At 38.6% G+C, this 71043-nt stretch overlaps 2 protein-coding genes across 2 annotated transcripts in view; both read left to right on the forward strand.

Moving 5' to 3' along the window:
• Positions 1-26794: 26794 nt before the first annotated feature.
• Positions 26795-45488, forward strand: SERPINA6 (serpin family A member 6). The gene is made up of 5 exons (XM_044662130.1): positions 26795-26889; positions 32289-32935; positions 38247-38517; positions 39977-40124; positions 45053-45488. Exons 2-5 carry the CDS (start codon positions 32308-32310, stop codon positions 45236-45238), a joined length of 1233 nt encoding a protein of 410 aa, XP_044518065.1. The 5' UTR covers positions 26795-26889; positions 32289-32307; the 3' UTR covers positions 45239-45488.
• A 19155-nt stretch (positions 45489-64643) lies between these two features.
• Positions 64644-71043, forward strand: part of SERPINA10 (serpin family A member 10) — a 12513-nt gene continuing 6113 nt past the window's right edge. Inside the window, exons 1-2 of the mRNA XM_044659996.1 lie at positions 64644-64749; positions 67819-67947. Of these exons, the coding sequence (XP_044515931.1) occupies positions 64644-64749; positions 67819-67947 (235 nt within the window). The remainder of the gene's footprint in view (positions 64750-67818; positions 67948-71043) is intronic.

Raw genomic sequence — 71043 nt, forward strand, 5'->3', positions numbered from 1 at the left:
CTTCCTTCCTTCCTTCCTTCCTTCCTTCCTTCCTTCCTTCCTTCCTTCCTTCCTTCCTTCCTTCCTTTCTTTCTCGAAAGCTTAGAAGGGACACAATAGCTATTTTCAACTCACAGGCTTTCCAATTGGAAGAGAGAATAGATTTTGTTCTTCTTGACCTTAGAGGCAAGTACTAGAGGTAATGCAGGGAGGAGTTGAATGGCAGGTTTTGGCTCAATATAAGAAAGAACTTTCTAAAAATTCTAGCAATTCAGGCATCAGTTTGACTTCCTCAGGAAATAATATATTCCCTGTTAAATGACACCTTTTAAAGATGATACTTGTAGAAAGAATTCTTGCTTCTGGTAGGGGCTAGAATAGATTATTTCTAACTACTTTTTTTATGATTCTAAGAAAACTGGCATTCTAAGTGAACAGTAAGCATTTATTAAGTGCCTACTGTGTGCTACTGTGTATTGATACAAATACAAAAGCAAGGCAGCCTTTGTCCTCAAGGAACTTACATTCTACTGCAAGAATATATGTTCATAAAGAGATAAATACATTATATGTATATGTGTGTATACATTTATATACATATATAAAGCAATAATTCACACCTTTTAAAACTTCTTAATATCCTTAATGTTGAAATTCGGCTGATTTTCCAGCATCAAGTATAAAATATTGTTTTGTATTCAAAGTCCTTCATACCTGACCCCTTCTACCTTTCCTGTCTTCTTATACCTTATTCTTCCCCATTTTGCAATAACAGTGATAACGGCATCTTTGAACAGGATACTCTAACTCTCAACCTCCATTTTCACTGGCTGTTCTCCAGTGCTTTGAATTTTCTCCCTCCTCATCCCTCTCTCCTTATTCCCCTGGCTTCATGCAAGTCTCAACTAAAATTTCACCTCCTACAAGAAGCCTTTCCTTATTCCCCTTAATTCTAGTGATTTCTCTGTATTGATTATCTCCCAATTATTCTGTATATATCATTTGTATCAACTTGTTTGGACTCTGTCCTGTCCCTACCCCCCACCTGAGACTCTGGGTCTCTTCATTTTTTTAGCCTTTATTTGTAACTCTAGATCTTAGCACAGAGCCTGACACATTGATTAATAAGAAATGGTTAATGGACTTCTGTACTAGCAGCAATGCAATGATCCAGGACAGTTCTGAGGGATTTATGGAAAAGAATGCTACCCACATTCAGAGGAAGAACTACAGGAGTGGAAACAGAAGAAAAACAACTGCTTGAACACATGGGTTGAGGAGGACATGATTGGGGATGTAGACTTGAAACAACTACACCAATGCAACTATCAACAATATGGAAATAAGTCTTGATAGATGACACATGTTAAAATCAGTGGAAATGTGGATCAGCTATGGGGGGTGAGGGGGAAAGTAAGAATATGAATCATGTAACTACGGAAAATTTTTCTAAAAAAAAAAGAAATGATTAACTAATAAATAGTTGTTGACTAATTGATTGACTTGTACTACTTACTCCCTATGTGAGATAGAATAGTATGGCTTGTTAACCTCATTTTACAGATGAGGAAACTAAGATTTTTAAAGGTAAAGAGACTTACTAAAAATCATAAAGCTAAAAAGTGTAGGAGCAAAGATTCAAGCTTAAGTCTCCTGACTCACAAGTCACACATGGTTTCCACTGTACCAATAACTGTGCCACAACATACACAGAATAGGGAGATGCTTGACAGAGCTAAAAATCTCCTACTTGAGAAAGAAGCATAACTAATTAGTTGATTTTTTAAAAAAAGAAATAATGCACATTTTAATTTTAGGGAAACATGGAAAGACCTCTGTGAAATTATGAAGTGTAAAACAAGCAAAATTGGGAGAATGTTGCATATGATAATAGAAATACTATTTTAATTTCTTGTGAACACGGAAAATGAAAACCATCCCATCATCATCAGAAGTTATCCACTTCTCCCTTGATGCCTATCCCCACATACTTCTTTCTACCTGATTTAAGTGAGTGATCAGATGATCATTTACACTAAGTGCTCTCCTAACCCCGTGAGTTAGAGGGGCTACTAAGATGCTTTTGCTGAGGACACAACAAGTCTGTGTCTTGGTCTGAGTGAGGGACATAGAAGCTTGAACTCATGGGAAGGTCAAAATGGGATTCATTAGAAAAGCAGCTCTGGTAACTGTTATTCATTTGGTGCCAAGGGTGAGTTAATGTTAACAAAGCTTACGTGATGCTGGCTTGTGCAATTCCTGTAAAGGCTTTCGACCTCAGTTGCCCTCCTCTGAGGCACCCAAGTGTGAGTGCTTATAGAAGCTCCATGATATGCACTGAGTCAAGACTAAAGATCCAACTTTAAAAATAGAAAAGCTATTGAACTTCTTCCTCATGATCAATATGGTAGCGAGGAATGGGCATTGGACTTGGAATGAGAAGACCTGGCTTCATATTCTGGCTCACCACATCACTTCTTTGAGCCTCAGTTTACTCATCTATAAAATGGGCAAAATCATATTTGTAATTTCTACACCATAACGTTATTGTGAGGGAAACAACCCTATAGTAATATGGATTACTATCTTCTCCTAGGTAGGGTAATAGAGGGCTGGACCTAGAGTTAGGAAGACTTGAGTTTGAATCTAGCCTATATGATAGATCTTGGGCAAGTCACTTAACCCTTGTTTGCTTTAGTTTCCTCATCTGGGAAATGGAGATAATAATAGCACTTGCTTCTCAGAGTTATTGTGAGGATTAAATGAACTTATTAATTAATTATAAAGTACTCAGCATAATGCTTGGCAAATAGTGTTATATAAATGTTATTGTTGTCAAGATGTTTCAGTCGTGATCAATTCTTCATGCCCCAATTTGGTTTTTTTTTTTTGGCAAAGATATTGTAATGGTTTACCATTTCCTTCTCCAACTCATTTTATAGTTGAGGAACTGAGGCAAATAGGGTTAAATGACTTGTCCAAAGTCACAAAACCTGTAAGTGTCTGGGGCCAGATTTGAACTCACAAAGATAAGTCTTTCTGATTCCAAGCCCAGTTCTTTATCCTCTGTGCCACTTAGCACATAAAATATAATAATATATATGTATAATAAATATATATGGATATAGCATGTATGAATGCCATTATTATTGTTGTGGCATCCTCTGGCATTTATTGAGCACCTTTAGTGCCTAGGAGATACAAAGAAATATAAAGACACCAGTTTCACCTTCAGGTTTATGTGTCTAAATGCAGAGATGGCACTTCTAGCTAGGTAACCAGCTAACATTATAAGGCAGCAGGTGCTATGAGGCACTAGTAGAGCAACAGATAGAACTTTTTCTTTACATACAATTTTCTTTTTTATTATGAACATAAAATCACTAACATTTCCATCTACAAAGAATGTGAAACGCGATTGTGTAAGTATGTAAACTTCTATAATATAGGTTTAAAAAAGAAACAGATATAAAGTTAAATTAATAATATAGTAACAAATTGCTCTATTTGTTTTACCTTCTATATGCTTTTTATTTTCTTGCGTTCAATTAAAATTGCTTTATTAATGTTCATTTCCCTATTTTTATCAATATCTATTAAAGAAAGACAGTATGAAATATGTAGTACAGGGAGAGATTCTTAACTTGGGGTCCATGAAATTTTTTATTTTTTATTTTTCAATAGGAGGCAGCTAGGTGCTACAGTGGATAGATGAACCTAGAATCAAGAAAACCTGAGTTCACAACCAGACTCAAGACACTGACTAGCTATGTGACCTTGGGCAAGTCATTTGATGAATACCTGCCTCAGTTTCCCCATCTATAAAATAAGGGAGATAATAGCACCTACCACCCATGGTTGTTGCAAGAATAAAATGAGTTAATATTTTTAAAAGCTAAACTGATACAAGGTCAAAAATGATGATTGTTGGAGGGGATGTGAAAAAAATAAGGACGCTGATGAGCAGTTGGTGGATCTGCAAATGATCCAACCATTTTGGAGAGCTATCTGGAATTACGTCCAACTCATGAATACCCTTTGATCCTGCAATGCCACTACTAAATCTGTTTCCTAAGGTGGTCAGAGAAAAAGAAAAAGAACCTCTATGTTCTAGGATATTTATAGCAGCTCTCTTTGTGGTAGCAGCAAATTCATGGGGGGATGTCCATTAATTGGGAAATAACTGGTTAGTTTGTGGCATGTGATTGTGATGAGAGAGTGCTGCTGTGTCATAAGAAAGGATGAACACATTATTTTAGAGAAACATGGAAAGACCTACATGAATTTATGAAAAGTGAAAGAACAGAACCAGGAGAACTTTGAATATGCCACAGAAATATTGTTTGAAGAATAGCTTGTATATGTCCACTTCCAGACAAAGAACTCATAAATAAAAACAAGAAAGAAATTGTTTTATATGTACATGAATTTTGGGGGGTCAAATGATGCTTTCTCTGGTGCAGGGAGTAGAGGGTTGATGGGAGATACCTAGGAATTTTAACATGAGAAACAAATTAATTAATTAAAAAAGAGAAATGATGAGCAGGTTAATTTTAGGGGAATGTGGAAAGACCTCTATGAAATTATAAAGAGAGAAACAAGCAAAACTGGGAGAACATTGTATATGGCAACAAAAATATTGTTTGAAGAACGATCTGTGTATGCCTACCTCCAGGGAAAGAATTGATAAATAACAAGCAAGACCTAGTTTATATATATATATATCCATCAGATAGTGCCTTCTCTAGTACAGGGATGGGACTGAGAAAGCTATTTAGAAACTTTAATGTAACAAAAATTTAAAAAACCTTTAGGCTCTATAGAAATGCTCCCTATTATTACTAATATTACATTTTGATATAATGGAAAACTTTTTATTATAATTAGTCTCCTTTGTTATCCTCAATATTTTATTTTGGTGCCTTTGAAAAACATTATTCTGAGGGCAACTAAGTGGCAGGGTGAATAGAGTGCCAGGCCTGGATTGTGTTCTTCAACCTGAGATAAACTGCGTTGCCTTTGAGCTGAAATATACCCATAACACCAACACTACCCTTTATTACTCTTCCTGGACTCCTCTGACCCCTATACATTCAGGGGAGATTCTGATTTTTGAATTATGGTGCTTGACTAGGAAATGCTCATTTTGATTAGAGGTCTCTTCCCTATCCTTTCAAATTATGGATTTCTATTCATTTAGTAATTTCTAGTAAACTAGGTCCTGGGTTCAAATTTAACCTCAGGCACTTCCTAGCTGTGTGACCCTGGACAAGTCACTTAACTCCAATTGCCTAACCCTTGCCACTCTTCTGTCTTAGAATTGATACTTAATCAGAAGGTAAAGGTTTTTTGTTGTTTTGTTTTGTTTTGCTTTGTTTTGTTTTTAAAAAGAGTTTTGATGAGAAAGGAAATTATAGGTACTCAAATGAAATTAAATGGAATTGAGTGAATATCAGTAGTAATATTTTACCCATGCATAGCACTTTATAATTGCAAAGAATTTTAAGTGCATTATAATATTGGATCCTGGACACTAATCTGTGATATGGCAAGATGAAAACAAACAGAAAGGATTTCCCTTCTCTCTTGATTTGGCCAAGACCAGCTAGCAAATAAATGGTAGAGACTGGACTAGAATCCAGGTTTCTAGACTCCTACCTAAGCTTGATGCTGTTTCCACTACACCACAAATAACATGTCTAATTTCTACCTATTTCAAATTTTACTCAAAAATTACCAGCCCCCTGTTCCTGAGACTGTTTCCTTAGAGCCCTGCACACTGCTCTGGCATTATTTCATTTAACAAACACTGAGACATTATTTATTATGTATAACATAAAGGTGAAGGGTTAGGAAGGAGGATGGGGAGATACAAAGTAAAATCAGACTCATTCTAGGTCATTATGGAATTTAGAGCTTAGAAGAGGATTCACACATCCACAGATATTGATCTAGTTAGCATTTAATAAACTAAAATTATTTAATGTAAATAGTCCATAAATGCAAGCATTTATATAGCACCTACTATGTGCAAGGCATTGTGCTAAGTATTTACAAACCCATTTTAAAGTTGAAGAAACTGAGGTTAAGTGACTTGCCTAAGGTCACACAGATTTTTTTAAAAGGGCAGTAAGGGATGGATTAGTGCGGGGGCAAAACTAGCTAAGCAAGAGGTTGCCTTTTTTAAAAATTTATATTTTTTTCCAGATTACATGTAGATACAATTTTAGTAATCATTTTCTGGCATTTAGCAATCCGTGTTCTCCTCCTCCCTCCTATAGCTCCCCTGATCTGACAGCAAGTATCATGATATAAGTTGTACATGTGCTATCCTACAATAACATATCCATGTTTATCAAATTGTAAAAGAAGACATGTATTACTAACACTGGAGAAAAATTCATGAAGGAACTAAAGAGAAGAATGGTACTCTTCGATCTGCCTTTAGACTCCATCAGTTCTTTCTATGGGATGAATGACCTTTTACTTCATGAGTGGAGTTGTCTTAAATCCTTCCATTTCTTTTTTTTTTTTAAACCTTTTTTACCTTCTGTCTGAGAATCTGTGTATTGTTTCTAAGGCAAAAGAGCAGTAAGGGCTAGGCAATGGGGGTTAAGTGACTTGCCCAGGGTCACACAGCTAGGAAGTATCTGAAGCCAGATTTTAACTCAGGACCTCCCATCTCTAGGCCTGGCTCTTAATCCAATGAGCCACCAAGCTCCCCTCAATTCTTATATTTCTGATGATAGTTAAGTCATTCACAATTGATCATCATATATTTTTGCTTTTACTGTATACATCATTTTCCTGGTTCTGCTCACTTCACTTTGCATCATTCCATATAGATCTTTTGAGATTTTTTTTGTGTGTGTGATTGTCCTGTCTGCCATTTCTTATTGCATAACAACATTCCATTACAATTATATACTACATCTTGTTAAGTCATTTCCTAATTGATGGACATCTTTTCAGTTTATAATTTTTTGCCACCACAAAAAGAGCTGTTATAAATGTTTTTGTACAAGTAGGTCTTTTCCCACTATCTTTACTCTCTTTAGGATAGAGATCTAGTGCTAGTATTGCTGAGTCAAAGGGTATGCATAGTTTTATGGCCCTTTGGGGCATTGGTCCAAAATGGATATATTAGTTCACAGTTCTACCAACAGTGCATTAGTATACCAACCACATCTCTGCCAACATTTTATTAGGTTTTTTTTTTTTCGATAGATATGAGGTGGTACTTCAGAGTGTATTTGCATTTCTCTTGTAGTGATTTTTTCATATGACTAAAGATTGTTTTAATTTCATCTGAGAACTGCCTGTTCATATCCTTTGACCATTTGTCAATTAGCAAATGCCTTGCATACTTATAAACTAAACTCAGTACTCTACATATCTGAGAAATGAGACCTTTGTTAGAGACATCCGCTACAAAATTTCTCTCCCAGTTTGTTGTTTCCCTTCTAATCTTGGTTGCATTGATTTTGTTTGTGCAAAACCTTTTTAATTTAATGTATTCAAAGTTATCTATTTCATATCTCTTAGTGTTTTCCAAAAAGTTTTTAGTCTTTTTCTTCTGCAACCCTTTATTAAGTATAATTTTTACAGCATTATGGCCTGAAAAGGATGCATTTAATATTTCAGATTTCTTGCATTTGGTTGTCAGGCTTTATTCCTATGTCATGGTCAATTTTTGTAAAGTGGCTTGTACTGTTGAGAAAAAGGTATATTTCATTCTATTCCCATTCACTTTTCTCCAGAGGTCTATCAAATCTAACTTTTCTAAAATTCTGTTCACCTCTTTAATTTCTTTCTTGACAGTTTTATTGTCTATTTCCTCTTCTAATGCATATAACTTCTCCTTTAGGAATTTGCTCTGCCACTATGCCATTTGGCACGTATAAGGATAAAAAATGATAAAGGCTAAGATAAATATATAAATTAGTATTTTAATTAAAGCCATGCTGATAAAGTCATTAGACCACGCGCTTGTAAGAATTCAAAACTGCCGCCCAGCCATTATTGTTACCTCCCGTCTCCTCCTGTGTCTGCTGGCCAAGAGGCCACTCCCCCTAACCCAGGAGATTTAAACTGTTCTCTTCGTGGAGAGGTAGGCGTCCCCACGCCCAAAGAACAGGAAACGGAAACCCGTTGGACCACGGGAAATGCAGTTTGATAATTTCCACGTGTCCATAGAAAATACATATATATACATTCATATATAAATTTCACTCTTACACACGTTTGTTCAATATTGCTATTGCTTCATTGTCTATGGTACTTTTTATCAAGTTGTAATTTCCTTCTCTTTTTTTTTTTTAACATTTTTTTTAAACCCTTAACTTCTGTGTATTGGCTCCTAGGTGGAAGAGTGGTAAGGGTGGGCAATGGGGGTCAAGTGACTTGCCCAGGGTCACACAGCTGGGAAGTGTTTGAGGCCAGATTTGAACCTAGGACTTCCCATCTCTAGGCCTGGCTCTCAATCCACTGAGCTACCCAGCTGCTCCCTTCCTTCTCTTTTAATTAGAACAAATTTCACATTTGTTTTGCCTGAGGTCATGATTGCTACCCCTACTTACTTTAAAAAAAAAAAATCAAACCCTTATCTTCTGTCTTAGAACTGATAGTAAGTAGTGGTTCCAAGGCAGAAGAGCAGTAAGGGCTAGGCAATTGGCGTTAAATGACTTGCCCAGAGTCACATTTCTCTTATTTGTTTTGTCATTCTCTCTCTTTTTTTTTAGAACCCTTAACTTCTGTGTATTTGACTTATAGGTGGAAGAGTGGTAAGGGTAGGCAATGGGGGGGTCAAGTGACTTGCCCAGGGTCACACAGCTGGGAAGTGTCTGAGGCCGGATTTGAACATAGGACCTCCCGTCTCCAGGCCTGGCTCTCAATCCACTGAGCTACCCAGCTGCCCCCTGTCATTCTCTTTTGAAGCACTTTCAGGAGTTCATTTTGGGCCTAACATCTGTTCATCTTTTCCTTTGAGGCTTCATGTTTTTCCACTTTTGTATTATGATCTTCTGAGCTTGCCTTTTGATCTTCCCTGTTGCTGAAATAATTTTTTCCAGGGTCAGGCTTTTTCTTTGTCTTTTGCTTATTTTGGGGTGTTTTTTAAGCAACCTTGCCTGCCTGATGAAGCTCAGATCTCCTCCTGAGGTGGAGGGAGTGCTGGCCCAATCTTGTACTGTGGTCTATTTTAGTGCCTGGGTCAGTTTGACTGCCCCTTGGATCTAGAGTGAGCATTTCTGTGAGGCCAGGCCAGCCTGCTGTGGAGGAGGCATGCAGTTCAGTCCAGTTGCCAGTCGTGCTAGATCTCATTTGGTTTTGCTCTTTCCTGATGCAACTGGACCTTGTTCAGCTGTGCTCCTTCCCTTGCTGTTTGCACTAGATCATGCCCAAGTTCTATCATGGTACACTGGATCACATTCTTCCCTCCTACCCAAGTGAGATGGGCTCTCCTTGCTGCCCCTCCATGCTGACCTGGACTGGGTCAATGCTTTACCCTCTCTTCTGTTGTTTCTGGTGCTCCAGGATTCATTTTGAGGCATTTTTTGTTGTTGTTGTGGCTTTCTTTTAGGCAAGCTCAGAACATTTTTTACTCTGCCATCTTGGCTCCTGGAAGTGAAAGTCCAAGAAGCTCTCTCAATAGTTCAAGTGGCAAGTGATGAGAGTCTGAACTAAGACAGAGTGTGTGAGTGGAGAGGAGACATATGAGAGATGCTATAGAGGTAGAATCGACAAGATCAAAAAGTATGATTGGATATGGTGGATGAGGGAGAATAAAAAATCGAGGATAACTCCCAAATCACAAATCTGGGTAACTGGAAGGATGGTGGTATTCTCCACAGAAACAGACAAGTTTAGAGGTGATATGAGAATGTATACCCAATGGACTTGGAGCCAGAGAGACCTGGTTCAAATGTGGCCTTAGATTCTTTTTCGTTATGTGACCCTGGGCAAATCATTTAATCTCAGTTGGCCTCAGTTTTCATCATCTATAAAATGAGAATAACAAAAGCACCTACCTTCCAGGGTTGCTATTAGGGTCAACTAAAAATAACCGTAAAGTATTTAATAAATGCTTGTTGAAGGAAAATCCTTAGAAGCTGATGAAGTCACTGAGAGATGATATATTCTCTCTTTCTCTCTCTCTCTCTCTCTCTCTCTCTCTCTCTCTCTCTCTCTCTCTCTCTCTCTCTNCTCTCTCTCTCTCTCTCTCTCTCTCTCTCTCTCTCTCTCTCTCTCTCACACACACACACACACACACACACACACACACACACACACTGGAATCAGACTATAAACAATGGCCCAACAAATGGAGACCATCAAAAAGTGGTCAGACAGGTAGAACCATATAGGAATAATGACCTGAAAACCCAAGACAGAAAGAGTATTTAGAAGGAGGGAGTGATCAACAGTGTAAAGTACCCTAATTCATAATATTATACACTGCATTTAGAAAGGAGAAAGTACTAATTGATGCCCAATGGTATATGGTGCTTCTAATGGAGGAAGAGGAAAGAGGAGGAAAAATCAAGTAGGTTTCATGGAGAGGGCTTCATAAATGATTAAGAATTGCATGGGCAAAGATCAGGATGGAGAGCATTAAGGAATTGAGAAGAACCTAGAGAAGGCACAGAGTATAGGGACTTATGGTATATTCAAAGGTCAGAAAGTTGACCTCTTTGAATAGAATGTAATGCTTGCCATGTAAGGGAGTGAGATAAGGCTATAAGTCAGGGTACACAGGCTTGTAAAGAACTTTAAATGCCAGGATAAAGAGTTTGAAGTTTATTCAGTAGGTAAAAGGGGTCACTGAGGGTTATTTTTGGTTCTAAAAACTATCTAACTTAAAAAAAAAATAAACCCCTCACTCTCACCATATAAAAGGTGATTTGGAGTGGGGAGAGAGCTACTTAAGGAAGGACCGCAGGCTGGTAGTGATTAGGTTCTGTACTAGAGTTGAAGGAGTAGATATGCAGAGAAAGTGATGGATACAAGAGATGCTGTTAAGATTAAATTAACTGGTCTTGGTGATTGATGGGCTGAATAGTGAAGGAACAGAAAGAGTCAACCATAACTGCCTGGAAGAACAAATGAATGGTGATGCCAGAGAGAGAAGTAGTGGTCAGCAGGTGAAATGAGTTGAGGAAAGATAATAAGTCCTTGTTTGGGGATATGCTGAGTTCAAGGTATTGATAAGACATGTAGGTTATTCCTTAGGCAGATGAAAATGTGGTATAGACCTCAGAATGGAAAGGAGATGGAGAGTTAGTCTATGGTTGGAAATGGAGATATAGATTTTATAATCAAATATGATAGAGACCAGGCTTAGAGTCAGGAAAACCTGAATTCAAATCCTGCCTCAAACACTAGCTATGTGATCCTGAACAAATTACTTAACTGGTTTATTTCAGTTTCCTCATCTGTAAAATGGAGATAATAATAGCACCTGCCTCCTGCAGTTATTGTGAAGATCAAGTGAGATATTATTTGTAAGGTACTTAGCACAGTGCCTAATATGTAGTAGGTGCTATTTAAATGTTTGCTATTAGTAATAGTAGAAATAGTAGTAAAAGCCAAAGGAGTGAATGAGATTGCCAGAGGGAGAATAGAGAAAGAAGAAAATAAAACCCTCATTAAATGACCAAGATACAGAGAAAAATAGTTAGAGGTAGGCGGAGAACCAAAAGAGTATGATTTCTCTGAATTGAAGAGAAGAGAGAGAGCATCCATTAGGAAAAAGTGTCAAATTGCACCAAAGAATGAGGACTCTTCCAGACATCTTTTTGGGAGTCTCTCAAATATTTCACAAATAAGGATGGGATTGGGAGAGGTAATAAAAGGTAGGGAGGTTCTCCAGGCTGTCTGCCAGAGGGCAGGGTCCTTTGTGTCTTTGGCCTTCTGACTTTGCCCTTATGGTTAGCTCTGTCTAAGCCTCTGACTTCAGAGTTTACAGGGAAATTTTGCTTCATGCAGTTGATACTTGGAAATGTCAAGGTTGGATTAAATCTTTGCCAATCATATCTTATTTTCTCATTGAATTCCAGGATTATTTCAGAGCCTTTCTACTTTCCATTCTGATGATTATATTTACATAGTGCTAACCTTGGAAGGGACCACATCGCCACTCATAGTTGCACACATGATGGGATTGCTAAATGCTCATTGGATTAGATTAACTTGTTACAATGAGTTATTCTTCTTCTTGATATATTATATATGTTTATATGTGTTATTCTATATTTTAAATATTGTTGTAATTATAGTAATGTTATATTACTCTTCATTATATATTATTTATATATTATATATCATTATATAACATCAATATTGTTATAAAGAAATAAAAGGGTACTATTGGGGGATATATGGATATTGGTGAGGGAAGCTATGTCTTTGTATTCCCCTAGGTTGCTGGTGACTGGGGAACACCAACTCAGTCACCTTTGCTTGATGGTATAATTCCCTTTTCTAAATAACAGTGCCCAGGTAGGACCCTAATTGGTCAGGTGGATGGGTAACCCTTCAGGTCCTACCTGGGGTTGGATCAATTATTAGTATTGGGCTCTGATTAGCCTTGGATCACATTGTTCATCTGACTGCATTTGCTCCTTCCCCAAGGGTCGTGATACAATGACCACTCTGGAAGGTACTTATTAAATATTTATCTTTGATCTTAATTAGGGAAAGGATTATCAGGATATGGATTGGGGATTGGAGACCCTGTCAAACTATTATCTATAGGCTATAATCCCTCAAGACTGGAGGCTTATTAATTTATAAAGCTGGAGTTCTTGTTCTTCACAACCCCTCTGATTCAGTTTGGCCACTGCCAAACCAGAGGGACTGCTCCACTGGATGTAGATGTATTGATGATTTCTCTCTCAGCTTCCTATTGTCAGTTTGTGATGTGTTAGCCTTCACAACCTTCAGGAAGTAACCACCCTTAAGAAACCATCCTTCTTCGTCTTATACCTTCCTCCTCCTGATCACCATCCTGGGCCCAGAGATCTAAATAGCTATGATGATTCAGATGCCTTAAGATCTAGGGAGATTCAGAGAAAACCAATGACCAATGGTCAGAGACCCACAGATCAATGCTCCAAGACCAAGACCCCAAAGATCAATGGTCAACAGATGGCTGTTGGGGTATTTATACTCTCAGGCCAACCGACTTTTGCCCCTGTCTCACGGCATCTAGGAACATTCCGATGTCTCCAACTGTCTCCCCTGACAATCAAGGTGAGACCCACATTCCCAGGGTTTGAACATAACAATATACATATTGATATCTTGATGTTACATATACATATTAATATTATATAATCATCTTTAATGTAAAATATTTTATATATATTATTAAATTCTTATACAATGATTTAGAGTCATGAAATATAGAATATTGGAATTTTAGAAGATAACCTAAAACCTAGGCTGTTAGAACGTAGAACACAAAATATCAGAACTGAATGGAACCTCAAGTAGAAGGTAAAGTTGGTATCCATACTTTTTACATCTTTAACCCTTAGATTCAGGTATATTGTGGAGGATTCATACTTCTCTGGCTTTTTCTCCCCCACCCAGATAAGCCTCCAAAGAATCAGACTGATTTTCTCTATCTCGGTTTCCAGTATTCTAGCTATTGGCAGCCACTCAACATTATGAACATTGTTATAGTCAGGGGGTTCTTTTTTTTTTTTAAATCCTTGCCTTCCGTCTTAGTATCAATACTGTGTATTGGTTTCAAGACAGAAGAGTGGTAAGGGCTAGGCAATGGGGGTTAAGTGACTTGCCCAGGATCACACAGCTAGGAAGTGTCTGAGACCAGATTTGAACCCTGGACCTCCCATCACCAGGCCTGATTCTCAATCCACTGAGTCACCCAGCTGCCCCCATTTACATTTTTTGTTGATGCATACTTGTGAATCTTTTGTGATAAGTATTTCTTTTGCACAGAAGAAATAAATAGCTGTCCCATACCTAATTTACATTATACATTGATTAATTTTATACTCCCTTTTGTGAAGGCTAGGCATTAGTCAAACTTAAGCTCTAAGTAACATCTCAGGACTTCAGGTCAGGGACATAAAGATCCAAAAAAGTTTGAGAAAAAGCTTTATCCCTCTCTTCAAGAGACTAGGCTTCCACAGTACTGAATTCAGTTTACATTTATGCCTGTAGAGCTGAGAGGCATCCCTTAGTGGACTGGAAGAGGAAGGTCTGTGCTCCAGCTTCCCTGAACCTAGAAATAGTTATTGTTACAGAAATATATGTAAATTAAAAAATAAAAAAAATTTAAATGGGTTTTGAGTGATAATATATGTATAATCCAGTGGAATTGCTTTTCAACTCCAGGGTGGGGAGGAAAGAGAGGAGGGAGACAACATGAATCTTGTAACTTTAGGAAAAAAATAATAAAATAATTTAAAAAAAAGAAATACATGTAGAATGAGTACATACAAAATAAATTCAAAGTAATTTTGGAGGGAGACAATAGCAGCAGGGGAGAGTCAGAAAAGACCTCACGCAGGAGGTAGCATTTGTGTCGGATTTGCTTTATCTCCTCACCATCCATTCCCCAACAGCATGACAGAGACTGCTAGGTGGCACAGTGGGAAGATCACCAGGCTGGAGTCAGGAGGACCTGGATTATCTATAACCTTTCTGAAGGCAGGGACTTTCATCTTTTTTTTTTTTTTTTTCTCATCTTTGAGTTCCCTAGGTCTTGTAAAGAAGGGGTGCTTAGTAGATGATTACTTAGTGGAAATAGATTATTGAATCATATGAACATTCTTTCCAAGGGTGACACCAACATAACTGAGAACTATAGGAAACATTGAAATATGAAAAACAATCAGGAAATGAGGGAGGCACAGGGTCCAAGAAGAAAAAGAGGAAAGGGTTTTGCAGTATTATTGATGATGGGTTTTCAGACCTCTTGTCAAGGAATCCCCCATCCCTCCCACACATAACATCTTGATTAGCATAAGATACATAGATAACCTTTCTATGCTCAGAACCAAACTGGATTTTGGTGATATGTAAGGCAAGTACTAACCATTGAGGAGAAAAAGGAGTTGAGGTCCTTGAGATTATTACCATCTGGGCCTCTCTGAGATCTAGAAATCTCAATTTCACTAGATCCTTCTTTCTGGGCATTTTGGATGCCTTGGCTAGGAGATGTTTTCCTGGGTAAAATTGTTGGCTTTAACACAAAATAAATATCAAGTGCTTTTCTTGTGAATAATCAATTAATCAATCAATGAGTATTTTTTTATGTTTGTTTTTTTATTTTTAAATATTTTTCCATGGTTACATGATCCATTTTCTCTCCCTACTCTCTTCTCTCCCCACTCTTGGAGTTGACAAGCAACTCCACTGGGTTATACATGTATTATCACTCAATACTTATTTCCATATTATTCATTTTTGTAATAGAGTAATCTTTTAAAACTAGAATCCCAAATCCTATACCCATATAAATAAGTGATAGAACACATGTTTTCCTTCTGTGTTTTTACTCCCACAGTTCTTTCTTTGGATGTGGATAGCGTTCTTTCTCATAAGTCCCTCAGGGATGTCCTGGATCATCGTATTGCTATTAGTAGCAAAGTCTATTGCATTTGATCGTTCCACAATGTTTCAGTTTCTGTGTACGATGCTCTCCTGGTTCTGCTCTCAGGGAGCATTTTTAAATACAATGTGTCAGGCACTATGACAATCACTAGGGATATTCCTTTCACATTTGTATAGAGCAGTGGTTCCCAAATTTTTTTGGCCTATCGCCTCTTTCCAGAAAAAATATTACTTAATCCCCTGGAAATTAATTTTAAAAATTTTAATAGCAATTAATAGGAAAGATAAATGCATTTGTGGTCATCACCGCTTCCCTGGATTGCTGTAGGGTGGAAGTGCCCACTTTGGGAATCACTGGTATAGACTGATCCCACAAGATTGTTGAGAGGAAGGTGCTTTTTGCATTTTATTTTATTTTATTTTTATTTCTTTATTTTAGGCAGTAAATATGAGAATTGGGATTGGAATCGGATCTTTCTATAACAGAAATAGCATTCTCTCCCTGGATGTCACCAATTTGGGCATTCCCTATCTCATTGTAGATTGCAACCCATGTATGCCTCTTCGACTTGGACAAGTTTGATCATGTTCTTCAATGTTTTCCACTGAAGACAGATCTAGCATGCTGAAGGCCTACCTCTAGATCAGTGATTCCCAAAGGGGGCTCCACCACCCCCTGGTGGGTGCTGCAGTGATCCAGGAGGGCAGTGATGACCACAGGTGCATTTATTTTTCCTATTAGTTGCTATTAAAAATTTTAAAAATTAATTTCCAGGGGGCTAAGTAATATTTTTTCTGGAAAAGGGGTGGTAGGCCAAAAATGTTTGGGAACCACTGCTCTAGATCCTGGTCTTTTTACTCTTACTTTATACCACTCAACACTTAGATGGTCCATCTGTTTTTCCATCCTTTTGTGATCTGAACAGCCCACTTCCATTTCTAATCACATGCTTCTTGAATAATGTCCTTTATGTTGCTTTTTTTGTATATAGGCTATCATCAACTTGCATCCACCACGTATCTCTCCATTGACCTTTAGGTTGCCTGCAATTTTGAATTGGCAAAGACTGTGGTGTTTCAAGATTCATAGCCATACAGCATAGCTAGAATCCAAACAGAACTTCTTAACCTTTAATAAAGCAGAACCAAAATGAATTGGCAAATAATAAGGAAGCAAAAATTGCTTTTTTTTTTTTTACTATATTCATTTCAGGACTGACCAAAATTATACTACCCCCTTAAAAAAAAACAAAACCCCTTATCTTCCATCTTAGATTGATTCCAAGGCAGAAGAATGGAGAGGGCTAGGCAAAGAGGGTTAGGTGACTTACCCAGGGTCACACAGCTAGGAAGTGTCTGAGACCAGATTTGAACCCAGCACCTCCCAACTCTAGGCCCAGTCCTCAATCCACTGAGCCACCTTGCTGCTTCCTATTCTACCACTTTTACCCTGTTTTCTTCTCATCATCTCTACTCTCTGCTGCCATCTCCTCTCTTTGCTTTTGGTATAGTTGTAGGAAATGTGAAACCATTATGTTGACTGAACCCTATAACATTTCATATATTTCTATCCAAATTTGTTTATATTACTCCATATTTATAATTTAATTATAATATAATAGTCTGTGACATGAATATGTCATAATTTATTTAACAATTCTCCAACTATATTCTTCGTATTTGTTATTTCTAGGTGGAACTTTTTTGGGGACAATTACAGCTATCAATTTTTTGGGATTGAGTCCTAGAAATAGAATTTCTGGGTAAAAAAGTAGGATCAGTTTCATGACTCATTGTGATACAATGGATTTAGTCTCAGAGGACACAGATTCAAATCTCAGGTCTTCTCTTTTCTACTTGTGTGATCTTGGTTAAGTCATTTAACCAGAGCCTATTGCAAAAAATAGAGAGTTGACTTAGATGACCTCTAAAATCTGCTCTACCTCCCCTCCTTCACCAGCTCTTAAATTGATCATCTTTTTGCTCTCCAAAATGTTTGTACCAATCCCTGACCTTCCTTTTCCTTATGTTCATCATGAGCCAGACAAGATGACAAAGTGCCTTATACAATGGTGTTGCTTTTTACCTTGGCACATACAACAAAACCAAATACAACATATTCCTTGGTTTGTCTTTCCAAGTAGAAAGAATTTCTGGGCCATTCTTCCATCCATTTATTTATTTATTTGTTTGTTTATTTATTTATTTTTAAGCCCTTAACTTCTGTGTATTGGCTTCAAGGTGGAAGAGTGGTAAGGGTGGGCAATGGGGGTCAAGTGACTTGCCCAGGGTCACACAGCTAGGAAGTGTCTGAGGCCGGATTTGAACCTAGGACCTCCTGTCTCTAGGCCTGGCTCTCAATCCACTGAGCTACCCAGTTGACCCCTCATTCTTCCATTTAGTTCTATGTACCAAGAGAATGTCAGTATTGATGAGGTTAGGTTTTCCCATAGAACATCCACTCATTTTTCATTATACCAAGAGCTTTAGAATACCAATCTCCAAAGTTAACGTTTAGAGATGATCCAAAATCTCCATGTTTTTTAACTTACTCTGACCATTTCCCCAACATTCCCCAACAGATTGCACAAGACTAAAGGTCATTGTGAACCTTTTTTTTTCCTATAGGTTGCCATGACCAAAGAATCCATTGCTTAATAGCTGCTCTGATGGTGATGAGCCTCTATAATTAGCTGGACTTGTCCTTTGACTGCAGAAACCATTTGCCACTGGAACTATATTCAACATCTTTACAATAAAGGAGAACCCACCAGAGTTTATGATCTATGGGCATAATTTTGGAGAATCCAGAGTCACCTTCAAATTATGATTAGATATCAGAATAGAACTTTATGGAGTTAAGTACAAGGCAGCAGAGCATACAAATATTATCCTTAGTTTATATATGTGGAAACTGAGGCTACTCAGATTTAGTAGGTAAGTAGCCAGGAAATATCAGAGGACAAATGTAAGACCAGATCTCACGATTATAAGTCTCTGCAGTCAATTATCACTTTTATAGAGCCTTGTAGTTTCAAAAGATCTTTTTTCAAAGTAACCCTGTGAACTAGGTAGAATGATGGCCATCTTATCATAAAGATATTTCTCCAAAGGCAGATATGCCTTAGGAAAGCTTTCTTGCCTTGATTTTGCATTTTTTTACCTTATTTTAGTTCCTGACATCTATTTAAGAAGGAGACACATTGAGAAGGAGAGAATGTTATCCATTTCATCCACCACATGTCCATAACCTTTCTTTCCCCAACTTATGCCATTGGTAGGCTCTGGAATCCCAGAATGATGGAATTAAAAGAGACACAAGGACATAGAGATTTCTAAAACAATGCAAGAGCTGGCAGGGATCTTGGTATGGAGAATACCGGTACATGGAATGTTGGTGTTTGGAGGATCCTTAGTTATTTTCTTGTTTAAACCCTCATTTTACTGATGAGGACACTGAGGCCCCAAAAGGGAAAGTGACATGTCCAAATCACACAAAGAATCCTAACTCCATAGAGCTCTGAGACTAAAGTCCGGAGGACTTGACTTTAAATCTAGCCTCAGACACTTATTAGCTATGTAGCCCTGCCCTCCTCGCTTAATCTCTGCCTCAGGCTCCTCAGCTGTAAAATGAAGATAATGCTAGCACCCCAGGGTTGTTGTGATGATCTAATGAGATAATCACTGTAAATTGTTTAGCCTACAGTCTGACATAGAGTAGGTGCTTAATAAATGCTTATTTCTTCTTTTCCTCCTTCCTCCTTTCCTCTCTGACCCTCAATACAAGGTTTTCAGGTTTTCTCCACTGAAACACACAGCTGTCTCCCTGAGGGAGATATAGGGCTCAACATCTTCCTCTTGGGAGATCTCAGGAAATGATAGTTTGTCTCCCCCCCCAGGGCACCAGCACCCAGGCCACCATTACTGCTTGCATGAATGCAATGAATGCACACATCTTTTTTTTTTTTTTTTAAATTCTTACCTTTTATCTTAGATTAGATACTGTAGAGGCAGCTGGGTGTCTCAGTAGATTAAGAGCCAGGCCCAGAAATGGGAGGTTTGGGGTTCAAATCCGGCTTCAGACACTTCCTAGCTGTGTGACCCTGGGCAAGTCACTTAACCCCCATTGCCTATCCTTACCACTCTTCTGTACCCATACACAGTATTGATTCTAAGAAGGAAGGTAAGAGTTTGACATAAACAAACAAACAAACAAATAAATACATACATAAGAATTGATACTGTGTATGGGTTCCAAGGCAGAAGAGTGGTAAGGGCTAGGCAATGGGGGTTAAGTGACTCGTCCAGGGTTGTAAAATTAGCAAGCGAATGAGGTCAAATTTGAACCCCAAACCTCCACTCTCCAGGCCAGTCATTCTATCCATGAATTCTAATGTAATTTAATATAATATAATATAATATAATATAATATAATATAAATCAAATTTCTTTCTTCCCTTACCTTCTTTCAGTATCAGTTCTAAGAGGGAAGAGCGGTAAGGGCTAGGCAATTGGGGTTAAGTGTTTTGCCCAGGGTCACACAGCTGGGAAGTGTCTGAGGCCACATTCAAACCCAGGTCCTCCTGGCTCTAGGCCTGGTGCTCTATCCACTCTGCTATCTAGCTGCCCCCACATTCATCTTTATATAAGTGAAAACAGGTTAAAATTAAAATCGAGTAGCCTTGGGGAAAGGAGGAAAGGCAAAAAAAAAAAAAATCACAGAAAAACAGCTTAGGGAAGAGGGGGGAGGGACGGACCTCCCCCTGGCTTTTCCTGGGTGATTGGAGTAAATATTTAGGAGTTATATTTAGCAGCAGCTGGTGGAACCACCTGCTTCTCTCCCACTCATTGCCTCCCTCAATCACTCTTTAACTGCCTGGCCACTGTAGGTCAGGGGTATACAAAACACCGGCCACAGGGAACCTCTATTTATTTCACCCTCTTCCTGACACATGCCATGGTTTACAGTGACCATATCTTCTATCCAATCAGCTCACTCAATCCCTCAGTGCTGTAGGCCAATGGTGTCAAACCCAAATAGAAACAGGGGCCACTAAACTGTATACAAAGATCGCTGTGGATTGCATGTTGACTGAGTTGCAAAATACATTATTAATTTATTTTATGTCATCTTTATTTCTTTGGTTCAATATTTTCCAGACTCATTTTAATCCAGTTTGGGCCCATTCTGGAGAGCTGTGGGATGCAGAGGGTCATAAGCCACGTGTTTGATACCTCTGCTTCAGACAATTCTCTAAGACCACAAGTTGGGGAGAAAGTGGCTCTCACCATAGACAGAGATAATTTCCTCATCTGAGAGTTCCCTATTCCCATCAAGGAATCCACCCCCCATCTCTATCTCTTTGTGTATGTAAAGCACTGTGTTGGGGTCCTTTGGTCCTAATACCCTTCCCACTTCTGTTTTCAGACCCTTCTATCTTTTTCATTTCTATCCCTTTCCCCTGACTCACTTTAGTTCAGTCTTCTGACACTGTCCCGAAAGTCATTCTTCCCAGGGGGCATGAGAGCATCTGATGGGTCATTAATTCATCAGTGTATTTCATAATTATGGTTTAGTGTAGGGGTTCTTAAATTGGGATCCAAGAACTTAAAACAAATATTTTCATAACTGTGCTTCAGTATAATTGGTTTCCTTTGTAATCTTCTAGATTTTATTTTATGTATTTGAACTCAGAGACTTCACTAAGAGACTGATCCTCTTTGCTCAAGAGATCCCAGACACTAAAAAGGATTAAGAACCTCTTGAGTGGACAATGCACCGGACTGAGTTCTATTCCTGGCGTGGTTACTATCTCATGATGTAACTTGGTTTTTACCCATGAGTCTCTTTTTTGGGTCTCAATTTCTGGCTTTTTTTTTTAACCTTTACTTTCCATCTTAACTCTAGACAGACATCTGGGATGGTCTGAAGACAATACCCCTTCCTATTTTTGTTTGACCCATTTAATGGAATGGCTTTCTGGGAAAGGGAGGGGGAAGGAGATAGGGCAGTGGTTCCTAACCTGGGATACATGAACTTAGTTGTTGTTTTGTTTTTTTAATTTTGATAATTGTTTTTCATGCTTCACCAGACTGCCAGAGGTTATACAGGATACTGAAAGATGAAGAACCCCTGTTATAAAGGGAGAGATAGATAAAGGATTAGAGATGACCTCACTGGACCTGAAGTCAGGATAATCTGAGTTTCAATCCTGCCTTAGATGCTTCCTAGTTATGTGACCCTGAAAAAATTATTGGAACTGTTTGCCTCAGCTTCCTCATCTGTAAATGGGGATAGTAATAGCATTTGCTTCCTAGGATCAGTGTGAGTATAAAATGAAATAACATATGAAAAGCACTTCAAAAATTGTAAATGCTATATGGGAGTAGCTAAGTGGCTCAGTGAGTGCAGGACTGAAGATGTGAGATCCTAAATTTAAATCTGACCTCAGTCACTCTCTAGCTGTGTGACCCTAGACAAGTCACTTAATCCCAGTTGCCTATCCCTTACTGCCCTTCTGCCTTGGAACTGATACTTAGTATTGATTCCAAGACAGAAGGTAAGGGTTCTTAATAAATGCTATATAAATGCTAACTACTATTAAGTCTAATTATCTCATTTTAAAAATGAGGAAACAGGGCCAGGAGGGATGAGTACTTTGCCCATCAGTTAGGTAGGATCGGAGGTGGGATTTGAGTCCAGATCCTCTGACTCCTGTCTATGTTCTTTTCACTGTACCAAATTATATGATTAATGGAGAGAGCATTTTTATTCATGAGTCCTTTGGAGTTGTCTTGGATCCTTGAATTGCTGATAATAGTTAAGTCATTCACAGTTGACCACCTTACAAAATTGCTCTTACTGTGTACACTGTTCTGGTTCTGCTCATTTCACTTGCAGCAGTTCATATAAGTCTTTCCAGGTTTTTCTGAAATCATCTGACTCATTATTTCTTATGACCCAATAATATTCCATTACAAGCATATATGACAACTTGTTCAACCATTCCTCAATTGATGGACATCTCTTCGGTTTCCAATTTTTTGCTAATCCACAAAGAGCTGCTATAAATATGTTTGGATAAATAGGTCCTTTCCCCTTATCTTTGATTTTTTTGGGATATATATAGACTTACTAGTAGTATTGCTGAGCCAAAGGGTATGCACAGTTTTATTTATGTCTTTGGACATGGTTCCAAATTGCTCCCTAGAATGGTTGTATCAGTTCACAGCTCCAATAGTGTATTTTTCTACATTACCTCAAACATTTACCATTTCCTTTTTGATTGTATTAGCTAATCTGATAAGTTTTTAAATTTACATTTCTCTAACCAATAGTGATTTGGAGCATTTTTTCATATAATTCTAGATAGTTTTAATTTCTTCATCTGAGAACTGCCTGTTCATAACCTTTGACCATTTATCACTTGGGAAATGCCTTATAAATCTGACTTGGCTCTTTATATATTTGAGAAGTGAGACCTTTGTCAGAGATACTTGCTGTAAAATTTGCCCACTGTTTGTTTTCCTTCTAATCTTGGTTGCATTTGTTTTGTTTATACAAAAACTATTTCATTTGATAAAATAAAAATTATCCATTTCATTTTTCATAATGTTCTCTATGCTTTCTTTTGTTATAAATTCTTCCCTTATCCATAAGTCTGACACATAAACTTTTCCATGTTCCCCTAATTTGTTTATAGTGTCATCCTTTATTTCTAGATCAAGCATCCATTTTGACTTTATCTTAGTGTTTATATATGGTCTGAGATGCTGATCGAAGCCTAGTTTCTGCCATATTGTTTTCCAATTTTCCCAGAAGTTTTTGTTAAATAGTTCTTCCCACCGGATCTTTGGATTTATTGAACACTAGGTTTCTATGGTCATTTACTACTATGAATTGAATACCTAACCTATTCCATTGATATTCTACTCTATTTCTTACCTGGTACCAGATTGTTTTGATGATTACTGCTTTATAGTATACTTTGTGATCTGATATGTACTCCTCCCTTCATATTTTTTTTATGAATTCCATTGATATTCTTGCTCTTTTGTTCTTCCAGATGAATTTTCTTCTTATTTTTTTCTAGCTCTATAAAATAACTTTTGGGTAGTTTTATTGGTATGGCACTGAATAAGTAAATTAATTTAGGTAGGATTGTCATTTTTATTATGTTGGTTCAGTCTTCCCATGAGCAATTAATGTTTTCCCCAATTGTTTAGATCTGATTTTATTTGTGTGAAAAGTATTTTTCAATTGTGTACATGTACTTCCTGGGTTTGTTTTGGCTAACAGATCCCTGGGTATTTTATAATGTCTATAGTTATTTTAATTGGAATTTCTCTTTCTATCTATAACTGTTGAACTTTGCTGATAATAAATAGAAATATTGGTGATTTATGCAGGTTTATTTCATATTCTATAACTTTGCTAAACTTGTTAATTGTTTAGATTAGTTTTTTGGTTGATTTTCTGGAATTTTCTATGTATACTATCACATCATCTGCAAAGAGTTATCATTCTGCTTCCTCATTACGTATTCTAATTCCTTCAACTTCTTTTTCTTCTCTTACTGCTATTGCTAGCATTTCTTGAATAATAGTGGTGATAATGGGACATCCTTGTTTCACCCCTGATCTTATTGGGAAGACTTCTAGCTTATTCCCATTATAGATATCTCTGAAATCATAGACTGGAAAGGGAATGGGCTTCTCTGGAGACAGAAACTTTCAGAGGATATAAGAATTAATCTGGAGGCCCAGTTATACATACAATGGAAAGCTAAGTGGGAAACAGGGAGTGGTAGCAAAAGCACAAGAGTAAAGATGTTAGATTAGGCTTCCCTCATACCTGTAATACTCTTCTTCATTTCTGCCTCCTGTCTTCCTTCAGGTCCAAGCTAAAATCCTATCCTCTGTAAGAAGATGTTCCTGAGCTCCTTCAGTGCTAGTGTCTTCCCCCATTGACTCCTTCCAATTTAGCTTGCCTGTATCTTTTTTGTCTATAGTTGTTTACATGTTGTTTCTCTCATTAGTCTGTGAACTCCATGAGAGTGGGGATTTTCTTTTTCTCCTTTTATGCCTTTCATCTTATCCCTAGCACTTCGCCTAGTATCAGGCACAGAGTAGGTGCCTAATTAGTGCTTGTTGACTTGCTTTGACTCAATGACTAGCCTTTAGTTAAGAGTAAAGAAAGAAATGTGGTGCAAAAAGTAGTTGTCTGAGCTGTGTGACCCTGGGCAAATCACTTAACCCCCATTGCCTAGTCCTTACCACTCTTCTTCCTTGAAACCAATACAAGGTGTTGATTCTAAGACAGAAGGTAAGGGCTTAAAAAAAAAAAGTAGTTGTCTGGATTGGAAGTCAAGAGACTTGACTTCATATCCCACCCAGACTCTTCTAAGATCAGACTTTGAGTAAGCCAATTCACATCCTAAAGACTTAGCTCTTTTTCCAGGAATAAAACAGAAATGAAGAAACTTGCTGCTATGCAAACCTTTTATTTTTAATTTGAAAATTTTTATTTAATTAATTTAGAATATTTTTCCATGGTTATATGATTCATGTTTTTTACCTCCCCTTCTCCCAGGCCCCTCCCATAGCCAACAAGCAATTCCACTAGGTTTTGCATGTATCATTGATCAAGACCTATTTCAATGTTATTAGTATTTGCATTAGGGTGATCAATTAGAGTATACATCCCCAATCATGTCCCCATCAACCCATGTAATCAAGCAGTTGTTTTTCTTCTGTGTTTCTGCTCCCACAATTCTTTCTCTGGATGTGGACAGCGTTCTTTCTCATAAGTCCCTCAGAATTGTCCTGGGTCATTGCACTGCTGCTAGTACAGAAGTCCATTATATTTGATTTTACCGCAGTGTATCTGTCTCTGTGTACAGTGTTCTTCTGGTTCTGCTCCTTTCACTCTGTATGAATTCCTGGAAGTCATTCCAGTTCACATGGAATTCCTCCAGTTCTTTATTCCTTTGAGCACAATAATATTCCATCACCAACAGATACCACAATTTGTTCAGCCATTCCCCAGTTGAAGGGCATCCCCTCATTTTCTAATTTTTTTTATGCAAACTTTCAAGTGCTATATAAATGATAGTTATTGTTGATGGTCATTTTTGTTGCTCTATAAATGTTGGCTATAATGCTAGGTGATAAATAGATTACTGGATATAGAGTCAGGAAGACCTGAGTTCAAAACCTTTCTTAGATACCAGCTTTGTGACCCTGGGTAAATCACTTAACTACTGCCTCAGTTTTCTTATTTGTAAAATAGGAACAACAATAGTACTTGCCTCCCGGGGTTATATTGTAAATATGAGATAATATTTGTAAAGTGCTCTGCAAATCTTAAAGCATTATTTGTTGTTGTTTAGTCATTTCAGTATTATCTGATTCTTCATGACCCCATTTTAGGGTTTTCTTGGCAAAGATGCTCAAGTAGTTTACCATTTCCTTCTCCAGCTCATTTAAAAAAAATTCTTACCTTCCATCTTAGAATTAATACTGTGTATTGGTTTCAGGGCAGAAGAGCAGTAAAGAATAGGCAATGGGGATTAAGTGACTTGCTCAAGGTCACCCAACTAGGAAGTATCTGAGTTTACATTTGAATCTAGGACCTTCAGTCTCTAGGCCTGGCTTTCAATCCATTGAGCCACCTAGCTTCTCTCCCTCCAGCACATTTAATAGATAAAGAAATGGAAGCAAACAAGGTCAGGGTCCCATAGGGTCCAGGGTCCCATAGCTACTAAATATCTGATGCCAAATTTGAACTCAGGAAGAGTCTTTCTGATTCCAATTCCAGTGCTCTATCCGCTATGCCATCTAGTTGCCCTAACCCATTATATAAATGCTAGTTAATAATATTAATTGTTGTTATTCTCTGTTCTAAATCTGGTCTTTTGGGGGATTTATCAAACAAGTCTCTCTATCCTGCTAGCTTTCATGGTCTTTTAAGCATAGTATTTGGTATTTAAGCCCCAACAGATCCCAGAGAATTCAAAACAAATTTATATTAGGGAAAGAGGGAATGGGGCAGGAATAACGGTCCAGAAGGTGTTTGCCTTTGATGATACTGACTCTCCTTGGCACTGGTTAATGTTTAAAGCCTTGTGGTGAAGGGGAGTATGATGGAAGGGGAGGAGGGATGACCTTTGGAATTAAGATGTGCCAATAAATAGTAACTAGCTCCAAAAGAAGTAAAAGTGGTTGGAGGTGAGACATAATGATGCACAGGTAACTGGAAGCCTTGGATAGTCTGCACTGAAGACACACCAAGGACACATAGAGCAGGGGCTACCTCACTCGCCTGTAAGTAATTCTGACTTTCTGGAAAACTTCAACTCGATGCAACCCTGCTTTATTGCTCTCTGCTCTTGCTCTCGTCACCTATGTGGGACTAGGAGGTCAGGAAGAATGACTAGATCTTTTTTTTTTTTCCAGGGAGTAGGAGGTGAGATTTTAGAAACTTGAACCTCAAAGCTGAACACAATGAAGAGTTGACAAGGAGGCTACCTTGAGCAATTCCCTTAGAGGGATTTCCAAAGTTCTAGGATCCCTTCTGTGTAGTTCTTGAGAGGCAGCACAGAACAGAATAAAGAGTACAGGACTAGGAAGCAGTTAGGTAGCTCAGTGGATAGAGCCTGGTCTGTTAATTGTTATTCTCTGTTCTAAATCTGGTCTTTTGGGGGATTTATCAAACAAGTCTCTCTATTCTGCTAGCTTCCATGGTCTTTTAAGCATAGTATTTGATATTTAAGCCCCAAAGATCCAAAAGAATGCAAAACAAAGTTATGTTAGGGAAAGAGGGAATGGGGCAGATGGTGTTTGCCTTTGATAGAAAGTTCTGGATTCAAATCTAGCCTCAGACATTTCCTAGTTGTGTGACCCTGGGCAAGTAACTTAACTCCATTTGCCCATCTGCCTTGGAACTGATATTTAATATTGATTCTAAGACAGAAAGTAAGGGTTTAAAAAAAAAAAAAAAGAGTACAGGACCTGGAGGAAGAAGATGTGAGTTTGAACCCCAGGCTTGTCATGTACTGTGTGATCCTGACCTATCATCTGCAAAATGGGGATACTATCTGCATTATGTGCTCTAGAAGATGGTTGGGAGGATAAAAACTTTAAAATGATTGCATAAATTTGAACTTGTGTTAGTTAGCATAATTATTAGTCAGTATCTAAGGTATGTGGGCATCATCTAAGAATGGTAGGGCACAATAAATAGCCCCAGCCAGATTGCTCACAGCTACCAGTTGAAGGGGCAGAGGTCAAAGAGTATGGATGGCTCAATCCAATCTTTCCCAGATTAGTGTGAGTTAAAAAAAATCCCTCAAATATGTACCCTTGTGATATCAAGGGCAGTAATTTCATATTCACAAATAAGTGGCTCATTGCATTGTGTAAGATTATCTCTAGAGATGGGGAGTAAGGGGAATTTCATGAATAACAATAATACTTAAATAATTCAATGCATCTATGATTTTATTGATGTGGGCTCACCCGTATTCATGCCTCCTCACCAATTCAACACTTAAAAAATGGATGATATCATTTGCTTTTGCATCACCTTCATTTTTCAATGTGTCTCTCCTCCTTTCTTTCCCCCTATCCAGAGAGCCATCTTTTATAACAAAGAATTAAAGAGGGGAGAAAACAATTCAGCAAAATTGACCACATATAAACCAAGTTTGGCAGTATATGCAGTGTTTCTGAACCATAATCCCTCCTGCCTCTACAAAGAAGGGAAAGAGATGCATTCTCTTTTTACTTCTTTGGGGGCAAATGAAGTAATAAATATGGGAAATTATAATTTTGTGGAATTATTAGCTTTCCATTTAATTCCCAGTTTTATATTCTGTGCCATCAAACTCAGCTGTCAGGAAAGCCTTAGCACTTGCAGAGCTGTTTATGGGTCTGGTCACTTAGAATATTTCTGGGGAATCAGCATGCTTCAGTGTCTGCTTTGCAGACTAAGAAAACTTAAAAGCTCAGAAGGTAAAGTCTATTTCCTATCTAGACACAGCTGGATAGTGTAGTGGAGAGAATACTGGACATGGAGTCATGAAAACTTGAGTTTAAAGTCTGCCTCGGTCACTTAACTAGCTTTGTGACCCTGGATGAGTCATTTAATTCTATCTTCCTCAGTTTCTCATCTGTAAATAGAAATAATTATAGCACTTACTCCTGGGGTTGTTAGAAGGATAAAATGATTTAACATTTGGAAAATGTTTTAAAACTCTTAAAATGTCTTAAATCAATGGTCCCTACACTTTTTTGGCCTACCGCCCCCTTTCCAGAAAAAAATATTACTTAGCCCCCTGGAAATTAATTTTTTTAAAATTTTAATAGCAATTAATAGGAAAGATAAATGTACCTGTGGCCATCACCGCCTTCCTAGATCGCTGCAGCACCCACCAGGGGGTGGTAGCGCTCATTTTGGGAATCACTGCCTTAAATGATAGCTATTCTTCTTCTTCTCAACTATATTCAAGAAAAGTACCCTGCCCCTTCTCCAATGTGGACAAGCCCCCTTAGGAGAGTACCCAGGACTCATGTGCTTGTCCAGAACTGAGAGGATCCTTCATAGAGAGGGAGAAAGCAGTGACTTCAACTAGTTATTATCATTATAGAAAATCCAAATAATCTATACACAAATCTTGCTGTTTTTACCTGCACTTGGGTAGTATAGTGGATAGAGCTGCTAGGCTTGGAATCAGGAAGACCTGAGTTCAAATTTGACCTCAGAGATTTATTAACTGTGTGACTGTGGGCAATTTGCTTGAACCCTATTTGCCTCAATTCCCTCAGCTGTAAAATGGAGGTAATGATGACACCTACCTCCCAGAGTTGTTATGAGGTTCAAGTGAGATAAAAATTGTAAAAAGTGCTTAGCACAGAGCCCGGCACATTATGTCTCTTCAGTTCTGTCTGACTCTTCACAACCCCATTTGAGATTTTCTTGGCAAAGGTATTGAAGTGATTTGCCATTTCCATTTCCAGCTCATTTTACAGATGAGGAAAGTGAGGCTAATAGGGAGAAGTGACTTGCCCAGGGTCACACATCTAAGTAAGTGTCTGAGGCCAAATTTGATCTCATGAAGCTGAGTCTTCTTGATTCCAAGCCTAGCACTCTACTGTGCTCCTAGCTGTATTCCTGGCACGTAGGGAGCCCTATATAAATGTTTAACATAGTAAGTGCTACATAAATGTTTATTTTTTCTTTGCATCTTTTGCATACATTCCTCCCCCCCTTCACTTAGCCACTAATAGTGGGGTTCACCCCCATCATCTCTCACTTGGAGCCCTCTCTCTGCCACAAGTTTTTCCCTCACTTCAAGCCACTCCAAAACCACCTCCAAACACCTGCCAAAATGATTTTCCTACAGCACAGGTTTGACTACATTGCCTTTCCCCTTCTCCCAATTCCCTGGAGAGTCAGTAAACTCTAGAGACTTCCTGTTACCTCCAGCAATCAAGCATAAAGTCCTGTGTTTGACATTTACAACTATTCCCACAACCTGCTCCCTTCCTACATTTTCAGCCTTCTCTACTTCCCTCCACAAATTCTATAATCCCATGATACTGCAGTTCCTCACCCACAGCACTTATCCCCACACTCTTACACTCTCTCCACTGCACCATCTAGCTGTGTCTAGATAGGAAAGAGACAGTGACTTTATCTTCTAAGCTTTTGAGTTTTCTTAGTCTGCAAAGCAGACACTGAAGCATGCCGATTCCCCAGAAATATTCCAAGTGACTAGACCCATAAACAGCTCTGCAAGTGCTAAGGCTTTCCTGACAGCTGAGTTTGATGTCACAGAATGTAAAATTGAGAATTAAATGGAAAGCTAATGTGAACAGGCACATTTCATTGTGCCTGAAATGCTTTCCCTCTTCAGCTCTGCTTCTTGATAAACTTGGCTTCCTTTAGTACTAAGTTCAAACACCACTTTCAGAAGGCCTTTCTTTTTTTTAAATTTATTTTTTAACATTCACTTTTTAAAAAATGTCGAGTTCCAAATTTTTTCCCTCCCTCCTGCTTCTCCGCTACACATTGAGAAGGCAAGCAATCTGTTATTGATTATTCATTCGAAATCATGTAAAACCTATTTTTATATCAACTCTGTTACCAAAACATGGAAGAAAAATAAAGAAAATGTAAAAATTAAATTCGCACTTAGTTAATCAGTTCTCTCTTGAGGTAGATAGATTTCTCATCATGAGTCTTTTGTAATTGTCTTGAATCTTTGTACTGATTGAAGTAGCTACACTGTTCCTTGATGATCACTGTTACAATATTGCTGTTACTGTGTACAATGATCTCCTGGTTCTGTTTACTTCACTTTGCATCAGCTCATAGAAATCTTTATTTATAAATGTTTTTCCCATGGTTACATGATTCATGTTTTCTCCCTCCTCTTGTCCCTCCCTGCTCCTAGAGTTGACAAGCAATTCCACTGGGTTCATATAAATCTTTTCAGATTTTTCTGAAACCATCCACTTTGTCATTTCTATCAAGATGATAGTATTTCGTTATGATCATATGCTACTTATTTAGTCATTCCCAAATTGATGGGCATCTCCTTAGTTTCCAATTCTTTGCCACTACAAAAAGAGCTACTATAAACATTTTTGTACAAAGGAGTCCTTTTTCTTTCCTTTGATTTCTTTCAGATACAGACATACTAGTGATGTTGCTGAGTCAAAGGGTATGCACAGTTTTATAAAAAGACCTTTCCCAGTCACATCCTCCCCCACCCAAATAGAATATAAGTTTCCCAAGGGCAGTAATGATTTCATTTTTTTCCCTTTGTATTCTCAGAGTACCTTAAACATAATAGATGCTTAACAAGTGGCTTATTGAATAAAATAGAATTGTAAAACTCAGGACTTCTGAATTCAAGTCCAGTCAGTTTACCGCCATACCTTACTGCCTTCTTATAAAAATAATATTTTTCTTTCGATTGCTTTCAACTTTATGAAATATTTTTATATCCACTATCTCAGTTAGATGCAGCATAGGGACACAATGGATAGAATGCTGGTCTTGGACTCTGGGAAGACCTCAAAGCCAATTTCAGAAACCCTGGGCAAGTCACATAACCTGTGCCTCAGTTTCCTTAACTAAAATATGGATAACAATAACACCTACCTTATAGGGTTGTTGTGAGGATAAAACGAAATAATATTTGTGAAGTGCTTAGTACAGAACCTAGAACATAGTAGGTGCAATATAAATGCTTATTCTTTCCCTCATTTCATAGTCACAACCTCTCCATCAGGGAGTGAGAACAGATTTTTATTGTCCCCATTTGACAGATGAAGAAACAAGAGAGATCCTAAGCCACCTAGTTGGTTACATATACCATAACTGTGACACAAATTAGAGAGAGCAATATGTCCTCAAGTCAAATATTGAAGTATTAGGAGATCACATCAAATAATCCCTTTGCAAGTTTCCCCTCTAGATTCCAGAATAATATCTTTTCTCAGAAGTCACATTGGCTAAGATCTTAGGATTCAGAGTTAGAAAGACTGTCAGAGAACACCTAATCCAATCCCCATTTTTGGCCCATAGATATCACCCAATATAAAATAGGTTATAAGTGGTAGATTCAGGATTTGAACACTGATCTCTAAATCTAAGCTCAGTGCTATTTTCTCTATGTCACATTTCTTCTTACGAATTTTTCCTAATTTTATAGGACCCAGTCACTCCGAAAAATGACTTCTACCTTGTATAAATGTCTCCTCGTTGTCTTGGCCCTTGGTTCTTGTGTCCCCCAACCTGGCAGCCAAGATATCTGTCTCCAGGTACTCACACATGAGCAAGAAAATCCTTTCCACCGGAGATTGGCACCAGTGAATGTTGACTTTGCATTTCGCTTATTCAAGAATTTGATATCAAGAGCCCCAGATAGAAATATTTTCATCTCTCCAGTGAGTATTTCCATGTCCTTGGCCATGCTGTCCCTTGGGGCCAAGTCGGTCACATATACTCAGCTCGTAGAAGCTTTGGGATTCAACCTTACAGAGACATCAGAGGTGGAAATCCATCAAGGCTTTCAGTATCTCATCCATCTGTTCAACAACATAGATACTGGCCTGGAAATGAACATAGGAAATGTCCTATTTCTTGATTCAAAGGTAAAACTTATGGAGACATTCATGAATGAAATAAAGCGGTATTACAGTGTAGAAGTTTTGTCTACAGACTTTCAAAATTCAACCAGAGCCAAGAAACAAGTCAATGATTTTGTCAAGAATAAAACTTTGGGGAAAATTGATGAATTATTCAAGGAATTGGATCCTGATACTGTGCTCCTTTTGATCAGTTACATTTTCTTTAAAGGTAAAATATCTTATTTTGATACTGCTATTTTTAGTTAATAATAGTTCATGTTTATATGTTATAATTTAGGATTAAAAAAGGACTCTAACACTTCCTAGTTTTGTGACTTTGGGCAAGTCACTTCATCCCAATCACCTATTCTGCCTCGGAACCAAAACTTAGTATTGATTCTAAGACAGACAGAAAGGGCTTTAAAAAAAAATCAGTTCATCAACAGGTAGTTTTTAAGTGCATGAATTCTGGGATGCAAAGAAAGGTGAAGAGAAGACATAGTGCCTGCCCTGAAGGAGCTCATAGTCTAAGAGGGCAAATAACATGTTCATCCAGACTGCAAACTCCAGAACCAGGCCTGACACCTGAACTTCTGAATCAAATCCAGTTCTCATTCTATATACCACAGTTGATTTCACAATTGTCCTTTCTTTCCCCAACTCTCCCTTCCTTTCCTTTCTCTTTTTTTTTTTTTTGCAGGGAAGGAGTACAGTTGTAATAAGTGTAATAAGCAATACGTTCTACTGATTTAATTATACATCATCTCACATGTTGTTGTTGATTTAACCCTTACCTTCCAACTTAGTATCAATTCTTTTTTTTTTTTTAAATTTTTTTTAAAACCCTTACCTTCTGTCTTGAAGTCAATACTGTGTATTGGCTCCATAGCAGAAGAGTGGTAAGGGTAGGCAATGGGGGTCAAGTGACTCACCCAGGGTCACACAACTGAGAAGTGTCTGAGGCCAGATTTGAACCCAGGACCTCCTGTCTCTAGGCCTGGCTCTCAATCCACTGAGCTACCCAGCCGTTCCCCTTAGTATCAATTCTTGGACAGAAAAGTGGCATGGGCTAAGCAATTAGGATTAGGTGAATGCTCAGGGCTAGTTTGGAAGTGTCTGAGGCCAGATTTGAACCCAGGTCCTTCGCCTGGCTCTCTATCTACTATGCTACTTACCTACCTGTCCCCATCTCATTTGTTGTTGTTCATTTGTTACAGTTATGTTTGACTCTTCATGACCCCATTTGGAGTTTTTTTGGCAAAGATACTGGAGTGGTTTACTATTTCCTTCATCAGCACATTTTTCAGATGAGAAAACCAAGGCAAATGAGGTTGAGTGACTTGCCTGGAGTCACACAGCTAGTGTCTAAGGACAAATTTGAACTCAGGTCTTCCTGACTCCAGACCTGGTATTCTATCCACTGTGCCAGCCAGTCCCCCAGACCATCTTGTATAGTTCTTTCCAAATTTTACTACCAGTCCTTTTAACTCCAATTCAAATGCCACCTCTTCCACAAAGCCCTCCCTGATTATACCTTTCCCCTCTTGGACCTCATAAAGCTCTTTATTTTATATCTTAATCATTTGCCATGTTGTTTTTTTTTTTTAAACCCTTACCTTCCGTCTTGGAGTCAATACTGAGTATTGGCTCCAAGGCAGAAGAGTGGTAAGGGTAGGCAAGAGGGGGGTCAAGTGACTTGCCCAGGGTCACACAGCTGGGAAGTGTCTGAGACCAGATTAATCATTTGCCATATTTTAAGTGTGATTGAAAGAGCAATGGATTTGGAGTCAGAGAACTTGCGGTCAGAGCCCAACTCCGCTATTTACTACCTATGTGATATTGTTGGGCAAACCACTAATCCTCTCTAAACTATTAATTTTTAAATATGTGAATTGAGAAGGGCTGGACTAAATGATCTCTAAAGAGGTCTTAGGAAGGTAGAATCAACAAATTCTGGCCACGAGCTAATTATGGGGGGTGGTGAGTGAGAATGAAGTGTTGATGGTGCCTCTGAGTTTGTGAACCTGAAAGAATGGCGTTGACCCTAACAGAAATCAGCAAGTTAGGAGAAGCTTAGAGGGAAGAGATAATGAAGTCAACATTGATGTTTTGAGATTGAGATGCCTTTTGGGGCATCCAGGTGGAGAGGAACAGTAGACAACTGGAGATGTGAGACAAGCGCAAGAGGGAGGAATGTTGGCTATTTGTGGGAGTCATCGGCAATAGAAAAGGTCATTGAACTTCTTTAAAAGTAGAATTTTAGACCTCAGGGGCAGGCTGTGTGTGTGTGTGTGTGTGTGTGTGTGTGTGTGTGTGTGTGTGTGTGTGTGTGACAAATATACACACTCTAAAGGGATTGTCTTGAAAATGTCCCTGTGTAAGATTATGCCATTTCTGTCTAAACATATAAAGCTGACTGTCTTAGCCTATGACACTGATGGATTGTCTGATCTGGGATCAGGCTAGCCGCTCTCCAAGGAAGACTGATTTCAAAACACAAGCCAGCCCTACTCAAGTCGATCCCTCTGGACATAATGACCATACTAAGATAGCCAAGGAAGCAGGATGACATCCATGGTTGATTACTTATTCTTTCCCTTCCCTGTCTCCAAGTACAGTACTAAACTAGAATTAAATCCATCCAACAGCCTTGAAATATTTGTAAGAGTAGGAGCACATCATTTAGGAAACATTTTCCCCATTTACTCTTAATATCACCAGCTTATCTCCCTCCCACCAAATGCTGGTTACACTGAAGACCAACATGAAAGCAATTAGCAAGTGAACTCATCTATCTAAGCAAAATAATTCACAGAAATCAGGGAAGTTACAAAGATCAGGATGGAAAAAACACGAACAATAATAAAAGAGTTCTTCAACTGGAAGGAAGATAAAATACTTCATCAGCACAACCAAGGAGAGAGGAAATGATATAACCAAGGATAGTTTGCTTTCTAGGGTTCCAGGCCCTAAAATCCAAGCAATGTAATGGGGGCTGCCTTTCTTGGACACCTGAATTTCTGAGGACTCTCATTATCCATTCAGAGGTTCGCATCTTCCTTTTTTTTTTTTTTTAAACCTTACTTAGTATTTTCTTTTTTCTTTTAATTTTTCTTTTGAATATTTTCCCCTAGTTACATATTTCATGTTCTTTCCCTCTCCCCCAAACTCCCCGAGCCCCTCTTAGCCAACGCACAATTCCACTGGGTTTTACATGTATCACTGATCAGGACCTAATTCCATATTATTGATAGTTGGACTAGAGTTATCGCTTAGTGTCTACATCCCCAATAATGTCCCCATCAGCCCATGTGTTCAAGCAGTTGTTTTTCCTCTGTTTCTCCTCACATCTTCCTTTTTTTTTTTTTTTTTTTTTTTTAAAACCTTTGTACTTCGGTGTATTGTCTCATAGGTGGAAGAGTGGTAAGGGTGGGCAATGGGGGTCAAGTGACTTGCCCAGGGTCACACAGCTGGGAAGTGGCTGAGGCTGAGTTTGAACCTAGGACTTCCTGTCTCTAGGCCTGACTCTCACTCCACTGAGCTACCCTGCTGCCCNGAGGTTCGCATCTTCCTTTTTTTTTTTTTTTAAACCTTACTTAGTATTTTCTTTTTTCTTTTAATTTTTCTTTTGAATATTTTCCCCTAGTTACATATTTCATGTTCTTTCCCTCTCCCCCAAACTCCCCGAGCCCCTCTTAGCCAACGCACAATTCCACTGGGTTTTACATGTATCACTGATCAGGACCTAATTCCATATTATTGATAGTTGGACTAGAGTTATCGCTTAGTGTCTACATCCCCAATAATGTCCCCATCAGCCCATGTGTTCAAGCAGTTGTTTTTCCTCTGTTTCTCCTCACATCTTCCTTTTTTTTTTTTTTTTTTTTTTTTAAAACCTTTGTACTTCGGTGTATTGTCTCATAGGTGGAAGAGTGGTAAGGGTGGGCAATGGGGGTCAAGTGACTTGCCCAGGGTCACACAGCTGGGAAGTGGCTGAGGCTGAGTTTGAACCTAGGACTTCCTGTCTCTAGGCCTGACTCTCACTCCACTGAGCTACCCAGCTGCCCCTACATCTTCCTTTTTTGATCCATCTCTCCCCACATCCTTCTTCAAACTGTCCCCCAACAATCTTCCTTATGCTGGTACACAAAGTATGTGGCATCCTCTTGGCCGATCAGGAATTGTATCTCTCTTCAGATACAGCTCCAGAAAAATTGCTCTCCTTGCTTGGGTTGGGAGTGTAATCCCCATAGATGGTTATCTCCACCTTCTAAACGGGAAGCCAGCCCTACTCAGGTGGATTCCTCTGAACACAAAGATCACATTAAGATAGCCAAGGCAGCTAGCTAGAGGGAGGGGCAGGAGGGCAGCAGCTAGAGGCAGTAGCCTTAGGCAGGTACCAACCTATTGTCCTCTCTGGAGTTATTAAAAGCAGCAAGTAAAATAAACAGAATTTGGTCTTGTGTTATGTTGACTTGTCTTACCGCTATTGCAGATCAGTTTGTCCAGAAGGAGAGAGATCTGTTGAGCAAAGAAGAGCAGTTCTAGGAATCTAGAGTGTACTCTAGTTCTAGGGACCAGCACCACATTTGTTTTGTAAAAGGAGTTTTTTCCTTATCAATTGTTCTAAATAATTTATTTAATATTGGAATTAGATGATCTTTAAATGTTTGGTAAAATTCACTGGTAAATCCATCTGATCCCGATGCTTTTTTCTTTTCTGGGAGACTTTCTGTGTTTCTCAGACCCTGTGAAAGTCTTAAGTGCTAAGCCATTCTGTGAGTTCTCTGAGGACTTGTGCTCAAAGCCCAATGAATCATGTGGATAATAATCAGAATAATAGAACTTACTCTCTGTCAGGTGCTTTATAATTATTATCTCATTTGATCCTCACAACAACTCTGGGAGGTAAATGTTATTATCCTCTTTTTATGGTTAAGGAAACTGAAGTTAAGTGACTGGCCCAGGGTCACACAGCTAATAAGGATCTGAGACTGGATTTGAACTGAATTTTTCTGATCCCTGACCCAGTACTCTAGTCACTGTGCTACTTAGCTACCCCAATTAGTCAATCAGTCAATAAGCATTTATAAAATATTTACTCTGTACCAGCGCCAAGCACTGGAAATACAAAACATGGTCCTTGCTTAATGACACCCTCTAAATTGTTCCCTCTTTTCTTGGGTAACTGTGGCAGAGGTCATAAGACTTTAAGACATAAGACATAAGAATTGTTTTAATATTTTATCAAGTTCTGTAAAGTATTCCTTTGATAATTTGAATGGCATAGCACTTCGGTAGTATTGTCATTTTTATTATATTGGTACAGCCTAGCCATGAGCATTGAATATTCATCTCTCTGTGTTTCATTCACTCTCTTCTCATTAGCTTTTCTTCCACCCTCCTATTTTACTTCTCTCCCTTATTTCTCTTTTTCAATTCCTTATATCCATCTCCTTTTTCTTTCTTGTTTTTCCTTACCCCCACCCTTCCAGCCACTGCCTATTTCCTTCTCACTCTTCTCTTTCCCTCTTCCTCAGGAAGATGGGCAAAACCTTTTGACCCCAACGCCACCAAAGTGCAGAAGTTTTTCATAAATAATAATGAAAGTGTGGATGTGTTGATGATGTCCCAATCAAAAACCAATAAACTCTTATTTGACAAGGAGCTATCTTGCACAGTGGTGCAACTGGAGTACTCTGGGAATGCCACAGCTTTCTTCATCCTGCCAGATGAGGGGAAGATGGACCAGGTAGTAGCCTCCCTGAGCCGAGACATACTGCACAAGTGGTCACAACTTCTTCAGGACAGGTAATCTCATTGATCAGAATGGTGGTCTTCTCCAGAGGGGCCTGGACTTCTGCCATAGGCTGAAGAAATAAAGAGAAATGTGGAAACTAAAATTTTTTAAATTTAATTTAGTTTTTTTATTGACTCAAGCTGTCATTTCAGACATTCCATATAGCATAGTGGAAAAGAATACTGGACTTTTTCGCTCCCAGAGGATCAGTTCCTGACTCTCTTGCTTCCTAGCTGTGCAGTCCTGGGCAAACTGCTTTACTATCTTTAAAACAGAATTTATAGCATTTATTCATAACATTAGGAACAGATGAAAGTGAATGGCACTTCACAACAGCTACATAAATACTAGCAATTGTTTATGTTGCAGATATTAATGATAACAATACTTTCTGATGCATCACCTTTGGGTGGGTGTGCCTCATGCTTCAGATATATTTTTCTTTCTGATAGATTCTCACCCAAATAATTAAGGATCTGCCTACCAATAATGACGTGCATCAAGAGCCTTGAATGTAAACAGATCCTACAATGAACCTTTCAGTAAATGATAAATTACTTGCTTTGTATCTATTTTATAAGCTAAAGTTTTCATAGATAGTTTTCTTTGCTTCTTTTTTTTTTAACTCTTCATTTTCCTTCTTAGAATCAATACTGTGTATTGGTACCAAGGCAGAAGAGCAGTAAGGGCTAGGCAGTGGGGATTAGGTGACTTGTCTAGGGGTCACACAGTTAGGAAGTGTCTGAGGAAGTGCCAAATTTGAACCCAAGACCTCCCATCTCTAGCTCTCAATCCACCAAGTCACTTAGCTGCTCCAAAGGGTTTTCTTAAAGTGGAACTCAGCTCTTTTTTGAATCAAATCAATGATACAGCCAATTGTTTGAAGATTTCTAGGCATTCAAGCAAAAAGATAAATAGCAGGTACTACCTGTATGATTCTGGGTGAATCATTTAAAATCCTTGTGTCTTAGTGTCCTCATTCAAAGAATTAAGTATGAAGATTGACTTTGAGGAAACGAGAGGACTGGACTCAATGGCCTCTGAAGTCCTTTTTAGCTCCAGAGCTCTGATCATACAAACATATTATCTCTGTGATAAACGAGAGAAGTTCAGTTCTTATGAATGTGCTTTTAGTAAATGATTGTTGAATTGACCTTAGAGATAATCTATTCCAAGTCTCCTGCTTGCTCTGACTTTGGGGCTTTTTTCTACTCTACTGTATGGGCTCCTCTGTGTTATATTGCCTCGTGAAAAATATGTGGCCAATGGAGGAGGGGTCGGTATCTGAAGGGGGTCTGAGGAGATGTTCTGTAACCGCTTCTAAACTCTGAAGGAATCGGGGCTAACGGGGAAGCCAAAGAGCTAGAGTTTTGAGAAGTCAGAGATATAGAATTCGAAAGCAAAGATGTCCAGGGCCCTTTCTCTTGCTTTCCCAACACTTTTAACCATTTTCTGTCTCCCCCTGAACAGATCCATGAAATTATACATCCCAAAGTTCCATATTTCTGAGTCCTATGACCTTGAAAGTGTCCTAAGGGAAATGGGGATGACGGAAATGTTCACCAACCTAGCCAATTTCTCTGGCATCACTCAGCAAGCCTCAGTGAAATTGTCTGAAGTAAGTAACTCTAATCAACTGCATTGCTCATAAGAATGTGTAGTTCAGGGACGTATTTCATTACTAATTACTAAAGGAAGTAGGAGACCTGGGTTCTAATCCTGCCTCTGCTGATAACTAGTGAATCATTCAATCGATCGGTCAACTATTTATCTAGATATTCCAGGCACTGTGCTGGACGTACGTACATAGAATAAAACAATCCCTTCATTTTGAAGCAATCCTAACTCCCAAAGAGCTTACAAGTTTTAATAGGGGAGACAACAAGGATATATAAAATATATAATAATAAAGATACAATGAATAAATAAAACTATATACAAAGTGGTCTTATTCAGTCATGATAATGTCTAATTCTTTGTGAATCCTTTTGAGGTTTTCTTGGCAAAGAGAGTAGAATAGTTTGCCATTTCCTTCTCCAGCTTGTTTGACAGATGAGGAAACCGAGGCACACAATGTTAAATGACTTACCTAGGGTCACATAACTAGTAAGTATCTGAGGCCGGATTCTAATTCAGAAAGATGAATCCTTCTGACTCTAACATCTAACTGCTCTAACTGAATATAAACTAGTTTAGAAAGAAGAGCACTAGAAATCGGGTATTAGGAAAAGCTTTATACAGAATCTGATGCATGAGCTGCCTCTTAAAGGAAGGAAGGGAAGCAGTAAATTGAGAGTTAGAGATGGGAGGTCCCAGGTTCAAATCTGGCCTCAGGTACTTCCCAGCTGTGTGACCCTGGGCAAGTCACTTAATCCCCTTTACCACTCTTCAGCCTTGGAACCAGTACATAGTATTAACTCTAAGACAGAAGGTATGGGTTTAAAAAAAAAAAATAAAGGAAGGAAGGATGAAACTCTATGAAGATAGAACTCTAGGAGATGAAGCATTCTAGGCACTGGGAATTGGTCAATGCAAAGGCACAGATATGGGAGTGAGGAACAGAGAAACGACCAATTTGCCTGAAACTAGCTTTGTAACCTTGGTTGGCCTTTGGAGGCTTGGGTTCAAATCACTGGAGCATCAGGACAGAGACAACCACAATGTAGTAGCAAAAAGGAATTATAATGCACAGGATAAGCTCACGTTTCTAGCCACCAGGGGGAAGCCTTAGTCCAGACCTTGTAGAACGCCTGTGAAAACATTCTCTCATCACTGACTTGATGTGAATGGAAGTTTCAAGACCCTACAATCAGATCATTCCTTTTATTCTGACTGCCTCTAAGTATGCAGCTTGGAGAGTCACATAGGTCTATAGTCTAGGGGTCAGCAAAAGACTATCTGTGGTCCAATCCAGTCCACTACTTGTTTAGGAACTAAAAATGGTTTTTACGTTGGTGAAAAACAAAACAAAACATTTTTGTTATATTTAAAAATCTAAAAACTATTCTTAGTTCTCAGGCCAGACAACTCCTGCTCTAGGCATATAGGGAGTTCACCCGGCCAGGCTAATACCACTACCTGTCCATCAGACATTACATATAATTTTGTTCATAAGGGCAGAGAGAAGTCAGTTAGTCAGCCAACACACATTAAGCATGAGTGCTAGACACTGTCACTATGAGAGCTAGTACTGAGAGACCCTTTGTGTATCCTCTTTCCATATAAATTCTTCTAGAAATTCCCCATCCTCTACATTTGGCAAGTCACTTAATCTCTCTTGGCATATAGGAAGGAAAACTATCCAGAGGATTAAAAGGGGCTAGTCTTCTCCAACCTCTCATCACAAATGACAAATAGAGCAATAGGGGAAGGAACAGCTAAAATAAACACACATACATACAACACACTTAAAAACTAACCGTAACTTTTTTTAAACCCTTACCTTCAATCTTAGGAACAAGATTGTGTTGGTTCCAAGGCAGAAGAGTGGTAAGGGTTAAGTAATGGGGGTTAAGTGACTTGCCCAGGGTCACACAGTTAGGAAGTATCTGAGGCCAGATTTGAACCCAGGACCGCTCGTCTCTCAATCCACTAAACTAACTAGCTGCCTCCTCTATACAACTTTCCAGGCTCAAAATACCACTTCTTTATGATATCTGTCTTCCCTGATCCCTCTAGCTGGAAGTCATCTTTCCTTCATTTGATTTCTCATAACTTTTTCAAATGAGCAAACAAATGAACAAAAAACCCCCAATAAAATCAGCAAAACAGTGCAGATAAAAATTAAATTAAATTAAAAAAAAAAAAAGCAGAACCAGAAAAGCAGCTAACATTAGGAACAAAGGAAATAGAAAGGAGAGACTCTACAAAATATTCTAAGAGACTTCTTCATGTGCATAAATATCATAGTCAAAGAAGAATTGACCAATGAAGAATTGATATTCCTAGGCTGCCCACCTGCTCCTGCATAAAGGATGGCCAGGGCTGCCATCATTCTTCCCACAGTTTTCCCCTAGAGGCTGCCACCCTGGCTTTGTGGCCTATATTTTCATCTCCTCCATTCAGATATGTTTCAAGTTAGCTATTGCAAAAGCCACTGATGTCCTAACTCAGAGTGGGACTCTTGGGATCCTGATCACCCATATCTCTAGCAACCAAGTGCCAAAGCCTTGTGTGATGACTTTGTAGGATGTCTGTGTTGTTCAATCATTTCAGTCATGTCTGATTCTTCATGACCCCATTTGGGATTTTTCTTGGCAAGTATTTAAATAAAAAAAAGAATGCATAGGACATAAACAAGGAAAAACCTGACCTTAACACATCTAGACAAATAATAGTTAAATTCCAAACTTATAAGGAAAAATAGTATAAGTTTCTAAAAAAAAAAAGATTTTAAAAATCACATACCAAAAAAATATAGTTGGGAGCATGGTAGTCTTTTCTTGCATAAAACTTAGAATACAACATTTCTTAAGATAGGGGGTATGGGCAATGAGCTTAATCTAATCACTTAGCAAAGCCTATCCTAAGATCTTGTCAACTGATCCCATCACTTCCTGGCAAATAGAGGAGGTGGAAGGAGTGGAGTCAGAAAAAGTCATACAGGACTGAAATATCTGAACAACAACAAATATTAGAGCTGTGACCTGAACTTATTTTCTGCATTTTTTAGCACAGTGCCTGATACATAGAAAATATGTAACAACTGTTTTATTTGATTGATTGACTGATTCTCTCTATGGTCCTCTTCCCACTGTACTACTCTGTCTCCTCATGAGTTTTGTGAGTTTGGACTAATAATGAACCCTGGGAGCCTCAGTTTTCTTTTTGGTAGAATCTGCATTATTAACTTCACGAGGTCCATAGAAAGTATTTTATAAACCAAAAGCAACAGAAATGGAAGCTAGTACAAATATTGCTGATTAATTGAGCAAGGAACATATGTAAAGCATTTTGAAAATTCAATGATGCAAATTATTATTAGTTTGTTTAGATGTTTTATTTCCCCAATTACATGTAATAATTTTCCACATACATTTTCTGAAGTTATATGACTCAAATTATCTCCCTTCCCTTCCTTTCCCCCTCCCGGATCTGGTAAGCAATTTGATATGGGTTATACATGTATTACCATACAAAATATATTTTTATATGGGTTATCGTTGTAAGAGATATTCATATAAAACCAAAACACCTAAATAAAAACCCTAATAAGCTAATGTGAAAAATTGTATGCTTTAATCTGCATTCTGACTCCAATAGTCTTTTTCTGGAGGTGGAGATTGTCCTGGATCATTATATTGCTGGAAGTAACAAAGTCTTTCACAGTTGATCATTGCACAATATTGCTGTTACTGTGTACATTGTTTTCCTGATTCTGCTTATATCACTCTGCATCAGTTCATGAAGTTCTTTCCAGCTCTTTCTGAAGTCATCCTGTTTATCATTTCTTATGGACAATAATATTCCATCACTATAATGTATCACAATTTGTTCAGTCATTCCCCTATTGATGGATATCCTCTTGATTTCTAGTTCTTCTCCACCATAGAAAAAGAAGCTATAAATATTTTTGTACAAGTAGGTCTTTCCCTCCCCTCTTTTTTCAAGTCTCTTTGAGATACAGACCTGTTGAAAGCTATTCTACATCTCCAGATAATCTTATAAGGACAGCTTAGGTGATAAGAAAGAAGCAGGAGACTTTGGCTTTCTGTCAGCTCATAGTTGCTCTGAGATACAATGGAGTCACAAGTTTATTATATATGAAATTAAAGCTCCCTTTCACCCAAAAGCACAGAGAAAGTTTTACAGCTGCTCTGAAATTTCCATTATAGCTTAGACAATACAGTAACTTTATCAGTAAGCTAAGTCTGGGAATATTTTGCTAGGGCGGGAAGCCCCTGAATTTTTGGCCTTAGCTGTCTGAAATAACTTTTGAGACCAAGCAGTTGCATTCCTGAACAAGGGAGAGAATGTTAACCTCTTGACTGTTGGTTTGCTAAGAACTTAAAGCTTTCCAATAAGACTATACTGCTTTCTAATAAGAAAAGGTATGGATCATAAAAGGGGTCAAAAGAGGAATCTCAAATTTTTATCTTAGATAACCCATCCTGTCTGGTTCTGACTAGCAGAGTAGCTTTCAATAGGGTCCAGATAAAATATCTATTTGAGACTCTGTTTCTCTTATTGGCCTCCCACATAGACCCAGTAGTGGTATTACTGAATCAGAGAGTATCTACAGTTTTATAGCTCTTTGGTCATGGTTCCAAATTACCCTCCAAAATGGTTGGATCAGTTCACAACTCCACCAACAATATCATTTTTTTTTAAACCCTTACCTTCCGTCTTGGAGCCAATACTATGTATTGGTTCCAAGGCAGAAGAGTGGTAAGGGTAGGCAATGGGGGTCAAGTGACTTGCCCAGGGTCACACAGCTGGGAAGTGCCTGAGGCCAAAGGCCTGGCTCTCAATCCACTGAGCTACCCAGCTGCCCCAACAATATCATTTTAATTGTTATTGATTGACTCATTCATTTCTCTTTTCTAGGTCCTTCATAAGGCTGTAATTAGCATTGATGAAGAGGGCACTGAGGCAGCTGCTGGCACCGGAATAAGATTTGTATTTAAGTCACTACCTCTAGTTGTCAAGTTCAACAAACCCTTTCTGTTCATTGTGTTCGACCACTTTACCTGGAGTGCTCTCTTCCTAGGAAAGATCATGAACCCTGCATAAGAGCTTTGATGTAAGATGGCACTGTATCATGTCACATTGTGGGAAATGACTGGACTAGGAATCAGAAAACCTAGTTTCTACTTTGGGGGTTTGCACTTCCTAGTCATGTTGCTATAAACAAGCCATTTCACCTCAGTGCTGTATTTCCTCTATAAAAGGGGGATAACTCTCCCCATCCCCACCCCCATCAACAATAGGATTGTTTTGTGATCCAAATTAAACAATGAATGTAAAGGTATTTTTAAAAATATTAAGGACTATGCCTAGAGTCTTAAAAAAAATCCCCATGTCCCCCCAGACTGAATACCCTCCCCCAGCTGCATTCAGAGTGGGAGGTGGGGACAGGAGCTGGGCTCCCAGCTGGCCAAGTTGAAGGCTGAGCTCAGCCCAGAAGGTGGAGGATGGCTGAGTGGAGAGGTGGCTCAGAGACCAAGTGCCCCACCCCTTGTGTTGGGGGAAAGGGGAGCTGGCTCCCATCTGGCTCTCATTGGGGGTGAGAGAAGCCCACCTATTGGGCTGCAACCCACATGGGGGTGGGAGCAGGGGGAAGAGGGAGCACAGTTAGCCTTTGGGAGTAGGGTCACCCTCCAGACTGATGGCTGATGGGGAAGGAAGGAAGTGGAGATCTTTTAGGGGGTGGAGTTGGGCCAGGTGGCATGAGAAGAAAACCCCACCTACCCCCCAGTGGAAAGGGGGAAGGGAACAGCTCAGTCAGAATGGTCCAGAGTGGTCTTTGTGTGCCATCTTTGGCATTTGTGCCATAGGTTTGCCATCATGAATAATGCCACTAGTAGCTCTGATAAACCTAAGAAAAGTTATAAAGTAGTGAGGTAAAAAAAAAAGTAAAAAACAAATAAAATAAAGTAGTGAGGTATGTTCACATAAGAACTTTTATTAAATGAAGCTCACCATGATATTCAACTTTTATAAAAGGTCTTAGAAGGTACTGGTCATTAAAGTGAAGTCCTATTGTACTTGCCTTTCACAAGTCCCTTCTCCACTCTAAGCTTTAGTTTCCCTTTATAACCATGGGGAATTAGATGAGATGATTCCTAAGATCATTTTCAGTTCTAACATCCTATAATCCTTTCTAGTATGATGGTTCTCCTGAAACCACCCTTCTTGTGCCCCTTTGGTAACCTTACCCTCACTTGCAGTTATATCTTCAGGAAGACATGTACAGACTTTTTTCTTTTTTTTTTCTTAACAAAGCATCACTTCAGACTAGCTCACAAGGCCAGTTTACAAGAGGCAGATCCAAAAGGAAAAACATTGTCATATTTACCTAAAATTAAATGAAGCATTGAATGAGTGATAGCTTGCAAACCAACAGTGGAATTATCATTCAAACTATAAAGATACAAGGAGACATGCAACATGCCATACCAACAAACTTGGGTCCTAATCATGGTCTGGTCCTGGGAGAAGAAGGCACACATGGAACTGCTCCAAGGAGTCATCTCTATCCAGACATAGACCAACTCTGGATGACCTGGGTCTGTTAGGAGTTGTGTGGTTTTTTTTTTAAGATATTTTATTTTCCCAATTACATGTAATAATCATTTTATACATATGTTTTCTGAAGTTGTAAGACCCAAATTGTCTCCCTCTCCTTTCTCACCCCCCTCCCAGATCTGGTAAGCAATTTGATCTGGGTTGTACATGTGTTATCATGCAGAACTTATTTCCATACTGGTCATTGTTGTAGGAGAATATTCATAAAGAGTCAAAATCCTAAAATGAAAACACAAAAATGCACTAAAGTGAGAAATAGTATGCTTTGAATTGCATTCCTACTCTAACAGTTCTTTCTCTGAAGATGGATAGCATTCTTTGTCATAAATCCTTCAGAATTGTCCTGGATCATTATATTGCTGAGAGTAACTAATTCACAACTGATCACTATACAATATTGCTGTTATTGTGTATAATGTTCTGATTTTGCTTATTTTATTCTGCATCTGTTCATATAGGTCTTTCAAGCTCTTTATGAAATCATCCTTCTTATCATTTCTTATGGGACAATAGTATTCCACTATCATATACCACATTTTGTCAGTCATTCCCCAGTTGATGGTCTTCCCCTCAATTTCCAGTTCTTTGCCACCCCAAAAAGAACTACTATAAATATTTTTGTACAAGTAGGTCCTTCCCCCTTTTTTATGATCTCGCTGGGATATAGATCTAACAGTGGTATTACTGGACCAAAAGGTATGCACTGTTTTATAGCCCTTTCTTTCAGCATAGTTCTAAATTGCCCCCCATGTTTGGATCAATTCACAACTCCACCAATGATGTATCAGTGCTCCAATTTAACCACATGCCCTCCAACATTTATCAATGTGTGGTTTTATGAAGGTATACAAAGGCAGTTGGAGATGTTGTGCACCCACTTAAATTAAGCAAAACTTATGTTATCTTTGAACACATCAGTTGTGATGAGGTTAGATAAGGATAAATAGAAGCATTCCTAGAATTTCTTTGATGTCAGGAGTTCCATTCATGGAGTCATCATTAGTCTTTTTAGCTGTTTCTGGCCACATGTCTTCCTCTTTCTGGGGAGGAAGGCCTCCATCTAACTAGCTTGTATTGGTTCCTGTAACAGAAATAATTCTCTCTCTTTTTCACTGTTTTGGCTGAAGAGTGAAAATCATCAAGTGTAAGTCGCTTTCCACAGTAGACCTCATTTTCCTGACTTTTAAATGAGAGAATTGAACCAGATGATCTTTAAGATCCCTTTACCTCTCTTATACTCTGAGGTTCCTTTCCCACTCTGACATTTCACTATTCTTTGATGCAACTCATTGGATTTCATATCTCCACAGAACTAAACCTTCCAATAAGGTCTCTCTCTGCCTCCTACTTGGCAAGACTCATTAGGTTAGGAGAGATTTTTTTTTTTAATTTTAAACATTTATTAATATTTATTTTTAACATGGTTACATGATTCATGCTCCTACTTTCCCCTTCACCCCCCGCACTCCCCCCACCCATGGCCAACCCACATTTCCACTGGTTTTATCATGTGTCCTTGATCAAGACCTATTTCCATATTGTTGTTAGTTGCATTGGTGTGGTAGTTTCGAGTCCACATCCTCAATCATGTCCACCCCAGCCCATGCGTTCAAGCAGCTGTTTTTTTTTTTTTTTTAATTGTTTCCTCTCCTGCAGTCCTTCCTCTGGATGTGGGTAGCGTTCTTTACCATAAATCCCTCAGAATTGTCCTGGGTTTTTGTATTGCTGCTGGTACAGAAGTCCATTACATTCGATTTTACCACAGTGTATCAATCTCTGTGTATAATGTTCTTTTGGCTCTGCTCCTTTTGCTCTGCATCAGTTCCTGGAGGTCTTTCCAGTTCACCTGGAACTTCTCCAGTTTGTTATTCTAGGAGAGATTTTTAAGGAATGGCTTACACCACACTCTCAATGAAACCCATTATGAAGGATGGAAAGAAGAAGAAAATATATTCACCCAAAGAGTACCCAAACCCTCAAGTACCCAAATCTGAATAATAGAGCAATTCAATACTGAGAAGCTAGATGAGGGATGGAAGGAAGGTAGCATGTATAAGGATGATATTAGAAAACAAGTCTTGTTATATTAGTTTAGAGATAAGAAGTAGAGAAGCTGATTTGAGGAAGAATTAAAGTTTCAAACAGAGCTGTGTCAGAGTGTCAGTTTCAAGTCTAATGGTTTTTCTGTGACAGTTACTCTCTCTGGGAATGGCAGTTGGTCTCTGGCAGTTGGCAAAGGGAGACTCCTTATGAGGGCTTGGAGGAGGTGACTTCTTTTCTCTCTCTCTCTCTCTATCTGAGGTAGAAGGAAAGGAGGGAAAGACCTGAAGGAACTTAGTGTTTTCTTTTTCCAACTTGGGAAACACTATTGACTATCTATTACTGTTTTATAGATTGTTTTAACTCTGAGGAGAACAAAGAAAACCCTGGTCTTTGGTTTGGACTCTGAGCCTTAACAGACTCAGAGTCCCAACTTGGTTCTTGCTGAGACTTAGTCAGCCAGCCTTTGTTATTTTTATAACTTGGAGGGGAAGTTAAGAATTATAAGGATAATAGTGTTAGTTTACTTAGAATAGTAAAAATTTGGGTCAGATCAGGAAGGGTTGGTGTAGTCTATAGACACAGGAGAAGTGGTTCTTTGGGGAAGCAGGGAGTTTTATTTGGGTGGAGTTAGGATCCCTTAGAGTTGGAAATCCTTTTTATCCTTATAATTTCAATAAATATTTTATTTTTATAACAAGAATCTCTTTAGCATCCTTGCACCTGGCCCTGAAGGGAAGTTCGCTTATGAGTTTCATTCACTGATATAAACTAAAGATACTATGCAAGCACAGTAATTCATTGCTCATTAGTTTTACAGTTTTCCTATTATTTTTACACTTGGGGGCAGCTAGATGGCTCAATGGTTTGAGAGCCAAGCCTAGAGAAGGGAGGTCTTAGATTTGAAATCTGGCCTCAGACACTTCCTGGCTATGTGGCCCTGGGCAAGTCACTTAATCCCCATGGCCTAGCCCTTACAGTTTTTCTGCCTTTGAACCAATACACAGTATTGATTCTAAAATGGAAGATAAGGCTGAGAGAGATAGACAAAGAGAGAAAGGGGGATGGGGGTAGTAGGGAGAGAGAGGAAAAAAAAAGAGGGAGAGAAAGATTGAGAGAGAGCTGGAAAGCCACTCCTTGGGAGAGCTGAAAACACTTTGATTGAACTCTGAAGGGGGCACCAGGAAGTAAGAAAGTGGATAGTATTTATAAAAATTGGTCTGTATTTTTTTTTTAACAGTGAGAGAATGTAGTGATGACCAGAGAAAGCACCAAGAGTCATTTGAGCCCAAAGATAATATTTTAGGCCAGGGATCTGGGTCACAGGTATTGGGGGCATAGGTCTTATCAACATGGAATCCAGAAGCCCCCAAACTTGTAGCCTAGTGAGATTTGATGACTCCAAGTTATCTTGAAGGTGAAAGTCTCAAGTTTGACCTTGTCACATGAGAGTCTCTCCCGGAGATTAAATCCACTTTCACTAGTCTCAGACTAACAATAGACCTTAAAGTAGTTTAAGTGAGGATGACTAATCCCATTAGTTGTTAAGTATCTCTTTTGTCCCAATGGTTTCTCCCATTAGGACAAAGTCCTTTACCTGGTAGCCCAGTTGTAGGCTGGATCCTTCCCTTTTGTGTCCATTATAAAGCATCAGCCCCTCACTATTATTCCTGTCGGGGACTCCCCATTTTCCTTTGTTACCATTGTAAAGCCAATCAACTATCCCTCTCATCCTCAGCCCCCAAGTTCCCCTAGAAAGATATTTAAGCTTCCCATTTTAATGGCTCCTCTGAGTTGACATGGTTGGCTCTCCCAGGGGTCAGTGACCAGAGCAACCAGAGTTTCAATCCTCTGAACTCTGCATGGAGGCCTAATTTTGCACTGCACCCCTTTCCCTAATTAAAGAATGGTTTTTCTGACTATTTAATCTGTGGCTTTTTCCAGTTAACAATCTCCTATCTGCTTTGTCATCATGGGGTTTAGGAGTATCTATGAGTATCCATCAATCAGGGATCATACATGTAAAGCAGCGGCAGGCTAAAGACTTAGGAGCATTCTAGTGTAGTGGGAAGAGCAATGCACTGGGATTCAGAAGACCTGAGTTCAAGTCCTGATTTTGCCATTTATGTCACTTCATCTCTTTATGTCTCAGTGAGGTGATCTGGCTGGATAATCTCTAAGGTCTTGAGAATTCTGACAGTTCTATTTTACAATTTTTTTAGGTCTATTTTTCCCAATATCTGTCCCCCAAATTATTCTGATAGGGATGGACAATTTTCTGACTTAGAAGTGCTGCTCTACTTACATCAGAAAGGAGGAATAGTTACATAGACATAACCACACCCCAATCCCATATTCCCACCTCACCACCTTCATCCATGGGCACTTTGAATGACTCAGATGCTTCTGGCTTCATTCCACCTACAGAGCTCCCCATTCCTTTGGGTCTAAAGAGATCAAAGAAAATCTCAAGAAACTGCAGACTCTGCATTCTCTTTTATCCCAGCCAGCTGGATGGTTTCAAAGCAATAGCTGATCACAAGTAATTACCAAAAATTGCCAGTGGGGGAAATTTTGGAAGCTAATTTTGTAGGGAAAAAAGTGTCCCCAGAAGAACTCTAAAACAGCAGAGCAAGGAATTTTCAGGAAAGGGGGTGCTTCACCAAGTTGTCAATTGGCCAGAAAGCAGCAGGGGAGAGAAAGGAGAGAAGAGAAAGATTGAAAGAGGAGGGGTAGGAGGGAGGGAGGGAGGGAAAGAGAGGCAGAGACAGAGAGATGGGGGAATAGAGATAGGGAGGGAGGGGAGAGAGGAAGAGAGGAAGGGAGAGATAGATGGAGGGAAGAAGAGAGGGAGGGAAAGAGAGAGAAATGGATGGAAAGAGAAAGAGAGCAAGAAGTGAAGAGAGAAAAAGAGAGGAAGGGGAGAGAGAGATAGAGGTTTGGTGAGAGACAAAGCAGAAGAGGAATTAGAGAAAGAGGAGAGAGGAAAAGGGGAAAAGAGGGACAGCTAGGAAGCTCAGTGGACTGAGAACCAAGCCTAGAAATGGGAGATCCTGGGTTCAAATTTGGCCTCAGTTATTTCCTGGCTGTGTGACCCTGGGCAAGTCACTTAATCCCCATTGCCTTGCCCTTACCAATCTTCTACCTTGGAACCAATTCTTAGAATTCAAAGACAGAAGATAAGGGTTTAGGGAAAAATTTTTTTAATAAAAGGGGAGAAACAAGAGGAAAGAGAGAGAGAGAAGAAAGAGGAAAGCAGAGGCAAAGACAAATTAGAAGGAGAGTTAGAGAGAAGGAGACAGAGGGGAAAGAGAGAGAGGAAGGAAAGAGGAAGAGAGAGAGGGGGCTAGGGGGTAGAGAGAGAAACAATGCTAGACTTGGAATCTAATAGCTTGGATACTAGCCCTGACTCTATTGCCAACTTTCTGTGCCTGGTACAATGTAAGCATTTAAATAATTTTGGCTGGCTTGCTGCTTAATCTTGGGTAAGTCACTTCCTTTTCCCAGACTGGCTTTTCCTTCTCTGTTCATTCATTCATTTACTTAATCACTTATGAAACAGTTTCTTTGTGCAGATCCATGTTTTAGTCATATGGGGAGATGGAAAAATAAAAAAAAGTATCATCCTTGCTCCTTAGTAGCAGAGGGAAATGATAGGAACAGACAAATCAAATAAAAATTCAAATATAATAAGTGTGTTTACAAAGATTACAAAGAACTTGGAGATCAGAGTAGGCAGAGATTTCGAGCCCTGAAAAATGTTTAGAGGGAGAAGCTGGGTGGCTCAGTGGATTGAAAGCCAGGCCTAGAGATGGGAGGTGCTGGGTTAAAATCTGACTTCAGACATTTCCTAGCTGGGGGATCCTGGGCAAGTCACTTAACACCTAGCCCTTACTGCTCTTCTGCCTTAGAACTAATACACAGTATTGATCCTAAGATGGAAGGGAAAAGTTTAAAATAAAAATTTAAAAAGACTAATGGAGGCTGTTAGGTGACTTAATGGATAAAACCCTAGGTCTGGAGTCAGGAAGACCTGAGTTCAAATCCTGTCTCTGAAATTTACTAGTTGTGTAACCTTGGGCAAACCCTTTCACCTTGTTGACCTTAGTTTTTTATCTGTAAGATGAGCAGGAGAAGGAAATGGCAAACTCCTCCCATATCTTTGCCAAGAAAACCCCAAATGGAGCCATAGTCAGACATGACTGAAAAAAACCAAAACCTGATAAATTGTCTCTCTTTGATTAATTCAGAGGTTTCAGATTAGGAAGGGGTTGAACTGGATGTTCCAGGGGACAGAGTACTGGACTTAATGGCAGGAAAACCTGAGTTCAAATCCTATCTCACCCACTCTGTCAATCAGTTTATTCACCTGTAAAATGGAGAGAACATAATAGCAACTCCCTCCTAGGGTTGTTGTGGGAGAAGTGGACAAAATTACCTTCTCCTGCCCTGCCCCAGATAAATCTGAGACACTGCCTTCAGGGAGCCTCCTGAACTTTGCAGCCTTACCAACCTTGCCTTAATCTCTCTTACCAAGTGCTATGAACTTCCTTGTCATGTTTGGGCAACACACAGACCTTCCTCTGCTTACAGACAACTCTACCACAAGGAGTGCTGGCTCCATCTTGTTCTGCTTCATCATTTTTCTGTAAATGATGCCTAGGGAACTGAACACCAGCTGTGTCCCCTGCAGCTAGTGACCCTCAAGGTCTCTTTGCCTGTTATCAGTACAAAAAGACTTTGCTGCTGAAGGGGGAAGATTCCAGAAGCCCGGGGTAAATTCTTTACCCAATCTGGTCCAGTAGATTTCTTTGGGTGAGACCAGCTCTACTCATGATAACTCCCTTATCTTTCTCTTATAATTAATGAGAGACATTTTCCAAGCATACTATTATTTTTACATAACCACCTCTCTTTTATGAACAGTCATCTTTCTTTTCTTTGTCTCAGACAATGTTATTTTGTTATAAACAGTGTCATGTTTATCTTATGAATGCTGTCCTAAAAATATGTCTATAAATAAAGAACTTCTTACACCCGACTCATTGTAGATGCTTTCTTCCAGCTTGGTATTGTGTAGAGTGAGCAATTAGTGTATTATTCTCAAGTTATTAAGAGTTGTTAATATATAGAGGTTGGTGTTCCCTCTCTCTCCCATCTTACCAAAGTTTTACAGCTTGAAGGGAGCCTGCCTGGGAATTGTCCCATGCAGGAGTCCCAGGCTGATGGTCTTGGATCCTGAAGTACTCTAGACCAGTGATGGGTAGCCTTTTGAGCTTGGTGTGTCAAAATTTGCCCCAAAACCGAGCATAACTGGGGTGGTGTGTCACTTCGAGAAAAAACCCATAATTTTGCAATATTTATAGTTTAAATGACAAAAATGTATTTAATAAACCAAAAACATTATTTAACTTACCTGCTTAATGACTTCTTTGTTCATCTGTTAGCAGGTTTCTTTTGTTGGTCTTGATATTATTTAACTTGTGTGGGGTGCTGTGAACTAAAATAAGTGAGGGGGAGGGGAAATTCTTTAACTAACCTGCCTATTAGTGATTTTTTTGTTGCTGAATTTCATTGGCTAATGAAAATTCATTTAGCCCCTAAATCTTCAATTGAAGGTTGGTATTTTGTATACTTCAAGCCCAAGCAAGCGCTACTAACTTCATCTGTCAATCTGTTTCTTTTGTTGGTTTTAATATTATTTAAAACTGAGAATAAGGTCTCACAAAAGTATGTAGAGGGAAAAATTGTGAGTAAATCCATTGTTATATTTTTTAGGGTACTAAAAGTGTCTGGTAAATAGTTCCAGGCACTCCAACTTCCTGTTCGTAGTAGCACTTCTCTTGATTCTGTATGTGGCCACATAAGACCACATGCCATCAAAAATGGCTATGAATGTCAGTGCTGACATGCATGTCATAGGTTTGCCATCAGGGTGCTAGACTAAATTTTAAGTGCCAATCTTGAGTACCCTTTTGTATTGAGAGGACTCAATCTTTGTATTTGGATTATTGAAGCTTCTAACTAGAGACTTGTATGATCTTCTCATCAGCCCCTCTGAGAGAATCCTGTCTGGAAAATTCCCCTCTTTGTATCTGTCTCCAACTTCTTGGTCATTTCTTTAAAAATTTTATTTGCTTGGATGTATCATGGAAAGCCATTCTCCAATTTCTTGAAGATGTTAATTAGCTTGAATGTGATCCTTGAAAAGCCATTGTAAAAGCTATTCAACACTGTCTACCAACTATTGTAAAATGTTATAAGCCCTTCTAGGAGACTTGATTACATCTGCATTCTCCTATAAGGGATTTTTCTGTGAATTTTTGGGCTTTAGTCTTGAGTCACAACTTGAGGCAGTGCCCCACATTTTCTCTGTAATCCTTTGGGGGCATCTCTCTTGGGTCTTTTCCCTGAGACAATGCCCCTCCTCTCCTCTCTCTCAATAAAACCATATATTTTAAATGACTGATTTCTGCAGTCATATATTTTTTAATAAGTGGTAAAAAAAAAAGGTGTCAAAGTGGAATCTAGAAACTAGAAACTAGATCATATATTTTTTAATAAGTGGTAAAAAAAAAAAAAAAAAAAGGTGTCAAAGTGGAATCTAGAAACTAGATCTGAAGACTCCTAAGTTTGACCTTGTCACATGAGAGTTTTTCCCAAGGGATATCCTAGACTCAGGAGTTTCAAACTAACAATAGACCTTAAAATGCTTGGTAGTCCCAGTTAGGTGGGGCTAACCACCTAATCAGATGTTAAGTACCCTTTTTTGTCCTGGTAGTTTCTCCCTTTGTATCAAAGTCCTTTCTCAGGTAACCCAGCCCTTGGCTGAGTCTTTCCCTTTTGGGTCCATTGTAAAGCACCAGCCCCTCACTGTTATTCCTGTCTGGGACTCCTCATTTTTCCTTGGTTACCGTTGTAAAGCCAATCAACTACCCCTCTCATCCTCAGCCCCCATGTTCCCCTAGAAAGATATTTAAGTTTCCCATTTTAATGGCTCCTTTGAGTTGTCATGGTTGGCTCTCCCAGGGGTCAGTGACCAGAGCAATCAGAGTTTCAATCCTCTGCATGGAGGCCTAATTTTGCACTGCACCCCTTTCCCTAATTAAATAATGGTTTTTCTGACTATTTAATAGTTCTGTGTTTTTTTTCCAGTTAACACCTTCCATCTTAGAATCCATACTATGTATTGTTTCCAAGGCAGAAGAGGGGTAAGGGCTAGGTAATGGGGGTTAAGTGACTTGTCCAGGGGCACACAGCTGGGAAGTGTCTGAGGCTAGATTCAAACCTAGGACCTCTAGGCCTGGTTCTCAATCCACTGAGCTACCCAGCTGCATATTATATTATATTACATCATTGTATATTATACTATATTATATTATATCATATGTCACATTATATCATATTGTATTATATAATAGAATAGTATATCATACATTATGTTATAGTAAATGATGTTGATATTAATAACATTAATATTATAACATATTTTTGTACTATATTATAAAAAATTCTATATAATTACTATAAACAAAATAAATTATATAAAATTATAAATATAATAACCACATAGTAATATTATGCTGAATATTTATTTAATTATATTATTAATGTAATATTAATTGTATACTAAATTAATTATATTTTAAGTACAAGTCTGGTAGAAATCAACTTAATTTCTTGTTATTCTAATTCTAATTCCACTATTCTACTTAGAGAAATGTACAAACTGCCCTGCCCTTGGACATCTTTTTCACAAGTTATTTTCAGATCCCAAATTGTAGGATTATTGGAAGAGAAAAATTTCATGGTAAAGGCTGAGTCAGGATTCAGAGTTAGGAAATCATTCAGTTAACATTTGGCTTCATTAAACAGAGTATTAGTCACTTACCTTTCAATCTGCTCTTGCAAAATCATTTCCTGAAATCACTCAGTCCTATTTTTTTTAAACCCTTACCTTCTGTCTTAGAATTAACACTAACTGTAGGTTCCAAGGTAGAAGAGTAGTAAGGGCTAGCTAGCCAATGGAGATTAAATGACTTGCCCATGGTCACACAGCTAGGAAGTGTGAGACCAGATTTGAACTCAGGACCTCCTGTCTCTAAGGCAAGTCTACTCCCCACTCAAGACCTTTTCTGATCACTCTCTTTATGGATTCTCTTTTCCTGCTGGTCAATGTAGCCCTAACTTCCATTAACTGAAGTAATCAAAGAGACTTCTTTCTTCTCTTAGGCTCCTCATTGTTCTTATCCTTTGCAGTGATTCCCAAAGTGGGCGATACCTTCCCCTGGTGGGTGCTGCAGCCATCCATGAAAGTGGTGATGGCCACAGGTGCATTTATCTTTCCTATTAATTGCTATTAAAATTTAAAAAAAATTAATTTCCAGGGGGCTAAGTAATATTTTTTCTGGAAAGGGGGTGGTAGGCCAAAAAAGCTGTGTGATGCAGTGTGGAGGAGTATTGGGTGTAGGATCAAAGAGCCTCAAGTTCAAATATGACCTCAGCCACTTTATAGTTGTATGGCTCTGGGCATTGTTAAATTTATTCTTCCTCAGTTTCCTCAACTTTAAAATGGGGATAATTAGAGCACCTATTTCCCAGGGTTATTGTGAGGATAAAATGAGGTAATAACTGCAAAGCAACTGGCACATAATAGGAACTTAGGAACTTAATAAATATGTGGTCCTTTCTTTTCCTCCTTGTCTAATCATTACCCTAATTATCTCAAGAGAAGAGTCACTCAGAGAAAAGGAGGAGCAAGACATTGTTTTAAACATTGTTTATTAAAGACTGAGAAGATTTCTCTCGGATTAATTCAGAGACTTCAGATTAGGATATTTTTAAAATTTATTTTTAAAAATAATTAGCAAGCATTTATTTTCACTCCCTCTCATCTTCCCCAACCTACTGGGAAAAGAAAAGGAAAAATGAAAACCTTGTAATAAATATGCATATTCAGGCAAAATAAATTCCCTCATTAACCACATAAAAATATATATCTTATTCTGCATTTTAAAACTGGAATCATTTAAAAATGCTTTCTTAATATTTCTAAAAGGGGCAGAAGGAGCTTTATAAATTGCAGAGAATATTTTTCCTATGTTGGAAGAGGAAATTCCTCCCTGAGAACCACCTTCACCAATTAAATCATAACTAGTCTCAGTCTCTCCATCTCTCTGTCTCTCCCCTCTCTGTCTGCCTGTCTGTCTCTGTCTCTTCCCCTCTCTATTTGTCTGTCTCTTTCCCCCTCTCCTTCTCTTTCCTCCTTTTCCTCTTTCTCTCTTTCTTCCTTTCTTTCTCTCCATCTCCCTCTCCCTCTCCCTCTCTGTCTCTGTCTGTCTATTTGTCTGTCTCTGTCCCTGTCTGTCTCTGCCTCTGTCTCTATTTCTCTGCCTCTATTTTAAATCCTTACCTTCTGTCTTAGTATCAGTTCTATGACAGAAGAACAGCAAAAGGCTAGAAGGCAGTTAGGGTTAAGTGATTTGCCCAGGGTCACACAGCTAAAAAGCATCCGAGATCAAAATTGAACCTAGGTCCTCCTGATTCCAGGCCTGGAGCTCTATCCATTGTCCTACCTACCTGCCCCCAGCCCTTTTCTCTTTCCCAGTGTATATATAAGACACTTTGCTAGGGTTCTATGATTCTAAGTTTGTCCCAACCTTCTTCCAGCTCTGACATTTTTCTTTCTCAGGTTCTAATACCCTTTCACCTTCAATATCCTGTGGCTATGAAATTTGCGTTGAAGAATATAAAACCCTACTTATGGAAGATTCGGTCAGATTGTTGCTGTTCAGTTATTTTTTAATCATGTCTGACTTTTCTTGACCACATTTAGGATTTTCTTGGCAGATACTGGAATGTTTTGACAGATGAGGAAACTGAGGCAAATAGGGTTGAATGATTTGCCCAAAATCACATGACTAATAAACGTCTGAAGCCAGATTTGAACTCATGGAGATGAGTCTTCCTGATTCCAAGCTCAGCACTCTATCCACCGTGCCACCTCGCCTCTCCCAAGTTAAAATACTGTCTTTGGTACTTACTAGTTATATGTCCCTGAGCAAGATACTTTGCTTTTCTCAGCCTCAGTTTCCTTACTTGTAAAATGAGGAAGTTTGACACAATGACCTCTAAGTTTCCTTCTACTTCTAAATCTATGACCCTGTGATTCCTTGTTCCAACTCTTTGGTGCTGTAATGTGACCTTTAGGTCTTCAACCTTCTTTTCTCAGAGGGTTGGCCACAAGAGTCCGGAGTCTCTTCCTCTCTACTTTCTTCCCTTATACTTTAGGATCTCAATATTGATGAATCAATCAATATTTATTAAGCATTGTACTGTATACTAATGATCCTATTACCCCATGAATTCCCTCCCCTTCCTACTTACTTCAACGTCATCTTACTAAACTCCCAAGATCTTTGTCTACCTTGGAGCTCTGCTACACCTCCACCCCCACCCCTATACGCAAGTGCCCCCACAGAGATCATTGCCATGATCCTATCATTGCTTATAACAGCCTCCATAAATCATAATTCTGAAATTTCTCTTGACTTCCTAGAGCTGTGATGACAAACCTATGGCACACATTCCAAAGAGGATTTGCAAAGCACTCCCTGTGGGCACGCACGCCATCATCTCTCCTCTCCTCCAGCTCATTACTAAAAAGGCAGAGGGACCTGGGCAGAGCTGCTCCCATCTCCCTCTTCACCATGCCTGATGACATTTTTTCACATCCTTCTGCCCAGCAGCCCAAAGGGAGTGCATGGGGGTATGGTGGGCAGCTCATAGTGACATGATGCTAGACTCCGACTGGGTTATTCCCAGCTCTTGCTTTTTCCATACTTGGTTTTAATGAATTAATACATTTGTTTGTTACATTAAAATACCCAGGTAATTCCTTCTCTCCCTCCCCTGCTCACATTAGAGAAGTAGAAAAGGCATCATTTGGCAAAAAGATCTGTGTATATATAAATCTGTCTTGCTTATTTCTATTGATCAGTTCTTTCTCTGAAGGTGGACATACATAGTCATTCTTACAACAATATTTTTATTAGTATATTTCATGTTCTCTTGGTTCTGCTTGTTTCACTCTCTGTAACTTCATGTAAGTCTTCACATTAAAAAAAAAAATAAAACTTTTCCTTTCTATCTTAGAATCAATACCATGTACTGGTTCCAAGGCAGAAGAGTGGTAAGGGCTAGGAATTGGGGGTTAAGTGACTTGCCCAGGGTCACACAGCTGGGAAGTGTCTGAGGCCAGATTTGAACTGTGAAAGAGAATTCTTTATTCTATTGTCTATCCTGAGTTAACACTAACTTAAGTACTTCACTAGATTGTGAAGACAGGATTAACTCTCTTTTGTCTACCTTTTGATCGAATCAACACAAGTTTGAACTAGGTGGAGGAGCCCAAAAACCACTTAGAGAATTCACACCCTCAAAAACTCAATCAGCCAGGATGAATATTCCCTTCTCCAGAAGGCGAGAACTTAACCTTCAGAAGGTGAGAAGTTGATCCCATAGACACTGCCCCCTGGGCAGGGCTAGACAATTTAGAAACTGTGATTGGCTCTTGTGAAGAGGGGAAAGGGACAAGAAGTCACCATAAAAGCAAGCCCTGAACTCCCTCAGAACCCAGGACCTCCCTTCTTTAGGGTTGGCTGTCAATCCACTGAGCCAGGTAGCTGCCTCTCCATGTGTGTGTTTTTTTAATTAACCTGTTTGCCATTTCTTACAGTGCATTTGTATTCCATCATAATCATATGTCAAGATTTGTTCAGCTATTTCCCAATTGATGAGCATCCCCTCAGTTTCCAGTTCTTTGCCACCACAAACAGAACTGCTATAAATATTTTAGAACATATAGGTTATTTCCCTTTTTCTCTGATCACCTTAGGAAATAAACTTAATAGTGGTATTGCTGAGTCAAAAGGTATACTTTTTTTTGTAACTTTTGGGGCACAATTCCAGGTTGTTTTCTAAAATGGGTGGATCTTTCACAGTTCACCAACAGTGTTTTAGTGTCCCTGATTTTTCACAACCCCTCCAACATTTGTTGTTTTGCCCTTTTATCTTTGTAGCTAGTTTGATGCTTGAGAGATGATATCTCCATTCTTATTAGCATGCTTCTGACTCTGCTGGGAGGAAGTCATATTACCATGCTGATTGGATTCCCTCCAAATGTATGCTATCTAATCTCAATGTCTGTCATGGCTGCACTGAATCCTTTTATTCATTAACTGACCTTCTATCACACTTGCCTGAGCATCTTTTCCAAATCTTTCTCTTCATACTTACTATACCACCTATTCTTTCTCATTGTGGAAAGAGCACTGTCTCTTCAGAGGACCTGGGTTCAAATTGCACCAGCAATGCTTACAATTTCTGTGGGTTTAAGCATCAATTCCCTCATCTGTAAAACCTTTTAACCCCTTTGAACCTCATTTTCCTCATCTGTAAAAACTATTGGTCTCAGGTCAGCTAGGTGGCTTAGTAGACTGGGAGCCAGGTCTAGAGATGGGAGGTCCTGGGTTCAAATCAGATCTCAGATATTTCCTGGCTGTGTGACCCTGGGCAAGTCACTTAATCCCCATTGCCTAGCCCTTACTACTCTTTTGCCTTGGCACACAGTAAGGATTAAAAAAGAAAGAAAAAAAGCACTATCAATCTCCCTGAGCCTCACTTCTTTCATCTGTAAAATGGGTGGCTTGGACTAGATCTGTGTTGGCAAACCTATGGCACATGTGCTGGAGGGAGCTATTCCCCTCCTCCTCTCAAGGCACACCTAAGGACATTTCTCACTGACCCATCCCTCTACCCAGCAACCCAATGGGAATGCTTCCTCCTTCCCCTGTCTGGGGTAAGGTGGGGGCTCACATGCAGTATGACACTTGCAGTTTGGGCACACAGTCTCTAAAAGGTTCACCATCACTAGACTAGATGGTCACTCTGATATTTTTCCAGTTTCATATCTATGATACTAAGATTCTTTTTGGCAAAGGACTTCACTATTTTACAAAAAGAGGCCATCGAGCATGCTTCCACCCTTCACACTTCAAAACCCCTTTTCTTTAACTCTCATTCTTTCTTCATTTGTCCTCTTCTCTCATGAAGAAGTGAGGCAAATCATGCCTCTCGGAACCTCAGTTTCCCTCAGTAAAAGTAGTTTTGGGTTAGATGACCTGCGAGGTCCTTTATAATACTAACAATCCACGTTTCCAAGATTTTATGTGATCCAGAATACTTTAGAAAAATTGTAGATTTTTTCTTTGGACTTTCCACAGCTTTCTTTCTCTCTTTTCAGGAACTTTTCTCTTTCTCCATCTGTTGCCCCAAATCCTCTGGAGAGGCAGCATGGGATAGCGAATATGACCCTAGAACTGGCTGTAGAAAATCTAGCTATGAATTAGTTCTACTATTTATTACCTATGTAATAATGGATAGCTACATGGTACAGGGGATAGAGTTTAAGTTCTGGAAACAGGAAGACTCATCTTCCTGACTTCAAATCTAGCCTCAGACACTCCCTAACTGTATGACTTTAGACATGTCCCTTAACCCTGTTTAACTCAATTCCTCATCTGTAAAACGAGCTAGAGAAGAAAATGGCAAATGAGTCCAGTATCTCTGCCAAGAAAACCCCAAATAGAGTCATGAAAAGTTGGATGTGATCAAACAACGATGACAAATGATGGACAAATAATCATATGGCCCCCAGTTTCTTCATATATAAAGTGAGGGTGGTTCCTTCCAATACTAAAACCATCTAATAAAACCTAAGAGTATTCCCCCAGTCCCAGGACACTTTATATCCCAAGAAGGTTTAGAATCTTAACCTAAAGGGATCATATTCATGGTACGATTCCTGGTTGCTGCTAGCAAACTTGGGAGGATTTTGGAGGTGAAGGTTTCTTGGTTCTGGGAAATCTCAATGTGCTACAGGTGCCAGGAATGACCTGTTCACACATATAAAGAGGTCAGTTCTGTTTCTGACCTCCAATTTTCTGGCAACTCTTCTGGGAAGTTAATTAATAACAACCCAATCAGATCCCCACACTTTGGAATAGCAAATATTTGCTGAAGATTTTCAGCCTCAAACCTTAACCTTTTAACTTTGTTTTGAATGGAGGACCACCAGCAGGGTGACAGGAGAGCCACTGGGTATGTAAGGTCTTGCTGTTTTAAGGGAGAATTTTAAAATGTCTGTATAAGAGAGAATGGGTTGGGGGAGAAAATATATTGTCATATTTAATTGCAGATAGCTATGAGAGATGCTCTCTGATCTCTTCTGGGAATTGGATTTTTCAAATCTTGTTGAGGAAAGGTCTCCTTTGGGTCAACTAGGGACCCTTCCAACCAGAGTTCCAAACCTCCAGATTTTTCTGAATTGGAGCATTTAAATAAGATTAGAGTATTGGAGAGAAACAGAAAGGTCTTTTAGACAAACTCAAACCTTCTAGATGAGTGTGGGAAGTGGATGGGCACAGGGGAAGTAAGGGGACCTTTAAGTCTTTGCAAGGACACCATCGTCCATCAAACTGAAGACTATATGACATCTCTATTTTGGTGGGTTTGGCTGGATCTGTGATTTCTTCAGTACAGGGAACTCTCAGTGTGGAAAATTCCTTCCATGGCGTAGATTCACAACTTCTCTACTTCTAGGAGCTTTAGTAGCTGAGTGAATCACTTATGGTCACATGTCTACTATGTGTCAGTGGCAATGCTGGAGCTCAGGTCTTCCTGAGTCCAAAGCTGATGAGAGAGAGAGAGAGAGAGAGAGAGAGAGAGAGAGAGAGAGAGAGAGAGAGAGAGAGAATGACAGAGACAAAGGCAAAGAGAGACAGAGAGACAGAGAGAATGAAGACACTTCAAACACAAGAAGACAAATTCATCCAGTTTTAAACTAGGCAATACAGCATCAGGATTAATAATTTCTGTCTTATAGGTATTACTTAATAATTTCCTTTTCCTTCTTTCCTTCCTTCCTTCCTTCCCTCCTTCCTTCCTTCCTTCCTTCTTTCCTTCTTTCCTTCCTTCCTTCTTTCCTTCCTTCCTTCCTTCTTTCCTTCCTTCCTTCCTTCCCTCTTTTCTTCCTTTTTGTTTATTTCATTTCATTTTATATTTTTTACTCAATAACCACCACACCACCAAAAAATTTAAATAAACAAATGTATAAAAACTTATGGGCTAAGCCACAAACTCCACATTGTTTACAATTTGTTTTAAAATATGTAAATTAAATATGTATGCTAATATAAACATCCTGTGTTTTTTAGTTTCATTTGGATTTGTTTTACTTGTATACTTGTTTCTCTTGATTTTATGACTTTTTTTAATGTAATCATAATACTATTTACTTTTCTTCCCTTTCGTTCTCTTCATATATTTCCCTTATTTTAGGTTTTTATATTTGCCATTTCTAATAACATAATGTAATCCAAATTATTGTATTTGTGTTATTTCTAGCTTTTTTTGTCATTACAAACAATGCTCCCATAAATATTTTTAAACATATGCAGCCTTTTACCCTTTCAATAATTCCCATACGGCCTAATTCTAGTAATGGGATCTCTGGGTCATTAATATGTTGGTTCTTATTATTAATATTATCTACTATCTTTGTTCTTTTAGGGTCAGGACAAACAGAAATTTCTACATCTACCCTTTCTGGTACCTACAGTGGTGCTTTGCACATAGTGGAGTTTTAAAATTAGTTTAATTTTATTTTTGACAAGTTATTTTAAATCATTAGAAATTCCAACGAAGTAGATGCCTGCATCTAGTGACTAGATTAAAATTTGAGTGGAAAGTTTTGTTTAACAGTGTCCTCTATGTAGGTCACTAGCCATAAATGGATTTTAAAGAGCTCCAGGAAGGATCCAGTAAGATTTACGTCCTGGTTCAACATCACTTTGAATTTATGAGCCAGCGGCAGACCAAGAAGTTTCAACAATTTGGTAATATGATTGGATTGCTAAGAGGGAGTGGAAAGGTCATTACATTAATAAAACCAAAGGTAATTGACTGGACTGTAAGATTACTACATGTCCCCAATCAGGTCAAACACTCTCCTGCCATCACGCATTTTCACATGTTGTCTTCCATTCCCAAAATGTACTCTGTGCTCATCTCTTCCCATAGAAATCCTTCAGATTGGAGTTCATTTGCTGCTCTGTGAAGCTTTCCCTATTTGCTCCCAGAATAATCTAATAGTCCTAAAGTGTTTCTATGTCATTTTCTCAGGATTGCTTTCATATTCTTCTGTGAATAATTTTTAATCTTCGTATTCTTAGTACCAGTAATATAGCCTTAGACAAAGAAGCTCATTAATTTTTTGTTGATTTTCATTCACTGTAATTTCAAAACACAGTTAAAAAATATCCATATGTTCTATTATCTCTCGGGATTTTTCTTTCTTTTTATCATACCTATGAGGAAGATAAAGTTTAGATATTAAGCGCATATACCTAATTTAGAAAACTAAGTAGGAAACTTAGGACAAGTCAGAAAATAATTGACAAATTAAGTCAATAAATCTTATCTTTTCCCCACTCAGTTATCTACATATATAGGCACATATAATGATATATACTTACATGCCTATAAATTTATATTATACATATATAACATACATGTGATTTTATGTATATTTATATTATAATATATACTATTCCATAAATATGTATAAGCAAATTTATGTTTTTTAGTAGCATGATGAAGAAGTCTGAGTATTTTTTGAATATTTTTACATAAAGAGCTTAATTTCACATAAAGAAACTGAGAAGATTCTAATTTAAAGATAGATATTCATCAGTAATCATTATATATGTTTTTTTTTAAAGCAAAGTAAAATAAGCTCTTAAATCCAATGAATAATTCTTCTATTGTCTCTCACTGATGAGTATCATCTCTGGGCAGATGACTCCTAAATCTATGCCCCATTGTCTCTCTATGGTACAGTCCAATAAGCAGCTAGATGACATAACTAATAGTGTTGGATATTGGATTTTGTGTTATTAACTTGGACTTAACATGTCCAAGAACTGAACTCATCACCTTATCCCCCATACCTGCCTCTTCTTCCAACTTTCCTATTTATTTGAATAGCCCCACTTTCTTTCCAATAGCCAGCTGTGACACTTCAGTGAGAACTATATTCCCTCTTCATTATTGGATGCTGCCTTATCACTTGTCAAGTCTTTTGGATTTAATTTCTGTAACATCTCTTCCCCTTTCCTTCCTTATTTTACTATTAATTCTTTCACCAAATACCCTCATGGCTCTTTTTAAAACTAATTTAATGGTCCTCTACTGGCTCTTATTCCCAATCTATACTTCATTCAGGTGGCAAAATAATCTTCATTATATGCATCATCAGCCCTGTGCTCAAAAACTTTTTATGATTTCCTTTAATAGGCAGGGATACCTGTGAANTAGTGCCCACTTTGGGAATCACTGCATTAGACTGTGAGCTCCTGGAGATCTGGGATTGTTTTCCCCTTTGTTCAATTCTCTAATACTTAGCACAGTGCCTGGCACATTGTAGGTAATTAATAAATGCTCGTTGACTTTGGTACAGGGAACTCCCAGGGAGAAAACTCCTCCTACCAACATAGATCAGCAACTGCTCTGCAGTTTATGGTCTCAGAGAATTCTTTGGGCTCACTGAGGGGTTAAGTGACTTACCTATGGTCACACAGTCACTCTTTGTTTGAGGGGGGGCTCAGGGCCAGGGCTTCTGACTCCAAGGTTGCCTCACCATTCACTGTGCCAAGCTCTCTAGTAAATGGCTTCTTCCAAGTGATAATAAAGAAGAGTGAATTTTGTGCGCTCATTTAGAATACTAAAGAAGCTATTTACTGAATTATTATAATAATTTGCATTAATCCGGTGTTTTAAGTTTTTCAAAGTGTTTTAGATATACTATCTCATTTGACCATGCCCAAAACCTTTTAAAGTAGATACTTCAGGTATTATTATTTCTATTTTACATATGAGTAACAGAGTATTATAGTATTGTTTGGTATTGTGAAGGAGTAACTTGCTAAATATTGAGAGTCAACCTGACTTAGTGAATAGAGGTCTGGTACTAGAGTTTTCAAGACCTGGGTTCAAATTCTGCCTCTAACACATATTAGCTGTGGTACAGTGGAGATGACTAGATTTGGATAAGAAGACCTCAGTTTGGGGGGCAGGTAGGTGGCTCAGTGGATTGAGAGCCAGGCCTAGAGATGGGAGGTCCTGGGTTCAAATCTAGCCATGGACACTTCCTATTTGTGTGACCCTGGGCAAGTCACTTAACCCCACTTGCCTAGGCCTGACTGCTATTCTACTTTGGAACTGATACGAAGTCTTGATTCTAAGACAGAATGAGAAAATACAATGTCCTGTCCGCATCACGTAGGTTCGGGGCATCCCCATGATCTGGAAAATCCACATCAAACTCTTTGGCCCTCTCTTTGTACCTGAGAAGAATTATGAATTTTTTCTTTTTATTTTATGGGGTATTTATAGTACCTTATTCTAAAATTTGGATTAAGTATATTAGTCATTAGATTAAGTATTAAAAATTGGATTAAGTATATCATTAAAGGCTATAGAGTTTTAAACTTTTTCTGTGTCATCTGCCGGCCACCACTTATCATCTACAGCTTCTGCAAAACTCTCCCCAAATTCCCATTCAATTTCTTATGCTGACCTGTGAGAAAATGGGATGGGATGCCTGTATTACCAAGAATGATAAGCTCCAGCGTCTGTGTAAGATACCGCAGATTGCAAATAATCACAGCACGTTAAGATCTGAAAAAAACTTTGCCTACAAAATCTCATTGGAGGGAGGCTCTATGAACGCTTCCTTTTACAGATGGGGAAACAGACTGAGAAATATTCAACTATGGGCTGAGAGAGGCTTAACTCTGTGCCAGTGTTAATAGGAAAAGGCAGATCTTAGCACTGAACCCAGGTGTCCTGACTCTCAATCCAGGGCTCTTTTCACTAAGCCATATTGCCTTCTCCCCTTCCGGCAGAGGTACCACTTGGAGCCACCAGCATCCATGAAAAGCTTAGGTCTGGTGGGCTTATCGGATTGGTTGATCGCCCAGCCAGGATCCTGGGGGGAAAAGGTGCATGTTTTGTTGTGACAGGACCCATCCTGAGTAAGGAGAAGCTCAAGTTGTTGCTCTGGGGAGAGCCAGGCCAGAGGTGGGGGCCCTTTGAGTTGGAGCGGGGAGTCACTAAATAGAGGGAAGGAAGAGCCCAACAGGGTCAGGGAGGTAAGATTCTGATGCTCTCACAATTCGACCTTAATTAGCTTCTGCCCGACATCCCTTGTCCTTAGGCTCACAAATCTAGGGTGGATTTTGTAGCTTCGGGTTTGACTGTAACAGAGTCAAATTATAAAATTATATATAATATATAAAATGATGTATATATACACATATATACAAACACAATATATATCATACATCATATATAATGTTATATACAATGTATATCATATAGTATATCAAATATAATTATGTGTAATTATATATTATATACAAATATAATAAGATAATATATAAAAATAAAAATAAATTATATTAAATATACTATACCATAAATATAATATAAAATTATATAATACATATATGTATATACTATATCATCATATAGATAATATATGAAAGTATATACAATATATAAAATATATAATACATATAATTATATGACATATAAGTATATACATAATATATAAAATATAAAAATATTTGCATAACATAGAAAGTTATATATAATATATATAATGATATACAATATATAAAATTATATATAATAAATATAAGTATACACAATATATAAAATTACATGTAATAAATATAATGATACATTAAAATTATATAAATAATATGTAAAATGTTATAAATTAAATTATTTATATATACATATAAAATTATACAGAATTCCTGGGAGATTTTTTCAGGGTTGGGAACAGGGTCCAAGGGGGTGAGGTTAGGAAGCCCACAGTAGAGTACAAAGAGGGTTGTTGAGGCCAAGAACTTCTGTTCTTTTCAGTAGTGACAGCAATAAAGTGAATTATTTGGGCAAAGCTAGCTGGGTTTCTTGGAGTCTCTGGTTCATAGCTCCAGAATGTTAGAAGGTAAGAACTGGAAGTGAACTTAGAATATAGCTTATTAGAAAAGGTAATGTAGCCTGAAGGCTAGTATTGGAAATAGAAAGAAGTCAGGGGGACTTGAGTGGGCCCAAATCCTGCCTCTCATACTTGCTAGATATGGGACCAGTAGTAAGTCATTTGATATTTCTAAGCCCCAGTTTCCTCAACTATAAAATGGGGGTGTTCATTCCTCATACCTCCTTCACAGGATTGTCAGGCTAAAATTAGATGTGTTAAAAAGCTTTGCAAACCTCATAGAGCTCTGTATCTATATCACCTTTAGCAGTGTTGGTGAGCCTATGGCACATAAGTCAGAGCATGCCGGAAGGGACTATCCCCTTCCCCTCTCCACCATGCCTGAGGATATGACCTGCCCCTCTGCCCAGCAGCCCAATAATGGCAGCTCTTCTTCCCTCCCCTGTCTGGGCTAAGGGGGTGGCTCCCATGCGGATGAGGGTGCAGTTTGGGCACTCACCCTCACAGTGGTTCCCAAACTTTTTCGGCCTACCGCCCCTTTCCAGAAAAAATATTACTTAGCCCCCTGGAAATTAATTTTAAAAAATTTTAATAGCAATTAATAGGAAAGATAAATGCACCTGTGGCCATCGCTGCCTTCCTAGATCGCTGCAGCACCCACCAGGGGGCGGTGGCGCCCACTTTGGGAATCACTGGTCTAAGGCCTCTAAAAGGTTCGCCATCACTGATCTATTGCTATCATCTAAGCCAGCTGTCATAAGAACGTTAGCATTAGAAAGGCCTCAGAAATTAGCTAGTCCAATTCCCTCATTTACAGTTGGGGAAACAGACTTTCAGAAAGAAGTGAGCCCCAAGCCAGGTGGCAAATTTGTGTCAGAGCTGGTCTCCTGACCCCAGATCTGCTGGGGTTACACAAGGGTGATTAGAGCTATATAGAGTCTATGGAACATCTATTTGGTGGTGTCTTTCTTTCTAGTGGAAGGGGGATGTAGGATATTGCAAATCATGGGAAGGCAAGATAACTGGGTTTCAGAAACAGAGATTTTCATGTTTCATTGGTTTGGATCAATCCACCAATGGGCCAGTATGGAATCAACTTTGAAATTTACCAGCACACTTACAAAATCGTATGCTCTGTTTAACTAGGTTTTTTTGATTAACTGAGAATTGGTGAAAACCTTTCTAAAATCTCTGAGCCTTTTCTTCCTTTAGTTAAAAATAGTCTAGGAAATGGAGATGATGGGCAGCTAAGTGGCAAAATGGATTAGAATGCTGGACCTGGAGTCAGGAGGAATTGATTTCAAACCTGGTCTCAGACACTTACTAGTTGTGTGACCCTGGGCAAGTCACTCAATCCTGTTTGCTTCAGTTTCCTCAATAAAATGAGCTTGAGAAAGGAATGGCAAACCTCTCCAGGATCTTTGCCAAGAAAACCAGAAAGAGGGTCACAGAGTCAGACACAACTGAAATGACTGAATGACAACAATGGAGAGGAGGAATATAATTGAATCTTTCTTTAGTAACTGGTCTTGGTGTTCTCATTATAAAAATTCTCATTTTACTGTAATGTAGATGAAACTAGTCTGAGTCCCCAACACATTCTGGCAAACCTAGAATATTTTTTTAAATTTATTTTTAAAAAACCCTTACTTTCTCTCTTAGTATTAACTCTAAGACAGAAGGGCAAGGGCTAGGTAAATGGGGTTGAGTGACTTGCCCAGGGTCATATAGCTAAGAAGTGTGTAAGGCCAGATTTGAATCCAGAGTCTCCCACTTCTAGGCATGGCTCTCAATCCACTGAGCCACCCAGCTGCTCCCTGCCCCCTGTTACATTTTAAGTTGGTTCTCATGCACTCAGTAGTGTTGTAGCTATACCTGCCCTTTGTGGTTCTCCTTTGGGCTAAATGATCTTTAAATTCCTTTTCAGTTCTAAATTCCATGATCTTAAATGATTTCCCTCCACAGTCAAACAATACTCAACCTCCTAAGCAGTTTATTCATTTTAGCACAGAGATAAAGAATATTTAAAATTAATGTTATTTTATTATTTTATTACTTTTTAATTTTTTATTATTTTATTACTTTTTAAATTTTTATTATTTTATTATTTATTATTTTTATT

The sequence above is a fragment of the Gracilinanus agilis genome, chromosome 2 (assembly GCF_016433145.1).
Source record: "Gracilinanus agilis isolate LMUSP501 chromosome 2, AgileGrace, whole genome shotgun sequence".
Taxonomy (NCBI): domain Eukaryota; kingdom Metazoa; phylum Chordata; class Mammalia; order Didelphimorphia; family Didelphidae; genus Gracilinanus; species Gracilinanus agilis.

Coding starts and splice junctions, on each gene's coding strand:
- SERPINA6 (XM_044662130.1), top strand. CDS start 32,308: ATGACTTCTACCTTGTATAAATGTCTCCTCGTTGTCTTGGCCCTTGGT. Junction 32,936..38,246: donor CAGTTACATTTTCTTTAAAG/GTAAAATATCTT, acceptor CCTCTTCCTCAG/GAAGATGGGCAAAACCTTTT. Junction 38,518..39,976: donor TCACAACTTCTTCAGGACAG/GTAATCTCATTG, acceptor CCCCCTGAACAG/ATCCATGAAATTATACATCC.